Genomic DNA, 71452 nt, shown 5'->3' with positions numbered 1-71452 from the left:
ACTGCTGCTGAAAACAAGACATAAAGATGAAAACAATGAATTCCCCCTAATAAACTGTACGGTGCCCTGAATCATGAAGACAAATGACAAGCACAGACTCCATAATCCTTCCCCACTTCTTGGTACTCACACCCATGTTGTCTGTTCCTAGAAACACGTCTACCTTATTTGCTTTTAGGTTTTTACCTGCTTTAACAGCTTGATTTCCATGATTTGCATGTTGGTGAAGTAGATTCACCTTTGATAACCTTGCTTGTGTTTCTTTAAGCCCAGAGGTGCGTCATTTCCAGATATGTTTTCTTTTGGAGAAGTACAGGTATGGACACATGGGCAAAAATACCACTATATTTAGTTTTCGGAGCAGCACAACTCACAGAAATACATGTAGTTGTTTTATTGTCAATAAAACTCTTTGAAACATGAGCATTATAGAATGCTTTATTGGTCAATATATCATAGAAACGCGTTAAATACAAGCTTAAAGTTTACTTTGGTGCCACTGCGAAAACATTTAATGACATAAAAAACTTGTTGGCTTTATAGAACATCTGCAAGTCCACCTTTTTAAAAATTACAGATAGGCCAGAATTAGAAAAGCTAAGGTGATAATCAATAAACTGCTTTTGCCTTTGATCAAAGTTCAGAAAATGCACTAAACATAATACTGTAATAGTTTAGATAAAAGTGTTTATAGCATTTGCTTATCTACACGAATACAATAATATTGTTAATTAACATTTATTAAATTTTTTTTATTACCATACCATTTCCATAACTCCACACGTCTTCTTTCTTTCTTCTTTCTTTCTTCTTTCTACAGAAAGTTCACTCCCTCCTGATGTCCTCATTTGACAGTAAAATATATTAAAAGATCAAATAAAGACCTTGTTAAAAGTCGGTCCCAGTCAGCAGATGATCAGATGAGCTGCTTTACTGTGAGCTTAACTAAAAGAAAAATTATTAGACTGGTAAGATAAGAAACCTTAATGTTAAAAATGTGTGATATAAATGTTGGTACAATAATAATTATGACTATATCTGTTATTCAGATTCCAAGAATGGATGGAAGGTGTTCACTGCTCATCCTGCTGCTCTCAGGTCAGTAATATTAATATCTTAAACATTTGAAATATAGCTTTTAAACACACAAAGGAACACTGATGTGATTTGGGTAATCAGATTACATGTACAGTTAAAAAAAAAGTCTATTCATTAACACATCAACCACAAGAACAGAGAGAAAGTCTTTGCCTCGCCATACCATGATTCTTATATTCATTTTAAATTATGTTACATATAAAAAATAAATATTGGATTTATTTATTTGGATGTATTTTATTTATTTATTTACTTTTTTTTACAGCTATTGCTATGATAGCTATTGAACCAAATAGTTACTGTGAATTACTCTCATGAACAACAGCCAGTTTATCCCTCGTGCCAGTCCTAAGCCCAGATAAAATAATTACATTTCCATACTGGATTGTTAGCACCCTGAGTTAACACCAGTGCTGTTGATGAGCTTGGTGCTGGCACAGGAGGAGGATAGGTGAATGCAGTGGTGGCCCCGGGCGAACACTCCCCCCCCCCCCCCCCCCCCCACACACACATATAAAACATATTGAGAATTTCACCAGAGAAACACACACACATTGTTAGAGTAAAGAGTTAAATGTTATCATTTTTATGCTTACCATCTCTACATTGTTTTAATTCTGTGATGAAAGGAATTTCCCTTTGTCCCCCTCCCCGGATTCTCGAGGTTCTGGGTGGGGGCTGTAGTGTTTTATTGCAGATACATAGTATATAATATATATATAATATATATATATATATATAATATATATATATATTATATATATATATTATATATATAATATTATATATATATATATATATATATATATATATATATATATATATATATATATATTATAAAATATAATAGATCTGGAAGATCTGTTTCTTGTGATGTTGCTTCCTGCTTTTATGACCTTTTCGGTCAGCAGGAGGTCACACATACACATTCTCACATAACACACACACACACACACACAGACATACATACAATGCCTTGTCTTTGTAACCAAGGGGGGTTATGAGGGGAGGTACTATTGTTTTGTGTGAACTGTGTTTCCAATAAAAGGCAGAATCGGAAGCCGGATTTGGGGTCATTTTGTGGTAGACACCGACGAGGCCTCCCTTGCAAGTCGATGGATCGCTGACTCTCTTGTTTTTTTCATGATGAATAAGTCTCTAAACCAGCGGGGCTTGTGGAAACACAGACCCAACACACACATATGAAGAGAGAGAGAGTGTGCATAGTATGCAAACGGCTACCAAACAGCCATCATAATTCCTCATACAATGAGAACAGGACAAATCAACAATGACTAATTAATATTAAAATCTGTAACATAATGTATTGTTTGGAGTTTAGTCTGTTACTGTTGCTATTTTTACCATTTCTTCTTGGAGCAACTGTAACGCACATAATTTCATTAGGGATTAATAAAGTATTCTGATTCTGATTGTTTCAGGATGACCTGCCATTATCCAATCACACATCTGCTTACCTGCATCTTTTGCTCGTTTCTCTTCCTCTTCTTTTCTATTTTTTCTAAACTGAGCACCTGATGGCTTTGAACTTTTCTTGTCCATCTTGGTTTTAATTTTGCACTCCAGTATGAACACAAATCCCCCAACACGAGGATCACCACAACATAACCTAATAGACCTACACCTTAGTTCACAGATTCACTTTATTTCTGAGATTTCAAACAACCCAGGATTCAAATCATGAATATATGATGGGTTTGGATTTACAACATTATGAATTAAATCTGCTCTATTTGGAAGCAGCCGGCCCCCCTCCCCTTTCGACGGGCTGTGTGTGAGACTTTAAATCATTAAACTGTAAATTATAAATTTTAAATTGTTATTGATCCCTTTACCTCTAGTCCTAAAGTGTATATTTATTTTCTTACTCTTCTTATTCATAGGACTCTGTAGATCTGTTTAACACACACATAGTACATCTGTATATATGCAGCACATGTGTATATTTGTTCATAGAACATCTGTATATGTGCCCATCTGTATAGCAATATAGAACATCTCTATGCTATACAAATATATGTATATCTGTATACAGCAGCACATCTGTACATTACTCTGTAGTTCATCTGTATAATTCGTCTCTCTGTACATAATCTGTTCATAACTATAATATTATTCTAACCGTATCTGTATATATAAGTATATCTATACATTTGCCCTAAGTACATCTGTATATTTCCTTTCTTCTTATCTGTATATGATCTTCTCTTATTGCACTTGCACTTCTGATTAGTTGCAAACTGTATTTCGCTGTGTAATGACAATAAGGTTGAATACTAAACAAAATACTATGTGACTATTTCAATGGTTGTAAGTTTTCAGTCTTTTTCAGTGATTCAGTTTCCACAATAAAAACATTTTATTTTTCTCAGGAGGACTTTCCACTCTTCCTCCCCACTCCAGAGAATACCACTTTGTGAACCAGCTGATGACCTGGACTGAAGCTCAGAGTTACTGCAGAGAACACTTCACTGACTTGGTCACCATCTACAACAGCAACATCAACCAGCTGCTTTTCTCAATGTCACCAAGGATCAATACTTTTGCTTGGTTCGGGCTCTATGATGACCGTTACAGCTGGAAGTGGTCCATGGAGAGAAAACTTTTTTATGTTGGCAGTACACATGAATTTTTGATCTGGGCTAACGGCCAACCAGACTCTGGAAATGCAAAGCAATACTGTGTGGCTCTTCAGGCACAAACACAGATGAATGATAGACCCTGTGGAGATTCTTACCCTTTCCTGTGTTACAATGGTAGGAAAAAGATTTGTTGCCCTAGTTGTCCTACAATTTTATGAGATTCATAATGTGTGTTTGAAAATTCATCCTTTTTATTCGTTCACAGCCAGCAGTACAAGTTACATCTTAGTGATGGAGAGCCGCTCCTGGTCAGCGGCTCAGTCATACTGCAGGACATACCACACAGACCTGACCAGTATAAGAAGCAAAGAGGAGAAATCCAACATCACGCTCACTTTGAATGGATCAGGGGGTCAGTATGTGTGGATTGGTCTCTACAGGGATCCCTGGGCCTTCTGGTCTGACAACACAACCTCCACATTCACTAACTGGATGTCTTCTGAGCCTGGAAACCTCAATTCAATTGAGTACTGTGGAGCATTTAATTTAATCTCAGGGGAATGGGCTGATGACTTCTGTGATATGAGATTCTCTTTTTTCTGTTTCACAGGTGAGGTCCAGAATGCAAACACTGTAAGATCCTGACATCATGTAAAACACTAATGTTTGTGTTTTTATATGTGGTTCATTTTTAGCAGTGACAAAGCAAACAGTGCTGAAAATTAAGCTTCAGACAGAGGCTGACATGCACAGCACAGAGATCCAGCAGCAGGTTTCACAGCAGGTCAGCAGTTCAGTCACCAACACAAACTTGACACCAAGTTCAAACTATGCTTCATGTTTTTCATCATCTGCACATTTTGTCCAGCTGTCAGGCCTCATGCTGTCAAAAGGACTGACAGACTTCAGGATTCGTTGGAGGAAAGTCCAGAGTTACCGTGACGACCAGTCAAAGAAGCAGGATGTGGACGGTGACTGCAAAACTGAAGTCTGACTGGACTGAACCACTTCTTGTGTGAAGTTAATAACATGCTGTGCTGAGCTGTCTCATCCTTTAAATCTTTCAATATTTCAGGGTGTAAAGTTCTTCTAAAACCAATTTAGTTAGTTTAGGTTGTAGTTTGGCAGAAATTATTAGATCTGGCCAATAGTTTTGTGGTTAATCTTGACATTTTCATGAAAAGTTTGGATTCATCATTTTAGACACTGTCCTATGTAAGAAACCACACAGGCGATTTGTGCAGGATGTTTAATGGGAACCATAGATCTGTTTCATTCAGAGAGTGACCTCGGCTGGCTTAAAGTGTGGACAACAAAACATTGCACTGTTTATGTCCTGGTTCTGCTTTAAATGTTTGACAACCATTTCAATTGCAGCTTTAAATGGCACCACAGAAGTGCCAAGCCTTACTTGATTTTAATATGGATGATCCCTTTCAAGGGACTGTAGTTGCAGCGCATGCTGGATGTCCTCATATCTGACACTTAAACTTGATTAATGTTGGAGGAGCAAACAAAGACACAAGAAGCCAACTTATAAATAAGAGAGCAAAGCTTGCACTGATGTTGCCATAGTTACTGTTGTAATCTTAGTTTTGTAATTTTTCTCCCAGCTACACTATCATTTTTGTGTACTTTTGTTTTTGTGTCTTTCACATTTCTTCAAGTTATATAGATTGCACAACCCGCGCTGTATGTCGAACACCAGACTCAATTATAGGTTATTTCTATCAGATCTTTATTCCCTGATGTTCATTCGTGTTATACTCGTTTCAAACATGAATTTTGAAATAAACCAACATGCAAAACTTGTTTAAGGAGGAAAGAGAACATTTTGATCACAGCATGTTGTCTGTTCATAGATTCAAAAGTCTGGTGTCAAACCTGCTTCGGAAAAGATTCAATTATCTCTTTTAAAATATTTATCCAGCTGTATTCTAAACACCAGCTGGCTGTTATAAGTTTTGAAGTCTTTGTGTGATATTTGTGATTATTAGTAGAATAAAAATGAAATCGTATTAACATCTGATGTTTGTGGTTTTCTTTTCAATAATCAGCATGGCTTGTGTATACACGCATAATCTTTGTTAAAGCGATGACGCTTTTTCGAAACGATGAAACAGATTGTACAGACTGGATGTTAAACTAATATTTTTGTTTTGAATATTAATCATGAGGGTAAAAGGGCAGTCCAGCTGTTTGTCCTGTATACCACGGAGTAAGTTCAGCATATCCAGGATATCTTTCCATTACCTCGATTCACTGACCCTAACATGATAGACGTTCACACACAGCAGGTTATCATCCTGCTCTTCTACAGAAAATGATCCTTATTATTGGCAACTATTTCAGAGACTGAAAAATCTACAGTATAAAGAACATAAAAATATAGCAGTCTAATGCAACACTATTGTAAAATCTAAAGACATGAATGCTTCAGTTTGTCACAGTTTAAAGTGGATTGAACATAATTGGCTGAAAAGTGTGATGTTTATTCTGTGTAACCTGCATTTCCATCAGTGACTCAGCAACAGATCAGAATCAAACAGAGCAAGAGTAAGACATTTAATAAATTGAATTAGTACACAGATCTTTTGACCTCAGCTGAATGTCTCTGTCTGGCTTATGCAGAGAGCTAAACACTTCAGTGAACACTCAGGAAACTGTGTCGTATTCTTCAGAGCTGATTTGCGCCATTTGTAAAAGTAGAAGTTGGTTACAGGTTTATTGTAAATAAGGATACGGAAATACAATAACTATTTTGTAAGTTTATTCTTGCGAGAAAGCAAGATAACCAAAAGGGTTTGAGCTATGGACCTGATTGAATGTGTTTTTGTTGTTAAAAGAGAAATGTGTGTGTCTAAATGAAAAGAAAAGAACGCTGTTTAACTCTATTAATAAAAGATGAGGAATAGCCTGCAGACCGAATACAACTGGTGTCTCCTGTCTCTGCTTTTCTGTTAAAACCCCATCGAAGGCCTTTAACACATACCAGTGGTTACATAACCACTGGTAAGTACCCAAATTATGATTTATCAATTACCAAATACCTACTAGGGCTGCAGCAATTCATTTAGTGCTTTAAATAATTTGATTGTAAAAATGTTATTCTGAAATATCTGTGTTTTTCTCTTTGGATTATTTATTATTGCTCATTAATAAGACAAAAGTATTTCTTATCCGATTGCATAATTAATCAATGGAATAATTGAGAGATTACTCGACTGCAAAAGTAATGTGTGCGTGCCCTAATACACACACATTCACACACACACCTAACTGACGGTGCTCTCTAAGATTGATTTAAGGCTTATTTTTTATTGGGCATTATTGTGTCAAAATTCTCCCTAACTCGTGATATTTTTCACCTTTTGGAGTCTCCATAATGCTTATAATCTCCTCACCTAACCCCTAACACTTCTCACCTCAGATCCATTTCACCAAAAATTTTAATTTATGTTTTTGTATCAGGGAATAAAAACAAGTTGATTACAAATACTTACCTCCTCATGATCTGTACAGCACCCTGATTCATAAAGACAAATGAGAAGCACAAACCCTATTATCCTTCCCCACTTGTTGCTACAAATACCAATTTTGTCTGTCCCTAGAACCACGCTTGAGCTTATTTGCCTATTTAATTTTTCACCATGTTGTCTGTTCCTAGAACTATGCACAGCTTTTTTGCATTTGTTTCCTGTTTTAGGAACTTGATTTCCAAATGATTTGCATACTAAAGTAGAATCCCCTTTGTGTGACCTTGCATATGTTTCTTTGAGCACCAACACACGTCATTTACAGAAATTTTGTTTTTTAAAAAGCATTTGTATGGTCACATGACCAAATCTTAAATATTTGATATATAGTTTATAAACACAATGAGACAGACTTAGGGGTTGGTTTTGATAATGGATTTATCGATTAGAATCAATTCTGGCTTGGATAACGTGATATCGATTCATTAAAATCCTGAATTATTTTTTTAATATAAATTTATGCCAGAATCTCAAATTCAAATTCAAATTTTATTTGTCACACACACACAACCATACACAGTATGACATGAGGTGAAATGCTTGTAGCTGTGCAATGCAATGCCCGACCATTAAATGACAGTGGTTTTACAGTATTTACAATTTACAGTAAAAAAATGTGCAAATAGCAGAAAGAGATTATAAATTATAGGAAGTGTGCATGAAGAAAACCAGAGTGCGTGTGGTGATGTGATGTGTGTGAGAGAGTCCAGTCCTGCACCTGGTTCAGGGCCCAAATAGCCTGGGGGAAGAAGCTCATCCTCATTCTCTCTGTTTTGGCCTTAAGGGAGCGGAAGCGCTTTCCAGACCTCAACAGTGAGAAGAGTCCACTGTTGGGATGGGACAGGTCCATCATAATCTTCCTAGCTTTGGACTTGCACCGCTTGGTGTAGATGGACAGCAGGTCAGGGAGCTCTGATTGAATGATGTGTTCGGCCGAGCGCACCACTCTTTGCATCTCGTCTGTCCTGCTTGGTGCTGTTCCCAAACCAGGTGCAGATGTTTCCCGTCAGGATGCTCTCGATGGTGCAGGAGTAAAAGTTCTTGAGCACCTACAGTGGTAGATGGAAGTCTCTAAGTCTTCTGAGGAAGAAGAGATGCTGACGGGCTTTCTTAACCAGGGTGTTGATGTGACAGGACCATGACAGGTCCTGAGTGATGTGGACACCCAGGTATCGGAAACTGTCCACTCTCTCCACTGGCGTGCCACTGATGATGAGGGGTTTGTAATTCCTCGCCTGCTTTGTAGTGAAGTCCACGATCAGCTCCTTAGTCTTGCTGACGTTTAGGAGGAGGTTATTCTCCTGGCACCAGGTCTCCAGGTTCCTAATCTCCTCCAGGTAGGCCGTCTCGATGTTGTCGGAGATCAGGCCCACAACAACAATGTCGTCAGCAAACTTGACAATGGAGGTGGTGTCTGTTGTGGCTACACAGTCATAAGTGTACAGTGAGTACAGCAGGGGGCTTAAAACACAGCCCTGACGCGATCCAGTGCTGAGTGAGATGGAGGGGGAGACTTGTTTTCCCACCCTCACTGATTGGGGTCTGTCTGTGAGGAAGTTGAGGATCCACTGACACAGTGATGAGCTGAGTCCTAGATCCGTCAACTTGGTGAAAAGCTTACAGGGAATTATGAAAACCTTAGAATCTCAGGTTAAACCTCACAAAATTTCGACCATCACCAAACAGCTAAAACAGTAAATGAGACCAGGTACGCGGATTCTGCTCAAAGACATAAACACAAAGCGGGAACCCGCCTACAGATCAGAATCAGTGAGGCTGAAAGCTGATAGCTCACTGTAAAAGAAGATCCAAACTACGCTTCACATAAACATCGTCATGGATTCCCCTGAAAAGACTGTATGTAAGAGGTTAGAGTGATGATGACGTCACTTCATACAGAAAATACATGTTTGTCTGTTTTGATGATGAAGGACTTCTTTAGCTCTGTAAACAGCTACACTTGAGAGGACAGAGGTGATTTCATGGATAAATAACAATGTGTTTATCAGCTTTCATCATCGCAGTGCAGACGTGACGTCAGATCTATCAAAGTGAAGGCCGTCTCTCTGATGACGTCACAGAGCAGAGTCGTTCTGTCCAATAAAGAATCTCAGATCAGCTGCTGCCATCTTGTGGCCACAGTTGGTTACTGTCTCTGAAAGTTGTCTCATGTTTCCTGTTTTCCTGTTAACAAAGGCTGGAGCTCATCATGCTGAGAGGGCAGCAGCATTTTTTGGCTCTTCACACATGTTCATTATATTCTGATGATCCTGGATGGAGACAAACTACAGATAAGTGTGTTCAGCCCAACTAGTTGATCTCATTACAGCAGTTTGATGTTTCCCTTTGAATCCCCCTGAAGATACTGACAGTGAAGCACGTACATAATACTCCAGCCTTTCAACTCTGAGCTTATTTAGTTCTATTAATACACTGAAATCTCATTTGTGTCATGAAGAAAGTCTTTAATCAAACAGAATTCAAAGATCAGAAACATTTCATATATGGAGTTAAACATGAATCATTGTTTCAACAATATATTTATTGTTGTCATAAACAGACAAGAAGACAACAACAAACTGCTCCTCCCATTCAACACATGTCAGTCCATATCCCAGCAAACTAAATCATCTCCATTTACACATCAAAAAAAAAATCAAATCACTTTTATTGTCACATCACGTGTGCAGGTACACTGGTACAGTACATGTGAGTGAAATTCTTGTGTGCGAGCTTCACAAGCAGCAGAGTTGTGCAAAAATACAAGAACATAAAACATGCAAAATATAAGAATAGCTAAATAAAATCAAATAGAAACATGAATCACTTGTAATGATTAGAAACTTGATAGAATTTCAAATCTAGTTTGGGGAGTCATTCAGTGAGAAACAGTGAAATGATTTTCCATGTGAAAAGGTGGACAGCAGAAACAGAAAGAAACAGTGAGAACTAAAAGAGAAACAAAGAGCTTTGGAACAACGAGGCAGCAGGAGGACAGCTGCAGTTTAACAGCTTCAATTCACTGACAGGAAACAACATTAGAAATATCATCATCCTCAACTCATCTGCTGCACTGACACTGACACCTTCAACGGACACACCTTCACTTTACCAACAACAGTCTGAATGTATGGAAACATCCTGTGAGTGAAAGTGTGTGTGAAGGTGTGTATGTGTGTGTTAGTATCAGGATCAGAGAACGACAGCTTTCCTCTGTTCCAGTCCAGATTCACTCTGATCCTCTGGAGCTTCTTCTGAACTGAGAGATCAGTGACACCAGCTGATGATGAACATGCTGAGTATTCACCTTCATCAGACCATCCATACTGTATCAGTTCCTTCGTCTGCAAAGACACTGCTTAAACACCCAGTCTCCACCATGTACTGTCTCCTACATCAACATCCCAGCTGTGAGTCCCTGAGTTAAAGCCCTCAGAGCCCAGGACAGAGCAGGAATATTCAATCCTCTCTGGATTATCAGGAAGCTGCTGCCTCTCTCCTCGTCGTCTCACACTGGTGAGATCTTCAGACAGGATGAGGTTTGAATGAGCAGTGTTTGGGTCCAGAATGAGAGGAGTGTAGGAGACCATGTCCTTCATGTTGTTCCAGATGTTGAAGGTCAGGTTGCCCAGGTGTTTGGCCTGGTCTATCAGAGCTCCTGAGGGCAGCTGTGGATCATCCAGCAGGGGGCAGCGCTGGACTCTTTCCACTGCAGCCTTGTAGTTGTGCAGGAATGAGACGTCTTCAGCTCTCAGCTCCTCCTCTGTGGCTCTGACTGTGTCTGAAAGAGCTGCTATCTCTCTGCTCAGAGCCTCCATCTTTTCCTTCATCATCACACTCTTCTGCTCCTCTTCCTCCCTCAGTGCAGCCAGCCTGGCCTCCTCTTCCTCTGCTAGAAACTGGTGAAGCTTCTTAAACTGCTCCTTAATCTGCCTCTCTGTGTGTCGGGCCTGGACCTTAATGTGTTCTGCTGTTTGATCAAACTTCACTTGAACTTCTTCACAAACCTTTAACTTCTTCTTTAAGGGCTCCAGAGTTTCCTGAAGTTCCTTCTTGTGTTGCTGTGCAGCTTCATTGATGGGTCTGAATCTGTGATTGGTGTGTTTTTCTGAGTCTCTGCAGACGACACACACTGGCTGCTGATGGTCCAGACAGAAGAGTTTGAGTTTCTCAGAGTGCAGACTGCAGAGAGCCTCTGAAGCTCTCTGATCTCTCTCCTTTAAGAACGACTCACACAGGTTCTTTAAAACCAGACTTAAAGGTGGTTCATTCTTTGAAGATCTTCTCTTACAAACTGGACACTCGTGTGTTGTTCTCTATTCTACAATACATATTTGTAAAACAAGAGATAAATGTGTGATTAAAATTAAGAGGTAATTGTGAAATGTAAAATAACAATGTATATATGCATTAAAGATAAAAAATAAAAAAAATAGATTCTAACTGATTAAAGGGAAATATAGCACCATGGCATATCCTTGGCAATTGCCTGATGTAACAGTATCCAGGTTGTCAAAAATGCCGATACAGTACAATTCTTCCAATTTATATATACATATACCATATCTAACAACATGTTTTCAGCCACTCTACTTCAAAAATGATATTTCTTTACCAGAGAACAAAAAGTATTATGTAAAAATGAATAGCCCCCTAATAAACTGCCCTGAATCATAAAGACAAATGACAAGGTCAGACTTCCCCACTTCTTGCTACTCAATTCAATTTCAATTCAATTCAATTCAATTTTATTTATATAGCGCCAAATCACAACAAATGTCGCCTCAAGGTGCTTCATAGATACAGAGAAAAGCCCAACAATCATATGACCCCCTATGAGCAAGCACTTTGGCGACAGTGGGAAGGAAAAACTCCCTTTTAACAGGAAGAAACCTCCGGCAGAACCAGGCTCAGGGAAGGGCGGCCATCTGCTGCGACCGGTTGGGGTGAGAGAAGGAAGACAGGATAAAGACATGCTGTGGAAGAGAGACAGAGATTAATAACAGATACGATTCAATACAGAGAGGTCTGTTAATACATAGTGAGTGAGAAAGGTGACTGGAAAGGAAAAACTCAATGAATCATGGGAATCCCCCGGCAGCCTACATCTATTGCAGCATAACTAAGGGAGGATTCAGGGTCACCTGGTCCAGCCCTAACTATATGCTTTAGCAAAAAGGAAGGTTTTAAGCCAAATCTTAAAAGTAGAGATAGTGTCTGTCTCCTGAATCCAAACTGGAAGCTGGTTCCACAGAAGAGGGGCCTGAAAACTGAAGGCTCTCCCTCCCATTCTACTTTTAAATACTCTAGGAACAACAAGTAGGCCTGCAGAGCGGGAGCGAAGTGCTCTAATAGGGTGATATGGTACTACAAGGTCATTAAGATAAGATGGGGCCTGATTATTTAAGACCTTGTATGTGAGGAGCAGGATTTTGAATTCAATTCTGGATTTAACAGGAAGCCAATGAAGGGAAGCCAAAACAGGAGAAATATGCTCTCTCCTTCTAGTCCCTGTCAGTACTCTTGCTGCAGCATTTTGGATTAACTGAAGGCTTTTCAGTGAGTTTTTTGGACATCCTGATAATAATGAATTGCAGTAGTCTAGCCTGGAAGTAATAAATGCATGAACTAGTTTTTCAGCGTCACTCTGAGACAGGATATTTCTAATTTTAGAGATGTTGCGCAAATGGAAGAACGCAGTCTTACATATTTGTTTAATATGTGCGTTGAAGGACATATCCTGGTCAAAAATGACTCCAAGGTTCCTCACAGTGTTACTGGAGGCCAAGGTAATGCCATCCAGAGTAAGAATCTGGTTAGATACCATATTTCTAAGCTTTTCAGCGCCGAGTACAATGACCTCAGTTTTATCTGAGTTAAGAAGCAGAAAGTTAGTGGCCATCCAAGTCTTTATGTCTTTAAGACATTCCTGCAGTTTAACTAATTGGTGTGTGTTATCTGGCTTCATGGACAGATAGAGCTGGGTGTCATCTGCATAGCAGTGAAAATGTATGCTATGTCTTCTAATGATGCTGCCTAGGGGAAGCATGTATAATGTAAACAGAATTGGTCCTAGCACCGAACCCTGTGGAACTCCATAATTAACCTCAGTGTGTGAAGAGGACTCTCCATTTACATGCACAAATTGGAGTCTATTAGATAGATATGATACAAACCACTGCAGTGCAATACCTGTAATACCTACAGCATGTTCTAATCGCTCTAATAGAATATTATGGTCAACAGTATCGAATGCTGCACTAAGGTCAAGAAGGACAAGCACAGAGATGAGTCCACTGTCAGAGGCCATAAGAAGATCATTTGTAACCTTCAATAAAGCTGTTTCTGTGCTGTGATGAACTCTGAAACCTGACTGAAACTCTTCAAATAAACCATTCCTCTGCAGATGATCTGTTAGCTGTTTGACAACTACTCTTTCAAGGATTTTTGATATGAAAGGAAGGTTGGAGATTGGCCTATAATTAGCTAAGACTGCTGGGTCTAGAGATGGCTTTTTGAGTAAAGGTTTAACTGCAGCCACCTTGAAGGCCTGTGGTACATAGCCGATTATTAGAGATAGGTTGATCATATATAAGATCGAAGAATTAATCAATGGCAGGACTTCTTTGAGCAGTTTTGTAGGAATGGGGTCTAAAAGACACGTTGATGGTTTGGAGGAAGTAATTATTGAAGTTAACTCAGAAAGATCGATTGGAAAAAAAGAGTCTAACTTAACATCAATGGAACTAAGAGTAGCTGTAGATAATATTACATCTGTGGGATGATTATTGGTAATTTTTTCTCTAATGATAAAAATTTTATTTGTGAAGAAGTTCATGAAGTCATCACTAGTTAACGTTAAAGGGATGGTTGGCTCAACAGAGCTCTGACTTTTTGTCAGCCTGGCTACAGTGCTGAAGAGAAACCTGGGGTTGTTCTTATTTTCTTCAATCAGTGATGAGTAGTAAGCTGTTCTGGCTTTGCGGAGGGCTTTCTTATAAAGCAACAAACTATTTCTCCAGGCTAAATGATGATCCTCTAAATTTGTGACACGCCATTTCCTCTCCAGATTACGAGTCATCTGCTTTAGGGTACGTGTTTGAGAATTATACCACGGGGTCAGGTACTTCTGATTAGAGACCTTAGTTTTCACTGGAGCTACAGTATCCAGAGTCGTACGTAGTGAGGAGGTGAAATTATTAACAAGATAATCGACCTCTGTTGGGGTAGCGTTAGGATAGCTGCTCTGCTCTGTGTTGGTACAGGGCATTGACGATGATAACAGTGGCTGGATTATATTCTTAAACTTAGTTACAGCGCTTTCAGAAAGACATCTACTTTGATAAAGTCCACTCTCCACTGCTGCGTAATCAATTATTGTAAATGTAAATGTTATCAAGAAATGATCAGACAGGAGAGGGTTTTCAGGAAACACTGTTAAATGTTCAGTTTCTATGCCATATGTTAAAACAAGATCTAGAGTGTGATTAAAGTGGTGGGTGGGTTCTTTTACATTTTGAGAGAAACCAATTGAGTCTAACAACAGATTAAATGCCATGTTGAGGCTGTCATTTTTAGCATCTACATGGATGTTAAAATCACCCACAATAATTATTTTATCTGAGCTCAGAACTAAATTAGATATAAAGTCTGAGAAATCAGACAGAAACTCTGTGTAAGGCCCAGGTGGACGATAGATGATAACAAGTAAGACTGGTTTCTGAGTTTCACAGCTGGGGTGGACAATGCTAAGCATCAGGCTTTCAAATGAATTAAAAGTCTGTCTTGGTCTTTCATTAATTAATAGACTGGTGTGAAAAATTGCTGCCACACCACCCCCTCGACCTGTGCTTCGAGATTTCTGGTAGTTAGAATGACTCGGGGGTGTTGATTCATTTAAACTAACATAATCATCCTGCTGCGACCAGGTTTCTGTAAGGCAGAGTAAATCAATTTGTTGATCAATTATTAAGTCATGTACTAACAGAGACTTGGAGGAGAGAGACCTAATATTTAATAATCCACATTTCACCGTTTTACTCTTTGGTTCAGATGTGGATACTGTATTGTTCTTTCTTTGTGATTGTTTAAGTTGTTTGTTGCTGGTTTTTAGTTTGTTTTTTGTCTTTTTGGAAGCAGACACAGTCTCTATGGAGATGGGTTTTTGGGGGGGTAGCAGGAGGAGAGAAGCTGCAGAGAGGCGTGTAAGACTGCAACTCTGCTTCCTGGTCCCAACTCTGGATAGTCATGTTTTGAGGGGTTTATATATATATATATACATACTCACACCCATGTTGTCTGTTCCTATAAACACATGTGACCTTATTTGCTTTTAGGTTTTTACCTGCATAGCAGCTTGATTTCCCTACTGATTTGCATGTTCTTGAAGAAAATTCACCTTTGTCTAACCTTGCTTGTGTTTCTTTGGCCCAGAGGTGCGTCATTTCCAGATATATTTTTCTTTTAGGCAAGCACAGGTATGGACACATCACCAAAAATACCACTATATGTACTTTCGGAGCAGCACCACAGCAGCACCACTTCCACTACACTACATGTAGTTGTTTTATTGTCAATAAAACTGAAACATGAGCATTATAAAATTTATTGGTCAATATATCATAGAAACACGTTAAATGAAAGTTTAAAGTTTACTTTGGTGCCACTGTGAAAACATTTGACAGCATAAAAATCCTGTGGGCACCAGTGTTGGGCAACTTACTTTGAAAAAGTAATGAATTACAGTTACTAGTTACTTCTTCAAAAAAGTAACTGAGTTAGTAACTGAGTTACAAGATTCTAAAAGTAATTAATTACTTGAAAAGTAACTATTGCGTTACTTTAAAATAACGTTTAACCCTCTGGGGTCCAGGGTATAATTGGCCATTTTAACTACTTTTGATTTGAAAAGATTCGAGCCTGTGATTGTCCATGTACTCAAAGAGTGACAGCATAAGGCAATGTGAGACAACCTGATAAAAAAATGCAGACGTGTGAACTAATTAATTAATATATATATATATATATATATACCTTACTGGTCAAAAGCTTGGACACACCTTCTCATTTTTTGGTTTTCTGTATTTTCATGACCATTTACACTGAAAATCCTCAATGAAGGCATCAAAACTATCAACAAACATATATGGAATTATGTAGTAAACATAAAAGTGTGAAATAACTCAAATAAAACATGTTTTATATTTTAGATTCTTCAAAATAGCCACCATTTGCTTTGATTACTGCTTTGCACATTCTCTCCATGACCTTCATTATTTAGTCACCTGAAATGGTTTCCCAGCAGTCTGGAAGGAGTTCAAAGAGATGATGAGCACTTGTTGGCCCTTTTGTCTTAACTCGATCCATCTCATCCCAAGCCATCTCAATTGTGTTTACGTCAGGTGACTGTGGAGGCCAGGCCATCTGGCGCAGTACTCCATCATTCTCCTTATTGTTCAAATAGCCCTTACACAACATAGAGGTGTGTTTGGCATCATTGCCCTGTTGAAAAATAAATGATGGTCCCATTCCCCTCCACAAATCGTTACCTTATCATGGTGAAGGTGTTTGTATGTCCCATGGATCCCAGGGACTATGTTGTCCGGGGGCTCCTCCTGCCTGGTAGGGTCTCCCATTGCAAATTGGTCCTGGGTGAGGGACCAGACAAGGAGTGATTCAGAAGACCTCTATGAGAAGAACACCTAGGGAACAGTTCACCCAGCCTGGGATAGGGTTACTGGGGCCCCACTCCGGAGCCAGAGCCAGAGGCCTTAGTCCATTGGGGCCAGCCAGATGCAGCCCGAAAAAGGGACATGGGTCCATCTTCCTGCAGGGCTACCACCCACAGGAGGGCCTGTAGGGGTTGGGTGCATTGTGAGCTGGGTGGTGGCTAGGAGCAGAGGCCCTGGCGGACTGATCCCTGCTTATCAAGACTTGCAATTGGGACATGAATGTCACCTCTCTGGTGGGGAAGGAGCCCAAGTTAGTGCGTGAGGTTGAGAGGTACTGGCTAGATATAGTCGGGCTAACCACATCGTACGCTTGGGCTCTGGAACGAGTCTTCTGGAAAGGGGTTGGACTCAGTCTGGAGTTGCCCCTGGTGAGTGGCGGTTGGCTGGGGTGGGTATTCTGGTATCCCTTCGGCTTGCTGCCTGTACGTTGGAGTTTCTCCCAGTGGACGAGAGGGTTTGTTCCCTGCGCCCTCAGGTTGAGGCACAGGTCCGGACTGTCATCTGCGCTCATGCATCACAATCAGAGATGGGCAGTAATGCGTTACTTGTAACGCATTACTGTAATCTGATTACTTTTTTCATGTAACGAGTAAAGTAAGGGATTACTATTGCAAAAACGGTAATTAGATTACTGTTACTTTCCCGTAGGAACGCTGCGTTACTGCGTTACTAAAACCGTGATTATTTTGCCAGAATGTCTCATGACAGTGACGTAAGCGAGCGCGACGTTCGTGACAACAGCTGTGTGCAGATCAACAATGGATCATATATCGAGTGCAGAGAGAGTATGAGCGTGCAGTGTTTAAAGCGTGGAAGTACTGACCTTACTTTGAGTTTGATTCCATAAAAAGTGACAAAAACATTAGTGTCCGTTGTGCGTGGGAAGAAAACTTCTTTTTACAGCAAAAAACCCCTAAACTTCCAAACAAGCACCGAGTAGCTACGACGTAATGGGAAACTCACAGAGAAACTCGCGGATTCTTCCACTGACCGCTGCACACCTGCACCAGGGTAACCCTCCGCCTACCCCACTCCTGCTTTACAGGTGAAAATAGAGCAACAGGACCGCTAGTCTTTGACTTTATTTATTTTCTGCTGTGTTTTACTTGCATCTATTTGAAAAACTGAGTGTAAACACAAAAAAAACATTTTATTTTATGTGCTGGAATGTGCAGAAAATAGGTTTAAATATTAAACTAATTTCTTCCAGTCAGATAATGTTGCAGATAATTAAATTTTTGCTTGATGCATAAAGTTAAAAGATTAAAACTAATAAAACAAGTTTTAAAAAGAGACTTTTCCATTTGATTACATTTTGTATGATGATTATGCAGAAAAAGTAGCATTGGGCTGAAAGATCTATCACTTTATCACCTATTCAGGTTGTAAATCATGTTTTTAAAAAGTAACTAAGTAACTAAGTAATTAATTACTTTTGAAAATAAGTAATCAGTAAAGTAACGGGATTACTTTTTTGGGGAAGTAATCGGTAATTAGTTACTGATTACTTTTTTCAAGTAACTTGACCAACACTGATCACAATACCCAGCCTCCTTGGAGTCCCTTGGCCGGGTGCTGGAGGGTGCTCTGCCTGGGGACTCTGTTGTCCTACTGGGTGACTTCAATGGTTATGTGAGCAACAACAGTGAGACCTGAAGAATCGTGATGGGTGGAACGGCCTCCTGGATCTGAACCCGAGCCGTGTTTTATTGTTGGACTTCTGTGCAAACCATGGTTTGGCCATAACGAACACCATGTTCGAACATAAGAGTGTCCATAAGTACATGGACACTCTAGGCCTCAGGTCGAGGATTGATTTTGTAAATGTATCACTAGACTTGCAGCCATATGTTCTGGACACTCATTTACAGAGAGGGGCTCAGCTGTCAACTGATCAGAAGTGGGGGGTTTTAGCAGGTGTTTGACCATAAAGGCCTTATTTGTGCAGTCTCCTCCTAATAGTTGATGTAGAGATTCTGAGGTGCTCTTAACTTTTGCGATTTGTGAGGCTGGTGACTCGGATGAATTTATCCTCAGCAACAGAGGTGACTCTTGGTCTTCCTTTCCTGGGGCGTCCTAATGTGATCCAGCTTTTTCATAGCACTTGATAGTTTTTGGTCTTTGGTATAGTGAAAACAGGACTGTTGGAAAACAATTTCAGCTGACTACATCATGAAACTCAGTGAGAGAAGACCAAGGGTTTGCAGTGCTGTGAATAAAGCAAAGGGTGGCTACTTTCAGGAATCAAAAATATAAGATATATTTAGAGTTATTTATCATTTTTTGTCTTTTCTACAAAATTAATCTTGCTTCATATATTTGACCTCTCCAGAATGTGTCTACAAGTAGAAAGTAGTAAAGATAAAGATGATTAAAACCGTTGACTATTAGAGTATATAAGCAACCTGTCCATCACAACTAATCAGAACATGACATCTGTTTTTTCTGTACTAAAAAATATGTTGATCCAGTTTAGCAGTGACGTCAAACAGGAAATAAGTCAGAGTGCAGATTAGCAGTGTGGTCACTGTGTTTCCTGATCTGTATCAACAACAACTTAAGCAGCTTGTATTTACTGAAAACTTCAAAAACACATGTCAGTCATGCTGGTTGCTCATGTGGTGGACATTGAGACATTCATACTCTGATATCATATGTATTTGTGTACATTATATAATCTTAATGGAGTGTTTAGATATTGGATGGTGATGGGCTGGATAACTTTGTCATATTGGTCTTAGAATTGCAACCTGACACTAATCCCTAAATTTTTTACTGAGAGATGCAGAGGAGGAAATGAGGCCAAAGAGGAAACACCTGGCAAAAATGTAACAGAAAAGGCAGGAGGAAGCACATGAGACAGTAGACTATCAAAGTAAAAACATGAGGAACACACTGAGACACAGACTGACAAAACCTAGGAAACAAAGGGAGGAGAGAGCAAGGAATGAGAAAAAAAAAAAGCTCTGGGGCTTGACTGCAGGGCCAGCAGGGCCAGTAGTGCCAGTGATGGAGCAGGTCTAGAGGCCAACTGCAGGGCCAATGGTACAGGTGAGGAAGGTATAGGGGACAGCCACTGGTCCCTGCTCTCCAGAGCCCACAGCTGGCAATGGAGTGAGTGAGGTGAGGAAGGTGACTGGTTGGGCTCACCTGAGCCCCTAGCTGACATAGGAGGATGCTGTATGGGCTTGCCTGAGACACAGACACAGGAATGAGTGCAGGCAGAAGATTTAGGCACAGGGGTGCCTAAAAACCACATCTTATTAACCCTTTCACGCATAGTGGTCACTAGTTGTCCACCTAAATGGACATGTAAAAAAACTCTTTGAAAAGTACATGTTTAAAAAAATAAGGTTCAAAAGTCTTTTTTTCATGCCTAAAGATGAATAAAAATACTTCAGAAAAAATATCCTGCTTGAGATTGTCATAATTCATGCATGAAAGGGTTAATCAGCAGACCGTGATAATAATAATCTTAGTGAGGTTCCCGAACAGCACCACAGTCTCAGGAGCATCCATCGCAGAAATGTGGCATGAAGTTTTCAATAGATTTGATGAGTGAGTATTTTTAACAGTCTCAAAAGGTGAGGAACCATAAACAGCTCTGGAGGTGTTCAGATGAGATTCACGGACAGTCTTCAGGCAGATCAACTTGGATGAGTAAACACTGGTCTCAGAATAGCCAGGCAGGGAAACATTAGTAGACTCTAACTCAGTGGTTGTGGACTTTCTAACAGTCTTAAAACTAGCAGACATAAGCACACAAGAAGCAGATTCAGAGTGCACCGACAGAAACTCAGTATGAGTTGTTCGTGTGGTTCATTTGTGCAGGTTTGAACACAGTGATCGTACTCAGGAGCAGAGAGAAAAATAACGTACCCTTTGGAGAGGTGGTCTTATTCGAAACAAACCCTGGAGACGATCATTCATGGTGTGAATGTAATCCAACCTTAATCTGAACCCATTATAAGTTTTAGCAAAAAAAACAAACATCCCATGATCACGTATGCTTCGTATTGTGGGATGCAAGAAGTTGCTATGTATGTACAAGGTTCTGCACATGCCAGAGTACTTCTGTTCTCCAAAGGTCCAAAACAAAGCACCTCAAGTGTTTACTTTTGTTGCTCCTCCCTTACAGAAATGTGGCCAATGAGCAGACTAAACATTCACACATGGTTTGTAGTGACACATTTTGGTTGACTTGGATGTGCATCATAGCCATCGTTCCCCCAAGACTCTGGAACTCACCCCTCTGAATCTGAGGTCTGTGCTCTCATGGATCTCTTTTTTAAAAGCTGGTGAAAACGAATGTTTTTAAACCTTGTTTTAAGGAAACTTTTTGCTTTTCTATCATTTTTGTTGTGAAGCTCTTCATAAATTAATATAATAACCTGATATTCTGTTGGCTAAAGTGTTTACGTAGATGAGTGGTTTGTGTGGAATGTGCAGGTGTTTGAAATGACCTCAAAGTATTAATTGACTGAAATGCTGTTTACCACAGTGTTGGGTTTGCAACACATGTGCAGGCATTTCAAAAATATTAATAGATTGATATACTGGTAAGAAAAAGTTTTACCCAGATATATTCAATTTATTCTTTAAAAAAATTGCTTCACACACACTATTAATCAGCTTTTCTTGCACTTAAAACTGCAGAAGGATAAATTAAAAAATATAATATAAATAGATAGATCTAGATTTTCAGTATTAGCATGTTGTTGGCCTGAAGAAAAACAGGAAGTACAACAAAGATTGCAGGTAGCTGTGTGGTTACTGTGTGTTTACTGATCTGCTTTAAACTACAGTGACACAGTTAGACAGAAAGTACATAACAACCGAAGCTTCTGCTGCTCATTAAAAACAGCATCAAACACAGGTAAGTCATTTTTATTTCTATACCTGGATCCAATGATGATGAACGACATTCATGGTTTAATTAGGAGCTCAGGGTTTATAGTTAAGCCAAAGATTCCTTACAGTTCTCAACAGTATGCTGCATACATGTTGTAGTTGAAGGCAACAAATGACCAGGAGGTAGAGCAGGTCATCTAACGCTGTCACAGGCACAGCAATAAACTGAATACTGAGATGTACCCTCACTCGCTTTTGGATCAAGTGAATGCTTTTGTGATATTAAAGAATTTCAATACTCGACCCTCAGTTATGACTAGATGAAAGAAGGCAGTCCTAGTTACATAAATAATCTGTGTGTTAACTTTAGACCTGCCAAGTTTCTAGATTCATATACATTTAAATGATGTGATATTACTACTGCTGACACAGGAGGAGCTATTTTGATCATTCCAGGCACTTAAAGGACATTTCCTGATTATAAATAACTAAGTGTTAGCAGGACCCAAAGTAAACCAGGTCTGGTTAGACACCACTTGCTCACCAATTGCTAAGATTTGTAGAGATGAATATGTTCCTGTGCCCTCTGTCAGAACAATGTTGAACATGATTAAAACACTAGGTGAGCTTACTCACATTCAAAGAGATCATTCCCACTTTAGTCAAGGGCTTAAATCAGATTAATGAGATAGTTGATTCATTTAGAAAGACATATTACTACAGACTAAACTACAGACTAAGATTAAAAACCATAAAAGTGGTTTATTTTAAAGATGAAGATAATATTTATACACGGTTTGTTTCAAAGAGGGGGGTTTATTTTAATCTGCAGAAACATGGCTGACCCAACAAACATAACTTCATCTTACAATCAGTCCTGTGATCTGGCTGTCCCGTCAGTGAGCCCTGTCTTTATGGTTGCCTACAGTCTGGTGTTTCTGGTAAGTTTCAAAATTTAAGATTACGCTCTGTTTGAAATGTACTTATTACTGAAGTTCTGTTCTCTCGATCCCTTCTGTGTCCTCTTAAGGTGGGTTTGTTTCTCAATGGCATCATCGTGCGGTTTTACTGTTGTCGAGCTCGGCAGCAGGCATCCAGCAGCTTGATGGTCTACCTGAAGAACCTGACAGCTGCTGACTTCCTGCTCTGCCTCTGTCTGCCACTCCGCATCACCAAGTACGGCACCAGCTCTCTCATCATTCGGAGGCTCTACTGTAGCTTTGGAACTTCTGCCTTCTTCCTCAACATGCAAGCCAGTATCCTATTCATGGGGTACATCGCTGCCAACAGGTAAGGAACTAATAATTTATCATTTATTGTAAAAGTGACGTCTGCACTGAGTGAGTTTGTCTACTGCCTCCTTTCTCTTCTCTCTCCAGGTATCTGAAGGTTGTCCATTCTTCAGGGCCTCACTTCCTCCAGACAGTACGAGCTGCATACATCATCTCCATGATCACCTGGGTTAGTGTCCTGGCTCCAATAATCACCTATACCATACTATTTTTCGTTACTCAACAACCTCTGACCTCTGACCCTGGTTGCTGTGAAGCCCTCATTAGTGCATCAATTAGACCAATCTACAAAATCTTCCAGGCCTCCTCTTTCATACTCTTCCTGTTGGTCCTCATATCCCTGGTCTTCTTCTACTACAGCACCTCCCGCAGGGTGTTGCAGGAACAGAAGAAGCAGCTGGCCTCCCGCCACTCTGAGAAGCTTGTGAAGTCTCGCAGGAACATATTGGTGCTTGTCAGCATTTTCTGTGTTTGCTTCATCCCGTATTACTTGGTTCGGCTTCCCTTGGCATTTAAGTTGGGCGGCAGATCTGTGCGTCAGGTGTTCTACTATTTAATGGATGCAACCACACTACTGTCAGTTTTCAATGTCTGTTTGGACCCTCTTGTTTACTTTTTCCTTTGTAAGAGTGTCCGAGCTCAGGTGAATATGAAGATTCCATCCAAGAAGACCAAGAGCCGACAACCAAACAAGGGGAGTGAGTGGAGTGAGGAGCAGCAGACAGTTGTTACAACAGCAGCAAGTCAAACCAGTGAGCTGTAAGAAAAATGTAAACAGTTAAAAATATACAGATTTGCTTGAAACCAGGCCATGGATCCCAATTAAGTCTGTGAAGGTTCTCAGTCATTCAGGTCATCATAGTCTCCGAGAAGCTTCTTCAGTTCTAGGGTCAAATGATACCAGATAATGGGTTTAAATCTGGGACTCTCCACCATTTGACCTTAGAACTGAAGAAGCTTCTCTGATGAGAGGTGAAAGGTCTTTAAGCAACTTAATAGGAAGTCCAGATGCTTTTCTTTCCAAGCTCATTTGATCCCAGTTGAGATAAATCCTCTCCAATTAAAAATGTAATGTAAAAAATCTAAAATAGTAACACAAAAAAACATAGTGTTTACAAGAGTTTGCAAGTTACAGTGTCTGATTTAAATAAACTGAACAAGTGGTCACATTCATTCCAACAATTCATGTTGTTAATATGCCTGAAATATGATTTCAACGTTTTCACAAATTAAAATGATTCTTTCTGCCTCTCAGCAGTAATTTTTATATTTCAGTGTACAAATGAAAAACTGTTTTCACAGCTTCTGCTTATTAAGGAAAGCTCTAACATTTTTCTGCTTTATAATGTTTCTCTCGCTGCAGATGTCTGACAGTTTTATGCTGCACTTTATTCTGTCTTCATTAAAGACAAAGTTTTCATGTTGGTGTGTTCAAACCTTTGACTGTTACCTTCTCAGTTTGTGAGACACTTTCCTGCTGATGTCACACAAAAAGAAACTATAACTTTTCTCATTCAAACCACCAATAAATTATTGAACAAACCAGTAAGTTGAGAATCTGCCGTCATGTGTTCCGTAAATGAAATTTGATTGAAGACAATCAAATTCAAATGTACTTTATTTCAGTTTTATTTATACAGCACTAATCACAACAGTCACCTCAGGGGCTTTACATTGTAAGGCAGACCCACAATAATGCATACAGAGAAAAGAGGAAGGCATCTAACCCGATTGGTTGAGATTGGGGCAGATGGTCGTCCCTAAACTGAAGACAGGAGAAAAGACGTGCTGTGGAAGAAAGCCAGAAATTAGTAGTTGCTAATGATGAACATCTAAATGCTCATATAGCTCAAATGTATGACTTAAGTCATGTTTACTCTGTAAAAATTTATGATGATTGACTTTGAGTAGAACGTGATAGAGGTGCTGATGTAAAAACAAAATTCTGTGTCAGACTGAAGGTGATGAAAACATGTCAATTAAGTGTCTTAAGTGTCTTAAGTGTCTCCAGCTGTGTAACTAAAGCCTTTTATTGATTCTCTGAATAAACTTATTTATAATGTCTGCAGCTCTGCGCTGTGTGGAGATAAACGCCCTGAGCCAACTGTTGTTGGGATTTGGTGCAAATAACACTGAAATGAAATTGAAACACACATAAAATGCTAAAGTGCGCTTAAAGATGAGTGCTGTCTTCTGTCTGTCTTTTGTAAAGCACAATGTGTTCTTCATATACTCATTTTTTAACAACAGAAGGATCAGCTGTTGTTTGCTCAATAAAATAGAAGACATCCATGTGCATTACAGCAGGAACTACAACAGGAAGTGATGCAATGGACCTCACCACACATGCCTGAGCAGCAAGGCCAAATTAGCACCAAGTGACTATGTAAGAGATTTAAAATATATTTTAAATAATTATTCTGTTGTGAGCGTTACCACTGCCTGACAATGAGTGCTAAGGGAGGCTATATGTATTCTATATGTGCAAGTATGTATAAGTCAATTAATTAACTAAGTTTCAAAGACAAAAGTATTATTCTGCAGATTCCTTCCTACAGTCAAATACCACAAAAACAGTTTGAAGCTTAATTTTTTTGGTGTATGTTTTAAATATTTTTATTTATTTATTTTTATACAATTTCATTTCTATACTTTTATTTTGATCATCTTTCTTTTAGTTAGAAACCCACGTCTTCCAATCAGTGAGTGAATCACACATGTCTGCTCCTCTTGTGATTCTCCTGATTATTCTCCTCTTCCTCTTGGTTTTTTTTTCACATTTTGATTTCTGGATTCTTGTTTTGTGATCTTTTTAAACCTGAAAACCTTTAAAAAAAAAAAACCCTCTCGCTCCTATTTTGCACTGGTTGTATTTGCACTGTGTCTGCAAGAACACAGGCTGAAATATTGTGTTCATTTATATTTGCAGGCAGTTTATCACCAAGAATGTTCAGCCAATGAACTTGGTGGCTTGGACTGTAGCAGTAGGTTCACCTCTGGTGTTTTTAGGCTTTGTATCCATATTTGATTATTATTCTGTATTCAGCATGTAAGATATTTGATGTGTAGCAGCAGGTGGAAATTAGCCAGAAGCTAAATCTGTTACAAGGCATGCTTTCTCTCATGACATCAGCTGTACACAAGGAGATGGCTGTTTTTTCTTAACATTGTAGGTATGTTTTAATATAAAGCACCTTGAGATCAAGTACCTTAAAGCTTTTGTGCTCAGTATCTATAGTACACTGCAAATGCATTTTATTAATTTGTAATACAGCAGAAGTGTGGTGTCCAATGTTAGGAACTGCTGAAGGCTCCCCTTTTTTGAGAGTACAGCATGAAATCAGCAGAAGTAAAAATAAAAGAAGTTAAGATTAGAAACCAGCAGGACTCACCTGTCTTCGATGTATGCCTCTGAAGCGATCCCCTGCCGCATCGCTGTAGATCAGACGACACAGTGACGACACTGCTAACCTGCAGGCTTTCCTCTGCTTCCTGTTTGTCTTCACTGCAAACAGCGGTGACAAAATGTTTGCACAGACATATCATTGGTCAGAATGAGGCTCGAGCAGTGTGTTCATCCAAAACAGAGGAAAACGTGATCATCCGAGTATCTTCCCCCGCGTCTGTGAAGTGAAATGACGTGTTAAAACTCATCAGTGTGGTTTCAACACTGAATCTTATTAACAGTTTGCATCAGCAGCTTTTCTTTGTAAACGCTGAGGGGGAAGTACTGAAGCACACATCACACACTCAGGGAGACGTGAAAGGGGAGGGGTTTATTTTCTGAATAACCTTTTCTTTTAGCTCACAAACAGATGACACCAAATATTCCTTTCACTGAAGCAGAGCAGAAGAGACTGAGCGTGAACAGCTTGAGTCTAATATTTGCTGTAACGCTGGATCATTAATAAAAGAGAAAACGTTTTATTCTGTTTGAAAAAATCCATAACCATGCAGTGCAAGTGACCTCGTTTGGGCTTTGTGGCTGTTTCATTTCAATTCAGTGTCATTTTAATCGCACAGTGGTCAGTGTATTCACTAGAACCATCCACACTCAGCCGCCTTCTAAAGCAGGTACAGTTGCAGCTTTGTGTTGTTTGAGGCGTCATCATCCCTGGACGATCAGCGCAGACAGAAAAGGGCTTCAAAGTTTATCTCATGGGTATCAGTCAGAAATATAAAAACAACTTTATTCTACTTTAGCCTGCTGTAAACTCAACATGTTCTTCTAATATTATAGTTTTATCTTCCTTTGTGAGATCCGTGGCTCTGCTGCTGTTAGCCTATCCATGTTTGTTATTGATCAGATAGGTGAATGCACTCTTTTAGTAAACCCTGGGTTGGTGTTTTAAGTTCATAACCAACTTAAAGTGTCCTTTTAGCGTCAAGAATGATGTCTGGATATGTTATTAATATTATTGTTGTTATTTTGAATCCGTTATTAAATTCAGGACACAAATAATGATGATGTCAAAAGAGAGCAAGCTGTTTATTGGTTGGTTGAGAAACTCTTCAAGATAAGACTCCAACATTACATTGAGAATCACAGGAAACGAAGCGAGAGGCAGGACTATTTATACACTGAGGAAAGAGAGAAAATGCAAATATTAAATACAGACACAAGAAGATTCAACGACGGCGTGACAGTGACGGTGGAACAGGAAGTAACAGTGATACGAGGCAGAGGGAAGAGTAGAAGGCAAAATACTGAGAGCTAAAATTTCCACTCACACAAATTAAAACCGTAGATTACAGAACTGACGGTCGTCATTACAACAATCAAAATGTAAAACCAGAGCTCGCAGATACAAACTACGACTCAGAATTAGGAGCATCCAAAACTGTCACACACCTCTGACCCACAGCACCCTCCTCCTCCTCACTAAGATCACGAAAGCTTCAGAGTGTTTTCTAGAAGCTTATTCAGTTTGTGTGGGATCCTTCAGTATGATGCACGGTAAGCAGACGCGTCAGATTCAGTTACAAACTGTGGCACACATGGCAGTATCTGAGGCAATCTACCCCCACACGCACACTACGTGGGTTTATTTGTGATGTGTGTGTGTGTGTGTGAGAGAGGCAAACCACACTCTGTGGGAGTACAGACTTCACTGTAGCTCAGCTATGTGCAATTTTATGTTAGAGGAAGTTAACTCGTGTGGGTTTTTGTGCAATTCTATGGAGTGATATGGGACGAGAAAGAGGAAACTGAATACACCAAGTAAGAAAACAATGAACAAATGAATAAAAATATTTTGGAAGGAAGGACGGAAGGAAGGAAGACAGGAAGGAAGGGAGGAAGGAAGGAAGGAAGGAAAGAAGAAGATGGATTGCACATAAGGAGCTGTTTAACATTTGCAAACTCACTTGTATCGAGCAAAGGATGATAGTTTTATCCTGTCCAGGTTTGCTCAGTTTATTTTCTTCTTCTTCCTCTTTTTTGTTTCCTTGTTTGTTTGTTTTCTTTTTTTTAGTGGTGGTGGGGGTGAATTTACTAATGTAGATTTTTGTTGGAAAGAGGGATCATTAACTAACTTTGTTAAAATAAATACATCGATCGCTGGTGAACGTCAGCTGACACAAGAACTTTTCATTCTCACTTCAGACGTATTTTCTCAGTTTTTAAAGACATCTTTTCTCCTTATATGTCTTGTCACTTGGTTCTCACTCATGTACACGGTGTACATCACTTCCTGTTCTGTTTCCTGTTGTAACACACAGTATTGTCTTCTTTTACCGCACCACTGAACAGCTGCCGTTTACACTGTCAAAGTGAAAATATAAACCGCACATTTGGGTCGCGAACAGAACGTTAGACAGACGAGAGAGCAGCCTCCTGTAAGTCTGCTGCCGTGTCTGCTGTGTTTTTCAGCACCTCCCCTCCCCCCAGCGTTTGTACAGAAAGATGAGCTGCTAATAAGAGAAGAAACCACAAAACACTCACTGGTGTTTAGATGCTCTGTCGCTTTAGAGGCACAGCTGGAGAGCAGTCTACCGTTTTAAATGAACAACCCCCCCCCCCCGAGCCTCATTCTGCCCCAGGTTTTCTAACCATTTTATCCCTGCACGTTCACCACATGTTGTCCAAAGAGAATCACCTCGAAGTCTTTAAATCACAAGATTTCATTCATGTCATGACAAATTAGTGCTGAATGGTAGAAAACTTCCACTTGGTACTTATTCATTTATTGATCAAACATGAGTGTTCACACATCCAACACAGACTACAGACTGGTTCAGTTTATTTATTTATGGAAAGTCATCCACTGTGCTAATACTTCATAGTAACAGTGAATATGCTTGGCTGATTAACCTCAAACCAACTGTGAAACAAAGAGGAAGACATTTTCTGGCTTGTTGTTCCCACAGCTGATGATAGAGTGAAGACATTTTTTTTTGCATATCATTATATTCAGCACTGTAAATTCAGTACATAGAACTTTTTTTTCTGTTTTTGATCTAAAAATCAAAGTTAAATGTATTTGGTGCATACTCACAGCAACATAGCTGTCGAGGGGCATTACATTATAAGATGAAAAACTCTAAATTATCACAGAGAAATCCACACCGATTCTCTCTGAGCAGCATTAGCTGACAGTGGGAAGGAAGAAACCTACATCAGAACTATAATCAGGGAGGAGACAGCCATCTGCCGTGACTGGTTGGGGGGGTAAAGGAAACAGGAGTGCAGAATGAGCGGACAATATAATAAACAATAAAAATGAAGGCAAAGTATTTTTACTGGGCCGATAACCATAAAGGGATTTGTACATGAGAATGTGTAAAACTGGCTCCAACATGAGGCAGTAGAATATGAGGATCTAGCTTTTTAGACCGTGTTAGACATTTTAGTTTTTAAATTTTAGATCTATACTTTGTCAGTGTGAGAGAAAACATGCCTTGCACCAGATTTAGCTGCTACCTTATTCCATCTGATCCTTGGGTGGGTACACAATAATTTCCTCATCATTTCAGAGTTCTGTCTGGGCGCCTCCTCTCATTTGTAAAGGCCTGAACCACCTCACTTAGAAGGCATTTACAAGACATCCTAATTATTAATTGCCTTTGCTTTTCCTGCTTTGTGTCCTCTTAATGTTTACCCCTGAACAGCTTCATTATGAAACTTTACTTTTGTCGAGCTCAGCAGCATCCAGCAACTAAAAGGTCTATCTGAAGAACCTGACAGCTGCACTTCTCTGCATCACCCACTATGTCAGCAAGTCATTTATTTTTCCAAAGCTCTGCTGCAGCTTTGGTGCTTCTTCCTGTCCCTCATTATGCATGCATGCTTCTCCTAATGGAGTACATCACTTCCAACAGGTATAAAACCTTTAATGTTTTCATGTGGCAGCTCAAGGTAATATTAAAACAGCTTTACTTTGCTGCTGATCAAACCAGGAACTTCTCTATTTACCACAAATCACTCTACACCAGTTACACCATCATCTCCCTGTTGTTCTTCATATCGTCGGTCTTCTTCTACTACAGGAACTCCCACGGAGTGTTACTGTCACAGCAGAGATTGCTGGCCTCCTATGGCTCTGAGAAGATTTTGAAGTCTGACCACCATGGTGGTAGTTTCCAATGTCTATCTGGCCTTTTTGTTTAGCTTTTCCTTTGTAATGCTTTTTGGACCCAATGGAGGCTGGGAATTTTCTCTATGAGAACAAGGGGCAGCTCAAACTAGTTAACGGTATATAAAAATTGCCCACATTTCCAGTTTCTGCAGAGCTCACTGATTAATAAGGGGCTGAAATGAACACTTTCACACTCCCACACAAACAACACGAGGGTTTCTGTTGCTAGCTTTCAGTTTTTAGCACAACATCTTATTTAACATGAATAAACTGAACTAGCCTGTGGTCAAATTCATACAAAAGCATGATATCTGAATTTTGATGTCTGAAAAAATATTAACATTTACACGTATTAAGATGAACTTTTCACCTGTTACATGACATAATACAAATGAAAACATAGATAATGTCTTAATTCTTTTGATTATAGGAAAAATCTCATTTCTTCAATCTATTTTTCTATTTTAATTTTTTCTCTACTGGCATAACTACAGATGTTTGATTTCATAAATAAAGATGTAGAGGAAAGTTGATAAGACAGCAATTCTTCCAGAATTACTGCAAAACTTGGTAAGGCAACAGCACCGCCTACAACCGCAAAACTCTCCAGAGAGCGGTGCTCTGAAAGGATCATTGGAGGAGAGCTTCCTTCCAGGAAATCTACAGGAAGCGGTGCCTGAGGATAGCAGGGAGGATCATCAAGAACTCCAGTCACAAACTGTTCAGACTACTTCTGCAGTATTCGGTCCTGAACCAGCAGACTGAGAGACAGCTTTTTCCATCAGGCCATCAGACTGCTGAACACTTCACAGACACATCACTGTCACTTATCGAAACTTCAACACTTTATGCACTCCATATTGTATATAAATGCCATTTTTGCACAATATTCATCTGCTGACTTCCGTATATGTTATAACACAAATGTATATATGTATAAATACATGGTATCTATATTTAGTAATGTGCATACATTCTTATATTTGTACATATCTTTATTGTTATATTTTGTTTTGTTTCTTATGTTTCTATTTTGCACACCACGTTTGGCTTGTGAAGCTTGCACACAAGAATTTCACTCACATGTGATGTGACAATAACAGTGATTTGATTTGAAAGAAGGAATGTCCAAACTTCAAATGGCAAAGGAGTGAATAATAAGCATGAGAGACCAACCCAAAAGTGTCCGGAGTGACACTGTAACCTGTGGCAGAGACTGGCGTAGTTTAACATATACTTGTATTCTTAATGAACACTCAGGATCCGTGACACTGGTTTTTCTGGTCTTATTTGTGAAGAGAACATGCAACCTACATTGGCTGAAGGTACTGTCTCCTGCTAGATGTAGTGATAAGGACACTAAAACCAAAGAACAATAAGTCAGTGGTAACAAACAGGAAACAAGTGTAGTGTAGCAAGAAGTGTAGCAGTTGTGTGTTTCCTGATTTACACTGACACCATTCCATCTTATAAGAACCAAAGCAACTATTCGTCCACACAGAAAGCTGCAGAAACAGAGGTGAGTCCCGTTAGTTTCTCACCCTCACATTTATTTTTTACTTCTACTGATAAAAGCATGAATGAATAAGACCATTTTTAAATGACTCCAAACTTAGGAAACAAAAATACTCAGCTAACTTCCGTCAAATTTCAAAAAGCTTATCTGATTATACGTTTATAAATCTGTTACTGACTAAGCCAAGTACAATGATGAAAAATCTTTACCACACCATTATATTCAGTTAAATAAGAGCTCTTTTCTTACAAATACTGCATGTGCATTTATCCGAGTAGTTAACCAACCTTTTCACCACAGACACTGTAAGAGAGTGTGCTTGTGTCTATGAAGAAAACACAACCTGTATCAGCTGCAGGTACTGCCTCATGAAAGCTGTAGTGATACGGACACTAGCAAAAAGTAAAAACAGTGAAATTTCAGTCAGCAAGGATAAAGAGATAAAAGCGGCCTGTGGCAACTTTGTGATTGAACTTGTTTTTTAGCAGCGTAATTGCAAACTATTTATAGCAGCTTTAATCACATGATGGGTCTGCATTTTATGTGTACCCATTTCAGTCGCAGCAAACAGGAAATAAGTCAGAGTTCAAAGAAGAAGTGCAATAACCACGTGTTTTCTTATCTGTAGTGACATCATTACATCCGAGAACAACCAACCTAACTTTTCCTGCTTACAGACCACCTCTAACCCGAGGAGAGTCCTGTTTGTTTCTCATTCTCAAATCTGCTGTATTTCTACTAATAGAAAACTAAATAAATAAGAAGATTTGGAATCAGTCATTACATAGGGAACAAAAATACTTAGCTGTCTTTTCTACTGTTCAAAAGGCTAATGTGTCTTCACCCTGGGTGTCTTTGTGCCAGCTGCAATGATGAAAAACGTTATGCCTAAACACGTGGTTAATAATGGACAAACTGTGATTGGCACATCATTATAGCCAGTGCTAGATATTCAATACCATAATAATCCCACTTCATTTTTCTGCTGTGACTAAAAAATGTATGTGAGGTTATCTGAGTAGTACAGCTTTAAGCTTTGCTTTTAACAGTGCAGATGCAGTACTATCAACAACTTCAGGGTTGTTCATTAAAGATAGAAAATTGAATATTTGGTATTTCCCATGGAGATCACAAAATCAAGGAGCGACTGCTGTGGTTTATTTTTAGAACTTTTTTGCTTTCTGAATTACTTGGATCTGGGATAACACAGAAATACTCTACATCCACTATTCTCTTTATTTATTTTTTGACCATCAACATAAATATTTTGATGTAACTTGTGTTTACACTTCCTTGTAAAATCTCCAAGGTTTTCTCACTTTTCAATGTAAAGAATGGAGATTTAACCCAGTGTGAAAGTTTGCTTGTAAGTAGCAAGTGCATGAACTCTCATTGGATGAAAAAAGGCAGTCCTATATGTTTGTTCAAATGAAAAGACTTTTGCTGGTCGTAAGTGACTCTAAGGTTTCTCACAGTAGTACTGGAGACTAAAGAAGAAGAATTAGAAGACTGAAATTGTGATTAATAGACAGAGTGGGTTTACAGCCAGTACACCCTGTGACTTAATAGCTGACAGAACCACTTCTAGCAGCAATAATTTCAAGCAAGCATTTCTGTATGATTATTTGAGTCTTGCATTACTATAGAGAAATGGTTGTACTTGGTAATGGGTACGAGATGTTAGTGCTGACATTTGTGTTTGTTTTTTACTAACTGTGCTGCTGTAGATTATGGGCACACCTGTTCAAAGGATGCTGGCCGACACCATTTATACACAAATCTTGTGTATAAATGATAAAAATCATGTGTGTAAATCAACCTTTTCTCTCCATCATAACAGCCAGCTCTCTCCAGTAATACCCCCATATTTAATGTCTGTACTTTCACCTCCTCACTCCTGCCTTTCCTTCTCTCCTGCTGCCTCCTAACATATGTCCTCCCTGCTTTTCCTTTGTCTTTGCCCCACAGTTTCCACCAAGCACCCAGCGCTGGAGGCAGTGGTTGACCAAATCGTATTAAAAAACTGCTGCCACTATTGAGATGTTTAATTACATTTGATTGATGTTGTTTCCTTTCCACAAATAGAGTTTGCATAACAGATGATGTCACTAGCAATTTCCTTTACAGTATTTGCATTTGCGTTAATTTTGCCTTTAAGGCTTGTTCATCATGTAAAAAACAATATAACTGCTGTGCATTGAATTGAATTTAGGTAAACTGTCAGTAAACTCCACCAGAAGGGAAAGTGCTGTTTTAAAAGACAAATATGGTGGATTTTAGCATTTATCAGAATTCAATAACATTGGTTTAACTCTGATTTAAAAAAAAAAAAACTAAGAAATTATGAAGTACTTTAATGAAGGTGGTGTATTTAAGACTCCTATTTAATCTTAATCTTTTTATCTTCCTATTGTTTTACTGTACACCGAGGGCCATGGGAGCATTGCATTTTCAAATTCCTGTGTATGACTGTAAATATGGTCTTTGATAATAAAGCTAACTTTGAATTTGTATTTTTTTTTACCTTCAGAAACATGGCCGACACAAACAACATCACTTCAAACCAGACCTGTGTTATGATCAATACATCAGTCAGCATTTTCTTTATACTGGTCTACAGCATGGTCTTTCTGGTGAGTTTCAAATCTTCAGATTATGCTCTGTTAGAATTTGGTTTAAGGATCACAGTGCATGTACCAAGGTAATGTTTCTTCCATTGTCTATGTCCTGCTTAGGTGGGTTTACTTCTCAATTGCTTCATCATGAAGTTTTACTTTCAACAGCAAGAATCTAGTAGCTTAATGGTCTACCTGAAGAACCTGACAGCTGCTGACTTCCTGCTCTGCCTCTTTCTACCGCTCCGTATCGTCCACTATGCCAGGAACTCTGTTCCCATTCAGAGACTCTACTGCACCTTTGGAGCTTCTGCCATCTTCCTCAACATGTACGCCAGCATCATATTCATGGGGTACATCGCTGTTAACAGGTAAGGATTTCCGAATGCAGTTGATGTCAATTTCAAAACTATATTAATGGGTCGACTACAAATCCTGCACTCCTGAATAAAGAATGGTGGTGTCTTTTAGTCTCAATGACTTTTGTAGATTTTGCAGTACTATTACTGCTTAGTGAAGTACTGCTTCCTTTCTCTTCTTTCCTCAGGTATCTGAAGATTGTCCATCCTTATAGGACTCACTTCCTCCAAACAATACAAGCAGCCCGCAAGATTTCCCTAATCACATGGTTGATTCTGCTGGCTCCCACAGTTATCTACAACATCCTGCTTTTGATCACTCAGCCACATGTATCTGCAGGTCCTGGTTGCTGCAGTGCCTTCTTTAGTGAATTCGGCAGTGTGCTCCACAAAGCACTCCATGCTGGCTGCATTATCATCTTCCTGTTGGTCTTCATATCCCTGGTCTTCTTCTACTACAGCATCTCCCGCAGGGTGTTGCTGGTACAGCAGAGGCAGCTGGCCTCCTCTGGCTGCGAGAAGCTCCTGAAGTCTCGCAGGAACATGTTGGTGCTGGTCAGCATCTTTTGTATTTGTTTTGTTCCCCATCACCTGGTTCGCCTTCCTTTTACTTTTCTACGCAGCAAGGGCTTTGTTGGTCAGGTGTTATACTACTTGAAGGAGGTGGCTACCTTAGTGTCAGTTTTCAACATCTGCGTGGATCCTGTTGTTTACTTTTTCCTCTGTAAGGCTTTTCGGGCCCAGTTGAGCCAGAAGACAGCATCGCTGAGAGCACAGGTCAATATTCAACAACCAAAGAAGGAGAATGAAAACACTGAGCAACAGCTTAGCATCCTCCAATCAACAGCAACGAGTCAAACCAGTGAGCTGTGAGGAAAAGTTCAACATTTTTCAAAATTGAAACAGACACCTACACAGATAGCATTGATGTTTATGTTTCTATCTTATGGCTATTAGTACAATGGCTGTTTTAGCTAGAATAGATTATGGCAAAGTCCACACATACGTGGGTGTTTTCATTTAAAAAAAAATCCTGTCCACATGTGCAGTATTGAAAAAATATCTCTGTCCACAAGTAAACGCAAAAAACAAAGTCAAACGCTGTGAAGAACATGCCAAATCCATTTTTTTTCTTTTTTTTCCTTTTTTTTTCTTTTTTGTATGTCCCGTTTGGATCTTTAGCTATCAGAATTGTTGTCTTAAGGCCAAGCGGATTTATTTTACCAAGTGGATAATCATGGCCTTGCCATATTGGTCCATTTGATTGACCTTTATTATAATTATGTATTTATTTTACAAACGGGACAGACATGACTGGGAGATAGGACAGGGAGAAAGAATGAAAGAAAGAGAGGGAGAGAAAGAAAACCAGAGGGGAGAAGAGACGGTGAGAAAGGGGGGAGGAAAGAAAGAAAAACAAACAAAACACCTGGATCACCTGTATGGAGAAAAAAAAAACAGAAGAGAAAGCAAACAAAAAAAGAGCAACATAATAAAAACAGCACCATCACAATAAACTAGCTAGCAGTAGATAACAGTAGATACTAAATATTAAGCACGCAAGATAGACAGCGCACAATGTGCTTTGAGGAAGCAGCCAAGAAAGGTGTAGTCCGCGTCTGTGAACACCCGTGTGAACACCTGTGTGTACACCTGTGTGGATCAGCATGCTTGTATTCCAAAGGTTTCTCCATGTAACGATCTGCTAGGGAGTGTGGGCAGCCATAGCCCCGTCCCCCAGGGCATGAAGCAGGTATGGAGGAGATCCAGGCCCCAGATATCCAGAGGCCACAGAGTACGAGGACCCGAGGAGGACCACCAAAAGGGGGGGAACCGTGCCACCCTCCTGGGAAGAGCTGAGTAGAGCCCCAAACGAGAGGTCACCCAGCAGCTACGGAGCAGAGGCCAGAGGAGGTTGCAGTGGCGTGCCCGCGGGCTCTGCCGGCAGCCAGCTGTGCCAGAGAGGACCGAGCTTCAGGCCCAGAGGCCTGAGGGCACCCCACCCCCTGGAAGGGGCCCAGCCGGGCCACAGGCGCCAGGCCCCGCCAATCGGCCACCAGGAGTGAGCCGGTACATACATGAGCGCCCAGCCCCAGTCGACAAGGACCACCAACACACCAACATCTGAGGGCATCAGCCACCGGCAGGGAGTGTGGTTAGGGGAGATAGGCCTCCGTACTTTGGAGGGCCTGAGATGTACCCAGAGAGGTTGAGTCTAAGACCCAACCTGACATGTAGACACAGACGAACAGGCGCATGCGGACACAAACGTGCATTCCCACCCCCATATACAAAACCAAATACTCGGCACTCACCCAACGTGTAGACAGACACAAATAGACACTGCACAGACAGTCACACTCCCCAAAAATACTCTATATCCCAGGTCCAGGTACCCCCGCGCCCAGAGGGGCAAGCCACACCTAGACCCAGGAGATGTAACCCTTCTCTCCGGGGTGGAGGCAAGCGGACCACCTCCTTATCTGCAGTAGCAGGGGAACCCGCATCCCAGACCCCAATCTGACAGCCAGCACCTCCTCCCAGCCCCTCAGCCCTGACAGCTAACAGAACCGGGGTGAGTGAAGACCCCAAACCTCCCTACGCCCGCTCATATGTAGTATTGCTGTGTGCTGTTCTAAAGTGCATTTAAAACACAGGAGAGCATGGTTCCTGCTTCCTCTCAGAGAGCAGCATGGCTCCTCCCGAAAACCCATAGTGTCTATATGCATTTAAAATTGAGGGTAGGGTACCAGCGCCAGAGGTGGGTTAGAATACACCGACCATCCTCTGGATGCTGTAAAACGTGCCCACCCCCATGGCCCTATATGTATATGTTATGTGAGAGTGTGAGTAATGTGGGTGTCTAGGTCTACCAGGCCAGTAACCAACATCCGCCAGCACAGACCCTCCCCCATCTCCGCTGTACGCAGCCACAAGGAAAACACCATCTAAGAGCCCCCAGAGCCCCTAACCAGGTCATGGCCACATCCCTCAGGTTAGGCCCTCCAGGGAAAGCGTCTCTAGGGACTCCCCAGATGCCCTAAGTCCCTACCCCCATATCAACCACAATAGCGAAGGCAGGACCAAACCATGACCCCCCACTAGGTGATGAAGCCGATCAAAGGAGCCCAAAGGGATTGATCAAATGTGATGGCAGAGGCTGTATCAAGACTAATGTGATCTATTAGATGGTTTTTATATTGGTTAGAATTAAGATTATTTTTATTTTTCCAGTTAATGAGGACCATTTTCTTGGCAATGGATAGGGCTGTAAAAACAACGTGGGCTGTGTTTATTTCTGCAGTGACCTCATCCAAGTTGCCCAGCTAGCATACTAAAGGGGAGGCTGGAATGTTACATTTCAGACACTTTGATAAGTCTTCACATATCTCACGCCAAAATTTCTGAACTGGTGGACAGAACCAAAGAGCGTGGATGTAATTGTCCGGTGTATTTGCTGTGCAGTGTGAGCAGTTGTTGGAAGGTGTATAGCCCACCTTGAACATCCTATGACCAGTATAGTGCACTCTGTGTAATATTTTGTATTGTATTAATTGCAAACTGGGATTTCTGATCCATTGAAAGGTTTTTAAGCATATCTGAGACCAAAGGTTTTGGTCTAAGTTGATCGATAAATCTGCTTCCCATTTTGCAATAGGAAGGGATATTGATTCATTTATTTTAGAGAGAGTTCTGTATATTTTAGACAATAATTTGAGGGGTTTTAGACTAAAAAATTGTGCCACACTTGGTGGTGTTTGTAATTCAGCTTCACTGGGATTAAATTTCTTTTTTACTATGGATTTAATTTGTTGATATTCCAAAAATCGTTTCTTGTTGATCCCATATTGTGTAACTAGTCTGTCAAACAAAATAAAGTCTGTTCCTTCCAATATATGTTCCAAGTATTTAATTCCTTTGCAACTCCAATCTGGAAAGTTTATCATATTATTGTTTTGTAATATGTCCGGGTTGTTCCAGATAGGTGTATGTTTGCATGGGATTAATGAAGACTCTGTCATTTTTAGAAACTCCCACCATGCTGTCAGAGAAGAGCTGATGTTGATGCTTTAAAGCATTCATGTTGTTTGATGTTTGAGCTGATAAATGGTAGGTCTGAAATTTCTAGGTTATTACATAGTGCCTGTTCTACATCTATTCAAGGTTCATCTAAGAGGGTGTGTTTAAACCATCTAGAGATGAACTGAAGCCTGTTGGCTAAAAAAATAGTGATTAAAGTTAGGCAGATCTAATCCTCCTTTATCCTTGGTCTTTTGTAGTGTTTTTAAGCTGATATGTGGGGGTTTATCTTTCCAAAGGAATTTAGAAATATACGAGTCTAGAGATCTGAACCAATCTTGTGATTGCTTATTTGGGATCATTGAAAATAAATAGTTTAATTTTGGCAAGACCATCATTTTTACAGCGGCGACCCTTCCCATGAGTGATTATGGGTAAAGGTTTCCATCTAGCCAGATCGCCTTCTACTGTCTTTAAAAGTGGGATGTGGTTTAATTTAATTAATTCTGAAAGTTTAGGAGAGACATTAATACCTAAATATTTTATATTTCCAGATTGCAGTGGGGAAGGAGAAGAATTATGGAAGGAGCAATTAATCGGAAGAACTGTTGATTTTGACCAGTTAATTGAATAATCTGAGACACTTGAGAAAGAATTTATCAATGCAATTACCCGAGTAATCTGAAACTCTTGAAAACCAGTTTATTAGAGTAATTACCTCAGAGAGATTGGTTTGTGAATTTTGGAGAAAAAGTAACACATCATCTGCATGAAGGCTGATTTTATGTTCTACATTCTTACATTTTATGCCCTTAATTGTTGTAGCCTGTCTAATTGCTGCTGCTAGTGGCTCAATAAAAATTGCAAACAGTGAAGGGGAGAGTGGGCATCCCTGTCTGGTGCCCCTCAGGAGACAGAATCTGCAGGATGTTTGGTCATTTGTTCTGACACAAGCTGTTGGGGAGTTATATAATATTTTTAACCAGTTTATGAAAGAGGATCCAAAACCAAATTTGTGTAAAGTTGCAGATAAAAATTTCCAGTTAACTTTGTCAAATGCTTTTTTCGCATCTAAAGAAAATATTATGGTTTCAATGTTTTTACCGCATGAGTAGTCTATTAAATTAAGTAATCTACGTGTATTTGTTGGTGAGTGCCTACTTTTTATGAAACCAGTTTGGTCAGGATGAATTAAAAGGGGGGTTATTTTCTCGAATCTTTTTGAGAGAGCTTTGCAGATTATTTTAAGGTCTACATTAATAAGGGATATTGGACGATAGCTTGAAGGAAATACAGGGTCTTTGCCTGGTTTTAGTAAGAGACTGATATTTGCAGAGTTCATATTTGGTGGTAGTCTACCATTTTCTTTGATTTCCAACAACATCCTGTGAAAAACTGGTGCCAGAATCGTCCAGAATTCTTTGTAAAAATCTGTTGGAAAACCGTCTGGACCTGGAGCCTTATTATTGGGCATACTTATCAGAGCTTCCTGGAGTTCACCTGGCGTCAGTGGCGAATCCAGTACCATTGCTTGGGTGTCTAATAATTTTGGAAGAGTTATGTTGTCGAGAAATTGATCAATTTCGTTTTTAGATGCGTTTATTTGTGGTGTATATAGAAATCCCTAAAAAGTTTGTTTATTTTTTTAAGATCATATATTGTATTCCCAGATAAATCTTTATCAGCACATATAGTTGTTTTTTCTTTATTGATTTTTAGTCTTTTTATTCATAATTTCATTTAATTCTAGTTTTGTCTTGCGTATTTTGTTTAATATTTCTTGATCTTGGTGTGACACATAGGCTTTTTCTAAGAATTTGATGTTTTTTTCTAGTTCCTGAATATTTTTGTTTTCTTCTTTCTTCTTATGTGATGAGAAAGAAATTTGTTTACCTCTCATCACGGCTTTCCCTGCTTCCCAGAGGACAGATGCTGATGTTCCAGGAAAGAACATCCCAAATCCTAACTGTGTAGAAATGTTGGCCAGACGATGACGTCATTTAGCTTCTTCTAGCGACGTTTAGGACATCCAATAGCGATTGTCCTTACTGAGGAGTTGGCAACACTGCGCACAGCGTGATGTCAAAAACGGCGCAAACCTTTGACGTTGCGTGAGTAAAGCTCCGTTTTCCTCGTTCATACCTACGCAGAAACTGAGTTTTCGAAAATCTCCACCCTGGCACCAGTTTTTAAAAATATCAGTTTTCAGTGACTCAAAACGCCATTTACATGTGGACAAAAGGCCCAAATGCATAGAAAAAGCTGTGTTTTCAAAAATACCCATGTACATGTGGATGCAGCCTAAAGAGTTTTTCCTCAAATTCATGGAAAATAGAATAGAATAGAATAGAATAGAATAGAATAGAATTCAACTTTATTGTCATTGCACATGCACAGGTACAGGGCAACGAAATGCAGTTTGCATCCATCCAGAAGTGCTTTAGCCATGATATAGATATATTACAATATATATTAGCAATAATATAGATATGTAAGTATATTACAGAAATGGGTCTATTATGGTATGTTATAATGTACACGGTATGAAGTATGTTATGAATATTCTATAACTATAAGTATGTACAGGCTGTAGTGAGTACAAGCTATGTACAGGATATGAACAGGATATAAATATGAAAAACTATACAGAAATCTGAGTTATACAGAAATGTGAACTATGCAAGTTATAAACAGTTGTAGGATTAAAAATTATCGTATGTACAGAATGATTATTTACACAGAGCTATACAGTAGTGCAGTTAAGGTAAGTGAGATATGTGGATAATTTCTACAGAGGCTATATAAAGTGCTAGTGGTTGTGAGTGGTGGTTCAGTCCATGTTATTATTGTGTGTTTCAGGGTACGGTTGTCCATTGTGTGTGTGTGTGTAGGTGGTTGTGGGTGTGTGTATGTTCAGTCCATGAGTTAAACGTGGGTCAGATGTCAGGAGGCAGAGTTCAGGAGTCTGACAGCTGTGGGGAAGAAGCTGTCTGGTGGTCTCCTGTAGCGCCTCCCAGGGCAGGAGGGTGAAGAGTCCATGTGATGGGTGACTGGGGTCTTTGATGATTTTCCCAGCCCTTTTCAGACACCGCTTCCTGTAAATGTCCTTTATGGCAGGAAGTGGTGCTCCGGCGATGCGCTGGGCAGTTTTCACGACCCTCTGCAATGCCTTCCGGTCCGAAGCAGAGCAGTTCCCGTACCAGACTGTTATACAGTTGGTCAGGATGCTCTCGATGGTGCAGCGATAGAAGTTCACCAGGATGTCTGAGGACAAGTGGTTCTTCCTCAGAGTCCTCAAGAAGAAGAGGCGCTGGTGAGCCTTCTTGACCAGCTTGGAGCAGTTGGTTGTCTAGATGAGATCCTTGGAGATGTGGACTCCCAGGAACTTGAAGCTGCTCACACGCTTCACAGCCGTTCTCTTAATGTAGATGGGTGGATGTGGGTCAGCATTCCTCCTGTAGTCCACGATGAGCTCCTTGGTCTTCTCAGTGTTAAGCAGCAGGTTGTTTCTGTCGCACCACTCAGCCAGATGATCCACCTCCTCCCTGTAGGCGGCCTCATCGTTGTCACTGATGAGGCCAATCACCGTGGTGTCATCTGCAAACTTCATGATGGTGTTGGAACCATCAGCAGGTCTGCAGTCGTGGGTGAAGAGGGAGTAGAGGAAAGGGCTCATCACACAGCCTTGTGGTACACCGGTGTTCATTGTGATTGTAGATGAGCAGCGGTTATCCAGCCGGACATGTTGGGGGCGGTTGGTCAGGAAGTCCAGTATGCACAGTCCAATATGCACTGTTGTAAATTTTGACAAGCAGTTAGTGGGGATAGGTTAACTGATTAATCTAAATTACCCATAGGTGTGAATCTGTGTGTGAATGTGAGTGCGAATGGTTGTCTATGTCTCTATGTGTTAGCCCTTCGACAGGCTGGCGACCTGTCCAGGGTGTACCCCGCCTCTCGCCCTACGACATCTGGGATAGGCTCCAGCGCCCCCCGCGACCCTGAAAAGGAGAACAAGAAGCGAATGGATGGATGGATGTTTTAAATTACTTTTAATTTATTTTAATTCAGTTCAGTATTATTTCTATAGTGCCAAATCATAAGCTTGAAGGGGCTTTGTATTCCAGGGCAAAGGCCCAACAAAAATAGAGAAAAAACCCCAAGGCTAATTTATACCATTGAGGCCTGCTCTCATAAAGTGTCATAGGTTTTACTCTGTCTGTAAAGCTGGTTTTCAGAAATATAAGATTTTAGAGTACCATCTTTTGCCAGTATAGTGTGACGTCACCAGGTTGGTTGGTTGGGGCATATAGACTTCGCTAACATAAAGTAATGTAACTAATGACAGAACCAATAACTCACTGGAAAACAAGGACGCTGAAACTAAAAATGAGTCTGAGAGGTTCGTTTTTGTTCTGTCCCCGAGTGCAACAATGAGCTTTATGTTAATCAAGAAATCAAGAATAAGGTGTCTACTTTAACTGTCTGTTTCAGTGGTTCTTATTGTTTGTCTATTGCATATCAGTCTTTCCTTTGCACATGATATAATTAGTTGCTTAACATAAACTAGTGTAAGTCTGTTAGCCACAACCAACCAGCCTGGTGACATCACATTCTGTACTGGCACTAGATGGTACTAAATATGTTTTTAAAAATTAAAGTTTTAACATGTATTTTTAAAATCCAACTTTACACACAGAGTTAAACAGATGATAGTTTTTGGAGTTAGCCTTTAAATGTGTAGTGTTCAGTGATTTTATCTTTGTTTTTTGTGAACAGTATTTCCGGGTTGGTTTGCTGATTTGTCTGCTGACTCACGCCTTACATTCAGAGTGTGCGATGTTGTCACATTCTTAGAATATTATGGTCATGACCTTTGAACTGTTCCCTGTTTGGGCAGAACATGGTGGAAGTGGTGGGATAAAACAATTAAAAAAAACTAAGTCTAATTGAGGCTCATTGAGAAAAGGAGCGGGGTTCTCTAATTATTTAACAAAGTTAAAACAGCATATTACCCCCAGTGAGTGTTTTGTGGTTTTTTACTTCATGGTTTCTAGCAGCAGCTCATCTTCCTGCATAAATACTGTAGGGGTAGGACTGAATTAAATGTCACACAGTGAAGGTGCATGCTGTTTCTCCTTTCAGCCTTTGGTGTTACACTCAAATGTTTAGTTTATATAATAATTTTGACAATAGAAATAACAGCTGTTGGTTCAATAGAAGCAGAAGACAGCACTGTGAGTTGCAACAGAAAAGCAACAGGAAGTGAAACACGCCTTAATGCATACGTTACATCACCCAGTGAGTGAAGTGGAGAGACACGAGACTCTGCAGAAACAAATGATATAAACCTTACTTCTGTAGTGATCAGTGCCATTATCATCACCATCACCATTATCTGACAGTGGGGATGGAGGTTGTATTTATTTTAACTGTGTGATAGCTAGCCAATATTACTTGGTTTTCAATTTTCCAACTGATAAGGGGAATGAGGAAGGCCTGCAGTGTTATTATAGGTGTCAGTAAAATAATACATTTTGGCACACCTGAGAAATCTGAAAAGTGGCCACTCTGTGTGTGAACTGCTCAAGCTGTTGCTGTCTATGTTTCAAGAGTTCATTTATCTTGTCCAATACTGGCTGCTGTTGTAGTAAGAGTGAAAGGGAGATGGCTACCGTACAAGCCCTGCTATAGGCCATGCACTGATGGAAAAGAGTAATGACATTCCCCAACAAGACCCAGTCTCCTGCTTTGGCTTTAAGGAATCAAAGAAGGCGTGGTGAGCAGCAGAGAGATGGCATGCATATGCAATCATTCATCCTCTATACACTCTGTTATTTTAAGCATGTCTTGTCACAGGAAATTCACAGTGTGTAGGCCATCACCAGCCATTTTGTGCCAACAGCATGGATACAGGTCGATGGAGGATGAATAGGCAAAGGAAGGAAGGTGAAGTTCCCCCACCAGAACCTGCCAGAAGAGGATCCCTTACATCACAGGTGTCTAACTCCAGGCCTCGAGGGCCGATGTCCTGCAGGTTTTAGATGTGTCCTTGGTAATTTGGTCATTTAAATGGCTAAATTACCTCCTCAAAATGTCTTGAAATTCTCCAGAGGCCTGGCAATGAACTAATCATTCGATTCAGGTGTGTTGACCCAGGGTGAGATCTAAAACCTGCAGGGACACCGACCCTCGAGGCCTGGAGTTTGACACCCCTGCCTTACAAGAAGTTCTCTAAACCCCCTACAATTTTTCTTAACCAAAAAGGTCCAAGACTGGCCACTGGAACAGACCAGTGTAGAAGCAAAAGAGAAAGTGATTAATTAAATTACTTTCAGCAGCATTCATCAATAAACTAAATTACACTATATACAATAACAGACCATACAATATTGCAAACCTCACCAGATGAACCAACTGCAAGTTGCAGGAGTGTCATCTTTATGGATTAAAAGGGGCGAACCAAAGAATAATTAAAGAAATTAAGAGTATGTTTCAGATGAAATAACTGTATCCACCACCTCTGCGTTTTCTTTAGACAAATCAGTCAGACATAACTCAAATGAGTTATTAAACAAACATCAAGTCAAACCAAGTCAGTGATTCAGCAGGTAAGAGAATATGAAGCAGCATAAGGTGGTCCCATGCTTAAAACCATGCCGTGTGATATTATGCCAGCAAAGGCAACAGGAAAAACAAGCATAATGAACTACACAACTAGATCCAAAAGCAATCATGTGCTAGAAGGGGAGATGACAATGCTGGTCACAATGTCAGAGCCAAAGCCATGTCAAAGAGGCAGAAAACTAGAAAAACAGGTACAATCAGTCTACCAAGACACAGGCTGCCTGCTTCTAATGTTCATGTGTCAGAGCTAGAAGAAGCAAGAGCACAGACAACAATGTAGCACTGCTGACACCCTCTACAGGCAGGATGAAATAAAAGGATGCCAAGATTTAAAGTCTATACTACTACCAGTGCAACAGGGAGAAGTAGAGAAAGTGTAAAGGAAAGTGAAACTGACCTGATCAGCAGAGATGCTGATGCTGTGTGTGGCAGTGTGTTTGTATTGAGTTGAGCCTCGTATTGACCTTTGAGCTCAGCAGAAGTTTGGAAGTCCTGGTGTAATGGCCCTGGCAGTATTTTGGTCATAAATCCTATATATATATGAATTATGACCACTAAATCCATATGTCTGGACTGTAGTTTGCATGGGTGTTCTGTACCTTTAAGAGTCCTTTTTCTGATTGAGTGGGCTGTTTGGAGTTGGCTTGGACATGGCATCTGCTGATTGGCCCCCACTGCCAACTTAGCCACCTCAGAAATCACTCTGCAGCAGTCATCACTCTGGCAGCATCAAGCAGCAGCAGGCCCGTCTTCCACCGCCAAATTCATAGTGTTTTCTTGTGCGTGTGTTCTGACACATGTTTATATATAGAATTGGAAAATAGCTCTGCTCATTGTTCAGGTAGCACTTTTTTGGGATAGATTTTTTGTTTGTTATTTTGAACTTGGTTCACCCTGGGGGTTTTGGTATGTTTGCAGTAGCAATAAACTGCACCTTTATCTGTGAATTGGCTACTAGGTGTGTGGCTTTGGGAACCAGGGCGGGGAAACACTTTTTTAAATGGGAACCATGACACTGGTTTCACTGATTTCATCTGCGGCGAGAACACAAAACCTCAATAGCCTAAAGGTACTGTCTTAATCTACCAGTTAAGGCCACCAGCAAAAAGCTTAACTAGAGAAAAATCTGTGGTTATAGTCTCTCTATCACCTGCTAAACTATTTATTTTGAAGATTGGCCTGTTGTCTCGTCTCTAGTTTAGTTGTTGTCACTTTCATCTTCACCAAAGCAGGTGAAATGAATTCACAACTTACTTGGAGAGACTGATACCCTTGATGTGACTTTGTGTTGCACTGTGATACACATACTGATGATAAGTGTATAAACAGTACTTTGTTTTAAATCATCATTTAAAAACTGCGTTTCATATCTATTCGAGTTATCTGTGTCAAATATTACAATTGTGTTGATGATCCGAGACACTTAAGTGTGAAAATATATAAAAGAAAAATTAAAAAGACATTACAAAGGAGGCACATAATGATTCCCAGCATTGTATACGGCCTGTTTATCACAACTAACGATAAATGAAGTGTCAGCTTTCTGTGCAGCAATTTCAGTGGTTTCAAACAGGAAACACGTCAGAGATCAGGGTACAGCTGCAGTTACTGTGTGTTTTCTGATTTACAATGATACCATTAAACCACAAAGACATATTGACTGAAGTAGCATTTCGTGCTGACAGCAAACTGCAGAGGGATACATCGAATAGAGGTGAGTCCAGCTAGTTTCTCAGACTCACGTTTTTTTGTACTTCTGCTGATTTAAAACTGAAAATGATTACCTTAAACATGTGGAGCAAAAACAGTCAATGATCAGCATTTTGTTTGTCTTTATGGAAGTCAATGCACGTACACAGGAAACTCACAAATTAGTCGTGCGCATTGTAACTGATACCACATGATGTGACTCAGCAATTAAATAACTTATTCAGAGCATGGGTGAAAACACAACTCTGCAAGGAGATGAGATGTAGAAATTCAGGTCAAAGTTCAAGTAGTAAGTCAGGGAATTCATGAGAAATAAGGGTTAAAGATGAGATTGTTTCACTGTTAAATAGAGTGAAGAAGGATGCCATGCAGTAATTAACACTGTCATCTCACTGCAAGATGGTCCTGGGTTTGAATCAAATCTGGGGCCTTTTTTGTCCAGTTTCCTGGTGTTTGTTCTCTCTGGTTACTCTGGCTTCCTACCACAGTCTAAAGACTGAGGTTAGATTAACCACTGATTCTACATTGACCGTGAGAGTAGAGAGAGTTTACCACCTTGGCCTTCCTTGTTGTAGTAGACCTCAGTCTCTATCGATCTTGTGCTTAAGGCTCATTCCTGAGCTGGCACTTGCTTTCTTTCAGTCCAGCTTTCTCCAGCCATTAGTAAGATTTCTCAGTGTGAGTCCTGTCTGTTGTCTGCTGGCAGTACATGCCATGCAAAGGCCTGTCTTTCCATGACAATTTTTCTTCTTGCTCCTCTTCTTTCTTGAGTTTCTGCTGCCTGAGACATTCACTAGGCACATGGTCAGTAGTGGCCATCTTCCCAATATACCACGCATCTGTTGTTTCATCCAATTTTAGTCATATATATAGCAACAAATCACAAAAACAGTTTCCTTAGCTTTGTATCTTCAGGTACAATTATACAGAGAAACCACCAATAATCGTGTGCCCCCTTTGAGTGAGCACTTTGGCGACAGTTGAAAGGAAAAACTCCCTTTTAACTCAGCAGAACCAGGCTGTATGATTCAGTAGCTTTTAGAATCACTTTTAGCAGTAATGTGAAGTAGTGGTTTTCTGCATGACTTTGTCAGACTCTCACATCGTTGTGGAGCACTATTAGCCTTCTTTACATGCTTCATTGAGGTTTGCCGTCTCTCAATCATTCTGTTGTTGATTTGCTGCTGTGCTTGGGATCTTTGTCCTATTGACGGTCCCACATTTGACTCCACTGTATAATACTTTGGTATGCAGAGGAGTTTATGGTAAATGGTAAATGGCCTGTATTTATATAGCGCTTTACTAGTCCCTAAGGACCCCAAAGCGCTTTACATATCCAGTCATCCACCCATTCACGCACACATTCACACACTGGTGATGGCAAGCTACATTGTAGCCACAGCCACCCTGGGGCACACTGACAGAGGCGAGGCTGCCGGACACTGGCGCCACCAGGCCCTCTGACCACCACCAGTAGGCAACGGGTGAAGTGTCTTGCCCAAGGACACAATGACCGAGACTGTTCAAGCCGGGGCTCGAACCAGCAACCTTCCGATTACAAGGCAAACTCCCAACTCTTGAGCCACGATCGCCCCCTTTATGGTCGACTCTTTGACTTTAAGGTGCCCAGGTCCCGTGGCTGCAAATCAAACCCTAATTATCACCCCTCCTCTAATAGTAAATGGTAAATGGATTTATATAGCGATTTTCTGCTCATCTGAGCACTCAAGGCGCTTTACACAACTTATGCATTCACCCATTCACATCTTTCTAAGTGCTTCATAGATAACATTCACACTCGGATGGATGCATCGGAGAGCAATTTGGGGTTAGTATCTTGCCCAAGCATATTTGGCATGTAGACTAGGGGAAGCCAGGAATCAAACCACCAATCTTCCGATCAGTGGATGACCTGCTCTACCACCTGAGCTACAACCACCCACTATAATTATCACCCCTCCACCACTGTTCTAATAGTTAATGATACCTTTTGCTGAAATGCTGGGAATGCCAAACATGGTGCTGTACATTATGGCCAAATATCTGCACTTCTGGCTGCTCTGTACAGAAGTCTTGTGGTTTGTTTAGAAGTAACTTTCCATGTTGCCATATTCTTTGTGAGGAGAAGAGGGTTTCTCCTGGCAGCACTTTCAAACAAACCATAGTTGTTCGGTCTTCTGCTGATCAAACCTACTCATGTACCTTGATAAGCACTGCCTAATTGCTGCATACCAACTGATTTCCAGTGAAATCATTGAGGGTGTACTTTTTTCCCTCACAAATGCGTCCGGTAAAATCTGTATTTCACATGATAGTGTTTCCACTTTTTACGCACAGGATTGTTACACCTAATAAAAAAATTATTAAGGAGAGAGTTGATTCAGCTTGAGTGATGTATATTTCTTTTCATCACCAGTAATTTCTGTACTTCCATTTAAAGGTCTCAATTTTGCTTTCAAGTTTGTAAGACTGTGGAATTGAAAGAAAATTCCACATTTGGAGAAGCCTGAAAAGCTGTTTTTGTGAAATGAATTGAATTTACTCTCAGTAACCTCCACCAGAAAAGGACATATGCAAAAATATGTTTCATAAAGAAATATGTAGTAGATCTCAACGCAATATTTAAAATTGGTTTCACTTTGAGTTACCACATCAAATGAAGACACCATGAAGATAATTTCAAAGATTAAAATAGCAATTATACATAATTTGTTGCAAAATGATGTATATGTGAGGTGGATTTTTGTTTCCGCTCCAGAAACATCACTGACCAAAATACCATGACTTCACCTTCCAATGAGACCTGTGAGGTTAAGGATATTTCAGCCAAACCTTTCTTTATACTGGTCCACAGTTTGGTCTTTCTGGTAAGTTTCAAATCATCAAATTGTGCTCTGTCAGAAATTGGTTTGAGGTTCCCAGTGCATGTACCAAAGTCCTGTCCTCTCCATCCTTTCTGTGTTTCTTTAGGTAGGTTTACCTCTCAATGGCTTCATCATGAAGTTCTACTGTTGTCGAGGTCGAAAGCAGGCGTCCAGCAGCTTGAAAGTCTTCCTGAAGAACCTGACAGCTGCTGACTTCCTATTCTGCCTCTGTCTGCCACTCCGCATCACTTACTATGCCAGAAGCTCTGGAATAATCCCGAGTCTCTACTGCAGCTTTGGAGCTTCTGCCTTTTTCCTCAACATGTATGCCAGCATCATATTTATGGGGTACATCGCTGCCAACAGGTAAAAAAAAACTTTACTATGCTGCCCTCACGACACGTGACCATGTGAAGCTAGACAGCTAGCGAACAAAATAGACGAGATCTTCCACACAAGGCTTGCTTTTCTTGCTTTTAATGAAGATCCTTTAAAGCCTTATCCTCTCTCAAGGCTTCTCCTTGCTATTTCTTATTTGTAACTGAAACATACAGAAAGTGAAAATAAACTGCTAGCTAATACACATCTTAATGACAAACTTAAAGATTAGCCTAGCTTAACACGTGCGTTACATTAGCATCACAGTTCACTCCAGGTAAACACATATAAAAGTTGTTTCTGAACATATTAATACTCACAAAGACGAACGTTTCCCAAGGTACAAGCGTGTAGGGCACTTTTAGCGTGTACATGAACTTATTCACTGTTTTAATACTGCCGAAGCACTTTTACAGCATTAACGGAGAAAATACGTCAAAGATAGGTTAATGATCAGAGCGCTACCTCTGATCATTCCATTTCCGCACATACAACACAAAGATCGCTTGTGATAACGATGTCTCACTCTGAGCAAATTTCGAACCCATACATTTTAACAGTTTTTAGCATGAATTACTTATAATATTTCTTAACTTTGAACTTATTTATCACTTTGCTTATGTAACTTAATAAGACTATGCACTAACTACTCACTTTTGACCAAAAGCCATAACATTTACAGTGTTGTTAAGTACAACACTGGGTGTTACATCAGTAAATCCTGCACTCCTAATTAAAGCATGAATGCATTTTTTAACTTAATGATTTTGGCAGCACTGTGGCTGATTAGTGAATTTGTCTACTGCTTGCTTTTGCTTCTCTCTTCAGGTATCTGAAGATCGTCCATCCTTCAGGAACTCGCGTCCTGCAGACAGTACGAGCTGCCCACATCATCTCTGCGGTCACCTGGGTTTTTCTTCTGGCTACAGCAATTTCTTACAGCAATCTGTATTTGATGACTCAGGAATCTCTGACCTCTAACTCCAGCCGCTGTGATCCCCTCTTTAGTGAATCAGTCAAGTTGTTTTTTACAATCATCCAGGTTCTGTCTGCCATCATCTTCCTCTTAGTCTTCATATCCCTGGTCTTCTTCTACTACAACACCTCCCGCAGGGTGTTGCAGGCACAGCAGAGGCAGCTGGCCTCCTCTGAGAAGCTCTTGAAGTCTCGTAGAAACATGTTGCTGCTTGTCAGCATCTTCTGTGTTTGCTTTGTCCCCTATCACCTGGTTCGACTTCCTTTTACTTTTCTGTCGGGAAACTGCACAGTAGGTCCAGTGTTGTACTACCTGAAGGAGGTGTCCACTATGGTCTCAGTTTTCAACATCTGCCTGGACCCTGTTGTTTACTTTTACCTCTGTAAGGCTTTTCGGGCCAAGGTGAGAAAGTTGTCCAGGAGAGCCAACATTCAACAAGCAAGTGAGGAGAGTGAGAGCAGCAGGGAGCAGTTTGGCATCGTTACATCAACAGCAACGTCTCAAACCAATGAACTGTAAGGAAAACTTCCATATTTTATGTACAGCCTTGTTTTGTGTGTGTGTGTGTTTTTTCTCTTTTTTTTGTCACGTGAGTTCTGTGAAATCATGCTTATCCACCCCAAATCTTTACAAATAATATAGTTTCTGTTAAGCTTATTTAAACATATCAAGAAGAACTTTTTACCTTTCTACAGTATTTTTTATTATTATTTTATTCATAACAAAAATTAAAGCATAGATAATTGATGTTGCTTAAAAAAAAAGAAATCTCAGATTATTTTTTCTACTTGGCTGTTTTCCAGAAATGTTTCATTTCATTTTGTATTGTAGGAAATACACTGAATAAAGCGACAATGTTTTGAGGTTGTGCACATCATCATGATTTATATTCGTGAGCACATTCAGTCACATCATGATTCAAATATACTTGATTATAAATAGCATTGTTGTACTGACTTCTTTTTTAACTCATGAATCAGTTGTTCCACACCGTTTTAGTCAAAAGGACCTATGTGCATCTATAGGGTCATATAGCTCTAATTCATAACAGAAGTTATCTCAAGGCATTTTAACTAGTAATGCTTTGGATTTGGCAATCTCACAGTGTGAGAAGGCTAACCTGCCAGTTTCCATATCCTCCCTGGTGAATTTGATGTATTGGTCCACTGAGTTAATGTGATCCGTGAAATGTAGGACGTCCTGAGATTTGATTTTCACCGGTGTCATCCACACATCTGAACCAATGGCTTTGTGGTGTTCCAGGGTAGGATAGCAAAGCCCTCTTTTCCACTTATTCAATCAATCAATCAGTCAATCAATCAAGGCTTTATTTGCCACGTGCAGGTTGCCCTGCAGTGGAATGGGACCCCCCCCCCCCCCCCCCCCCCCGACCTTACACACACAACACAGACATCACATGGGGGTACAGGTCGGAGATCGGTAGCGTTACAGAAAAAAAACACTGAAATGTACACTACAATGGGAAAGTACAAGAGGAAAAAAAGAGACCTCTACTCATGCTGGGCTCCTGGGAGGACAGCATGAGAACAGGAAACAGAAAAACTCCTGTGCACAAAAAAAGCACATAAATGTCCACAATACAACATTATGGAACACGTGACAAGCCACAGGGTCGGGTGGGGGGGAGGAGTAATCCGAAGCAAACACAGCAGCCATCCTGCCCAGCGCTACCATTCCAGCACGGGCTCAGACCCGCCGTGTTCCCAGGAGGAAACAAGCATCGAAGGCGTTTGGAAAGGGAGGGGGGATGAGTGTGTGCATATCAGTGTATATGTATGTGTGTCCATAGTTCAGCTGAGACAGTGTCCTTCGCCCTGCTAGGCTAAGTAAACAGTCTTCCAGCCAACCCAGGTGGCCTTGCATGGAATGGGAAGGAACAGACTAAACACGTTATCAGGGTGTTTTTGTTCGGCTCCAGCCTTGCGACCGCAGCTGGCGCCGAAAGGGTATCCGCATAAAGTGATAGTGCTTTTTACTTTAGTGCGAACAGCTCATGTGAATTTCAAAGCAGTTCTACAGTCCAACACTGGTCTCTCAATCTCCCGTTGGAGAGCCGCGAGCTTCCCCTTACTTGTGCTCTGTGATGTTGTCATTCTTGTGCTCAAAGAACCGATTCTGAGAACTCACGACAGTGTGCCTCCCCGAGATGTCATCCAATTTGCGCTCAGAGATGTTATTCGGAGCGAGCCCTTCCAAGATGGAATCCAGTCTGCACTCAGAGATGTTATTCTGAGTATTCACAGTAGCCGTAGCCTCTCCAAGATCTTATCTGTGCTGCACTCAATGAGCCCATTTTGAGAAACTCACGCCTCTTCCCATCGTTCCAATCCCAGCGGGCAGCCTTGTGGAGGTTTGAACAGCCAGTTCCACTTTCTTAATTCTTCGATAAGTCAGGGCCAAGCCAGCTCCGATCAGCCAGAACCCTGTTACCATGGTTCCAAATAGGTAGATATCTTCCGAGATGGTTCCGAATAGGTAGATATCTTCAGCACTCAGGCTCACCCAAGCCCAAACTTCTCGTTGAGAAAAGGGTTTCAATTGCATTCAGGGACCAGTTGATCAAATCCATAATTCCTCTTTTAGATTTTAGAGAACAGACTGTGAGAGAGTGTTCCAGGGAAAAGTAATACAAAAAACATGAGACTAGACAAGGACAGAGGAGAGGAGAAAAGTGCGACCGCCTTCGTCAAGAGCAAGAGCAGAAAAAAAATTGGCCGTTGTACAAATTGGCCACGATGGCTGAAACTGGGGAACTCATTGCACACCCATGTTTATGCCTGCAGAACTGACCCTTGTATGTGAAGTAGGTGGAATGAAGACACAGTTCCAAAAGCAAAAAGCACTTGATTGTGATCAGTTCCACTAGCGGGATTTGTCTTGGCGTCACAGCAAAACTCAATCTTTTTTTTTCCAATGTAATAGTTTAAGTGATTCACTAACAAGTGTTCCAGCAGGAGGCAGTAATACACTAAACTGCACCTGTTGTGTTGAAAAGAAGGTGAAAGAGACTGTAATCTTGTCAGAAGTATTGTGAGGGAGTTGAAAGAAGAGGGTTATATTTTCAAGTCTCAGGAAAAATATCTGTCTGCTCCGATTTTTCCTCATCCTTGCCAATTTTATCTTTCACCTAAGATTCATAAATCTCCAGAAACATTTAAAATCCCTATTGTTAGTGATTGTGACTCTGAATCATTCAGGATTACAGCATATAGAGTCTTTTCTAAATTCCTTGTCTCATCCCTTTAATGCACCCTAGTTATGTGAAAGATACATATGACTTTATGGACAAATTGAAAGATGTGAATGATCCATGTGATGCCTTACTTTTTACAATGGATGTAGAGTTCCTCTGTACCAACATAGACACAAGGTTGGGCTTATTGGCAGTGGATAATATATTTAACCCCCTGGGGTCGCTGGACGCGCCGGCGCGTCAAAATCACATGACCAATTTAAGACGACACAGCTACAGGATACAGCATGTCAGAGTCTCCATTTCAACTTGGATCGAAAGTGCAGACTTCAAACTATATACCAGTTTTTGAATTGTGTCGATGGGCCACGTAAAACCAGAGTTATGATTAAAAATACACGCGATGTTTTTTTCTGAACAAAACAGTGGTGTTTACAGCGGGAAGAACGGCGTTTTCTACAGACAACGCTAGCAAACACTCTCCGCTTGCGAGTGAAAAAAAAAAAAGAAAAAACACCCCTTCCCTATTGGTGTTAGCGTTTACCATGTCAGCCAATCAAAAAAATGATAAGGCAACATGTGACATTTGGTTGTTTAGGGAGAAGGGGAAGTTTTTAGGAGTGACACCCGCAACGGAAAGCGGGCGAGTGAAAGACAGAGAGAGAGAGCGAGTTTTCATATGTGAGACATTAGTGACGTTTAGCGTGTTTGGAGGCTATAGTTAGTTTGTTGTGTAGTTATTATCTTGTATTGTGTGTCAGTTATGCTGCTGGATTTCATATTTGCTCTAAAAAAGCCGTCAAAGGCAGATTCCAGTGTAAACGCTGTTCCCACATGGAAAACTGGACTGATACACCTCCTGCTGTCGGACCTGCAGGATTTAGGCCTGTGCTGTTCTCCTCTGTCTTGTACTGAACACAAACTACATTTTTTTGGACTGGAACAAATCATTTGTGCGCCTTCTTATTTGATGCAGCACACCTGATTGTTCTGTAAATAGATTTAAATGGTTATATAAAAAACGCCTGAAGACTTGGCTGCATTTTTAGGTAAATAGTACCATATAACTTTGTTGTTTGCAAAACTTGTGCATAATTTTTAGAAATGTTCAATTTCTATTTGCATTTCAAGTTATGAAAATGATTCGTTAAACATGTTTGTGGGTTTTACAGTAAAAAATATAACTTTTTTCTACTCAGATTTTGAAATTTTTGTCTGAATATAGATCAACTGTGCTAATATAGTATACCAAAATGAAAAAATAACTCAAATTTCAGATATTTGAGGTTGTGCTGAAAATAATGATACTAAACAAGGCAAGAAAAACATATTTTAAAGGTGAAATATAGAGGTAAAATCAAAAGTAGTCAAAAACGGCCAATTATACCCTGGACCCCAGAGGGTTAAATAAAATATGAATTTTACACGTTCTGATGATCCATCCATCCATCCATCCATCTTCATCCGCTTTATCCGAGGCCGGGTCGTGGGGGCAGCAGCCTAAGCAAAGAGACCTAGACCTCCCTCTCCCCAGCCACCTCCTCCAGCTTATCCGGGGGAACACCAAGGCGTTCCCAGGCCAGCCGAGAGATATAATCTCTCCAGCGTGTCCTGGTTCTGCCCCCGGGCCTCTTCCCGGTGAGACATGCCTGGAACACCTCACCCAGGAGGCGCCCAGGGGGCATCCTTGTCAGATGCCCGAACCACCTCAGCTGGCTCCTTTCGATGTGCTCTACTCTGAGCCCCTCCCGGATGGCTGAACTTCTCACCCTATCTCTAAGGGAGGGGCCAGCCACCCTTCGGAGGACGCTTATTTCTGCTGCTTGTATCCGCGATCTTGTTCTTTCGGTCACTACCCAAAGCTCGTGGCCATAGGTGAGGGTAGGGACGTAGATCGACCGGTAAATTGAGAGCTTCACTTTTACACTCAGCTCCCTCTTCAACACGACGGACCGGTGCAGCGTCCGCATTACTGCAGCTGCAGCCCCAATCCGTCTGTCAATCTCCGGCTCCCTTCTCCCATCACTCGCGAACAAGACCCCGAGATACTTGAACTCCTCCACTTGGGGCAGGAACTCATACCCGACCCGGAGTGGGCACTCCACCCTTTTCCGGCTGAGAACCATGGCCTCAGATTTGGAGGTGCTGATCCTCATTCCCGCTGCTTCACACTCGGCTGCGAACCGTTCCAGTGCGGGCTGGAGGCCCTCACCCGATGAAGCCAACAGAAACACATCATCCGCAAAAATCAGAGATGAGATTCTGAGGCCACCAAAGCGAAAGCCCTCCGCCACTTGGCTGCACCTAGAAATCCTGTCCATAAAAATTATGAACAGAACCGGTGACAACGGGCAGCCCTGGCGGAGCCCATCACCCACTGGGAACGAGTCCGACTTACTGCCGGCAATGCGAACCAAGCTCTTGCAACGGTTGTATAGGGATTGAATGGCCTGTAGCAATGGGCCAGACACCCCATACTCCCGCTACACCTCCCACAGGACACCCGGAGGGACACGGTCGAATGCCTTCTCCAAGTCCACAAAACACATGTAGACTGGTTGGGCAAACTCCCATGCACCCTCAAGTATCCTCGAGAGGATAAAGAGCTGGTCCAGAGTTCCGCGACCAGGACGAAAACCGCATTGTTCCTCCTGCATCAGAGGTTCGACTAGCGGACGAACTCTCCTTTCCAGCACCCTGGCATAGACTTTCCCAGGGAGGCTGAGGAGTGTGATCCCCCTGTAGTTGGAACACACCCTCCGGTCCCCCTTCTTACAGATGGGGACCACCACCCCGGTCTGCCCGTCCATGGGTACTGCCCCTGATCTCCACACAACATTGCAGAGGCGTGTCAACCAGGACAGCCCTACAACGTCCAGAGCCTTCAGGAACTCGGGGCGGACCTCATCAACACCAGGGGCTCTGCCACCAAGGAAATGTTTAACTGCCTCAGTGACCTCGCCCCCGGAAATTGGCGGGTCTTTCCCCTCATCCCCAGACTCTGCTTCCTCCTCGGAAGACGTGTCAGTGGGATTAAGGAGGTCCTTGAAGTATTCCTTCCACCGCCCGACAATTTTCTCAGTCGACGTCAGCAGCGCTCCGCCAGCACTATACACAGAGCACTGCTTTCCCCTCCCGAGACGACTGACGGTTTGCCAGAATCTCTTCGAGGCAGTCCGAAAGTCTTTTTCCATGGCCTCTCCGAACTCCTCCGACACCTGAGTTTTTGCTTCAGCCACTGCCCGAGCCTCATTCCGCTTGGCCTGTCAATACCTGCCGGCTGCCTCCGGAGTCCCACAGGCTAACCAAGCCCGATAGGACTCCTTCTTCAGCCTTTTCGCTCCCTTCACCTCTGGTGTCCAACATTTGGTTCGGGGATTACCACCACGGCAGGCACCAACCACCTTGCGGCCGCAGCTCAATGCAGCAGCTTCGGCAATGGAGACGCTGAACATGGTCCATTCGGACTCAATGTCCCCAGTCTCCCTCGGAGTGCTGTTGAAGCTCTGCCGGAGGTGTGCGTTGAAGATCTCGCGGACTGGGGCCTCTCCCAGCACACCCTCACTACACGTTTAGGTGCACCGGGTCTGTCCAGCGTCCTCCCCCGCCACCTGATCCAACTCACCACCAGGTGGTGATCAGTTGACAGCTCAGCCCCTCTCTTTACCCGAGTGTCCAGAACATATGGTCGCAGGTCTGGTGATACGATTACAAAATCGATCATCGACCTACGGCCTAGAGTGTCCTGGTGCCACGTGCACTTATGGACACTCTTATGTTCGAACAAGGTGTTCGTTCCTCCCAAACACGCCCCTCCAGGTCTCGCTGTCGTTACCCACGTGAGCATTGAAGTCCAGCACCCAATTTGAGGATTCCTTTTTTCTCCAAATCTCAGGTTGTGCACTAGGCGGATATTTATACGTCCCACTGGGAAATGACAATTTTAGAAAATTGCAATAAATTACCACTAATTTATTTTACGGTATTTGGACAATGTTTTTGGTATTTGGACACATGGATTAAAATATTTCAAAATTTTGCATAAATTGAGCAATCAACACCCCTTAATAAAGTTAAAATTTCAACTAGATCAATTTGTAGTTAATTTTTTAGACAAAGTCGTTTTCTTTAGAAAACAATAATAGTCAAAGTAAACAACTATGTAATAATTATTAATAATAGTAGTTACATTAATAGTAATGTAATTATTACACACACACAAAGAGATGATGTTCATTTGGTATAACTGAGCTGCTCACACACCTTTGATTTTAATAAACACACTGAATAACTAAAGATTGTGGAATCAATAATGATACTCTTCACACATAATATGTCAAATGAAATAAGCCAAAGGTCAAAATAACGATGATGATGATACTTTCCACACAAAAAACCTGAAGTAGGTCAAAGGTCAAAGTGGATGTAGTGATAAAACAGTCAGCAGTGTGTTAGGTTTGCACAGATATCAGTGGAGGACTTTACCCTGAAAAATGCAGAGTGTAATGTAGAGTTTGATGGTTTTCCCAGAAAATGTTAGGAGGTGGTGGGTAGGTGTATTGTTGTTCTTGGGTTTTGTTTCCCTTCTTGGCATAGGTAGGCGGGGCGGGGCTTGATGGCATTCCGGCACACCTGCGGCGCATCGGACGTCATCAGTGAACGCTTTTATGGAGCTGAGTCACGGACGTCTGGTGTCGGAGTATTGTCGCTTTCACAAGTGGTAACGTGTTGGTGCAAGCTGAATCTGTTGATTCCACACTATTGAGCTGCATGTTTTTAGGATCCATCTCCTGCCTGCTTCTCCTTTGTTCTAGCCTGTCCCGCTGCCTGCTCGCCTGCCTAGTTTTCTTTGTGTTGGCTTCTTTGGATCCGTGACGGAGAGTTACTTCGTACCAGTCTGCGACCACCGCTACAGCTGTATTTCTGTGTTGCAAGTAAGCTCTCCAACTCTCCCCATCCACTTTAGTTTAACTCTCGGCTATCGACATTACTCCGTAACTTTGTTTGTCCCTCGTTTTCAGGTAGCTCCGGTGCGTCATCTGTCCATACCTCGGCTCCGTCTCATCCCTTCAGCTCTGCTCTCCGTGCACATTTTACCTGTCACTGTATATGGCCCCTTCCCTTGTAAATATTCCCCCATCATTGTATATAAATCTGCACCACTACTGTCCTGTGCCCGTGTGTGTTTCTGCCACTAAATCCATCCGTGTAAATTTCCCAAACAGAAAAGGAGGAAGAAGAGATGGCTGAGATTCTGTGGAGAGGATTTCATTGTGGATCGAGGTTTCTATCAAATCACTTTGAGCATCTGTGTGATGATCCACAGCTGAAAATTACACAGTGGGGTCTAAATCTTCTGACAGTGGTTGGACAGCATGAAGGAAAATGGTGGAGCAACTTTATTCGTGAAGACTTGCTTTGTTGTTGCTGTGACTTTACTTCCTGTTTGAACTGCTTGTTTTAATGGTGATCGTGGCTCAAGAGTTGGGTGTTCGTCTTGTAATCGGAGGGTTGCCAGTTCGAGTCCCGGTTCGGACAGTCTCGGTCGTTGTGTCCTTGGGCAAGACACTTCACCTACCTCTTACTGGTGATGGCCAGAGGGGCCAATGGCGCGATATGGCAGCCTCGCTTCTGTCAGTCTGCCCCAGAGCAGCTGTAGCTGCCTCCACCAGTGTGTGAATGTGAGAGTGAATGAATAGTGGAACTGTAAAGCGCTTTGGGTGCCTAGAAAAGCGCTATATAAATGCAATCCATTATTATTGTTAAATACTTTGATTTGTTCTTCATTCAATTATTTGGAAGGAATATTTGGAAGTGGCAAAATCGTTTGTTTTTCACAAATATTTATGTCCTCGTTAATGAAATAAAATAAAGTAGTCGATCTTTTTGTGTATTTGTCTGATTGTTGAGTATGAGAAATGTGGTTTCTCTTTAAGGCTCTAAAAACAGCGCTTTCCTCCTTTAAATCTCTTCCCCTCCTTTATTTGTCCTGACAGCGAGCGCTTTGAATCCACACACAAACTTTCAGCTCTTCTTCTGCTGTAAAAGAACAACAAGCTGATTAAACGAGCTCCGTAAAACTTCATGCTGATGTTTCCATATGAAGCACTCGGAGACGTTCCTCTGGCAAAATAATACAAAATAAAGCTCAGATATTTTTCTCTACATGCCTCTAAACTCATTTATCTCATGACTTTGAATCCCCCTGAAAATACTGACATTGAAGCACGTACATAATACTCCAGCCTTTCAACTCTGAGCTTATTTAGTTCTATTAATACACTGAAATCTCATTTGTGTCATGAAGAAAGTCTTTAATCAAACAGAATTCAAAGATCAGAAACATTTCATATATGGAGTTAAACATGAATCATTGTTTCAACAATAGATTTATTGTTGTCATAAACAGACAAGAAGACAACAACAAACTGCTCCTCCCATTCAACACATGTCAGTCCATATCCCAGCAAACTAAATCATCTCCATTTACACATCAAATAGAAACATGAATCACTTGTAATGATGAGAAACTTGATAGAATTTCAAATCTAGTTTGGGGAGTCATTCAGTGAGAAACAGTGAAATGATTTTCCATGTGAAAAGGTGGACAGCAGAAACAGAAAGAAACAGTGAGAACTAAAAGAGAAACAAAGAGCTTTGGAACAACGAGGCAGCAGGAGGACAGCTGCAGTTTAACAGCTTCAATTCACTGACAGGAAACAACATTAGAAATATCATCATCCTCAACTCATCTGCTGCACTGACACTGACACCTTCAACGGACACACCTTCAGTTTAGTATCAATAAAAATGTATGGAAACATCCTGTGAGTGAAAGTGTGTGTGAAGGTGTGTATGTGTGTGTTAGTATCAGGATCAGAGAACGACAGCTTTCCTCTGTTCCAGTCCAGATTCACTCTGATCCTCTGGAGCTTCTCTACTGAGAGAGCAGTTTTTCGAGTTGATGGTGAGCATGATGAGTATTTACCTTTATAGAACCATATTCTCCATAATCTAGACTGCATGTCTGTCTTACTCTGCACAGACTCTGCTAACACACCCAGTCCCCACCATGTACTGTCTCCAACTTCGATATCCCAACTATGAGTCCCTGAGTTAAAGCCCTCAGAGCCCAGGACAGAGTAGGAATAATCAAACCTCTCTGGATTGTCAGGAAGCTGCTGCCTCTCTCCTCCTCGTCTCACACTGGTCAGATCTTCAGACAGGATGAGCTCTGGACTTGCAGTGTTTGGGTCCAGGATGAGAGGAGTGTAGGAGACCATGTCCTTCATGTTGTTCCAGATGTTGAAGGTCAGGTTTCCCAGGTGTTTGGCCTGGTCTATCAGAGCTCCTGAGGGCAGCTGTGGATCATCCAGCAGGGGGCAGCGCTGGACTCTTTCCACTGCAGCCTTGTAGTTGTGCAGGAATGAGACGTCTTCAGCTCTCAGCTCCTCCTCTGTGGCTCTGACTGTGTCTGAAAGAGCTGCTATCTCTCTGCTCAGAGCCTCCATCTTCTCCTTCATCATCCCACTCTTCTGCTCCTCTTCCTCCCTCAGTGCAGCCAGCCTGGCCTCCTCTTCCTCTGCTAGAAACTGGTGAAGCTTCTTAAACTGCTCCTTAATCTGCCTCTCTGTGTGTCGGGCCTGGACCTTAATGTGTTCTGCTGTTTGATCAAACTTCACTTGAACTTCTTCACAAACCTTTAACTTCTTCTTTAAGGGCTCCAGAGTTTCCTGAAGTTCCTTCTTGTGTTGTTGTGCAGCTTCATCGATGGGTCTGAATCTGTGATTGGTGTGTTTTTCTGAGTCTCTGCAGACGACACACACTGGCTGCTGATGGTCCAGACAGAAGAGTTTGAGTTTCTCAGAGTGCAGACTGCAGAGAGCCTCTGAAGCTCTCTGATCTCTCTCCTGTAAGAACGACTCACACAGGTTCTTTAAAGCCAGATTTAAAGGTGAATGATCCTTTGAAGATCTTTTCTTACAAACTGGACACTCGTGTGTTGGTCTCTCTCTCCACCATCTCTTCAGACAGTCTTTACAGAAGCTGTGGCTACATGACAGAATAACAGGATCTCTGAAGACCTCCTGACAGACCGGACAGCAGAGATCCTCCTCTGATCTGGAAGCCATTGAGTCTGTGAGTGAAGCTGAAAACAGCAGACAGGAAGTACAGTCAGTCCTGGCTCCCCTCCCTCCTCTACCACCTTCACTGAAACTTCCTTTGAGTCGTGTTTTTGCTCAAACTCACCTTCAGTGTGTGGAGCGTCAGCAGCTTGAAGCAGCAGTGTTGGAGTTTTCCACTTTTCTCTCCTGTAGCTGGACTCACTCAGAGGAAGCTGCTAGTTTGGTCTGAGCTCAGTCTGATCGTCTGTGCGTCTCTCTTTACTGAGGACGAAGAACTTCCTGTTTCCTGGTTTGTCACATTTGAGTGACGTGAGGGGAGGAGACAAATGTTGCTGTTTGACTTTTAACTAAGGTGTGTTTCAATCCTGCCTGCAGCTCAAATGCTGTCAAACAGGTTTTGTGTCTTTTCACCTCCACAGGTCACAACATGAAACCTGTTGTGAAGTTTATAAAATAAAGTGTCACTCGGTGGTGCAGCTGTTTGTCAGCTTCTATTTCAGACTTTGTTCTGCTTCTTGTTCAGGTTCCCAGCAGTGGGAGTGTAATGCAGTCACACACACACAGGTGGTGTTAAGGTGGATTCACTTAGTTACAGACTGTGGTGTTATTTCCTGTAACTAAGGGTGTGTTTCACTCCAAAGTTCAGACATTAACCTGCCAGAAGTTGTAAAAGTTACTAATAAAGAGCTTTTCTCTCATTTCACATGCAGGTCAGAGCATGAAAGCTGTGATGCAGCAGTTTGAGAGAAATTGCTGCTGATATAAAATATTTTTTGTGGTTTTACAAAATATATAAAAGAGCAGAAAGAAAAGAAATAAGTGTAAAGAGTGCAGCAAAATGCATGTTTTAGTGTGAGTTGGTTCATCTGATCTGGTTGTGTAAAAGTCACTGCATGACACTGAGTGTTACTTTTGTGTTACTGACACTCATCTCTGACATCTCTTTCTCTTACTTTCTTTTTTCTGTTATTTAGTCAAAAACCTTTCAAAGAAATAATGAATTCTCCACACGTGTTTGAAGGTTGCTGATACGTTCATCTAGCACAGACCTATTGCTGGAACGCCAAGACAATTCTACTACAATGGCAAAAACAAGACGCAAGTCACCAGAGCTCTTTGTGTTGCTCGTGCATGAGGGAGAGAACTGTGACGAGCATCGTTCCCTCCAAGTAAGCAAATTAATGTTAATAGTCAAACATAGAAATTAACATTTGCAAAATCATTCCAGCTTTGTGGTGCATCTCCTCCAGGTGTGTAAATCACACATGCAGAGTGGTTTGAGTTCCTCAGTAGTTCCTTGTAGTTGTGCAGGAATGAGACGTCTTCAGCTCTCAGCTCCTCCTCTGTGGCTCTGACTGTGTCTGAAAGAGCTGCTATCTCTCTGCTCAGAGCCTCCATCTTCTCCTTCATCATCCCACTCTTCTGCTCCTCTTCCTCCCTCAGTGCAGCCAGCCTGGCCTCCTCTTCCTCTGCTAGGAACTGCTGAAGCTTCTTAAACTGCTCCTTAATCTGCCTCTCTGTGTGTCGGGCCTGGACCTTAATGTGTTCTGCTGTTTGATCAAACTTCACTTGAACTTCTTCACAAACCTTTAACTTCTTCTTTAAGGGCTCCAGAGTTTCCTGAAGTTCCTTCTTGTGTTGTTGTGCAGCTTCATCGATGGGTCTGAATCTGAGATTGGTGTGTTTTTCTGAGTCTCTGCAGACGACACACACTGGCTGCTGATGGTCCAGACAGAAGAGTTTGAGTTTCTCAGAGTGCAGACTGCAGAGAGTCTCTGAAGCTCTCTGATCTCTCTCCTGTAAGAACGACTCACACAGGTTCTTTAAAGCCAGGTTTGAAGGTGGATAATCCTTTGAAGATCTTCTCTTACAAACTGGACACTCACGTATCTGTTTTTTGATCCACCATCTATTCAGACAGTCTTTACAGAAGCTGTGGCTACATGACAGAATAACAGGATCTCTGAAGACCTCCTGACAGACCGGACAGCAGAGATCCTCCTCTGATCTGGAAGCCATTGAGTCTGTGAGTGAAGCTGAAAACAGCAGACAGGAAGTACAGTTAGTCCTGTAGTGATGGGATTTCCGGCTCTTTTTAGAGAACCGGCTCTTTCGGCTCCGAACCGGCTCTTCAGGTTGTTTTGTTGCTTTAATTCATTTATTATTAACAACAATTTAAAATTATGCAGAAAAGGAATTACTAATCTAAAAAAAAGTGGTCTTATTTATATATGTTTTTATATAAATATATACGGTGGCCCCTAGAGACAAAGCATGTACAAACTCCAAAACACATTTCTTGTCACGTCCGGTGTGACAGACGTGTGGAGTTTGTAGAAAGGACCCAAAATGCAGCAGCTCTGGTGCAGGTGAGTATTTATTGAACAGAGTAGATACAAACAGAAGTGGCGGGTGAACATGAAACTGGAAAACCTAAACTGGGCAAAACTAATAAAACAAACCAGAACGAAGATGGAGGGAGGTACGGCGAGATGCAGGGAGACCGAGGGGAACAACACACACGAACCAGCAACTAACAGAGGCAGACACAAGGTTTAAATACACAGAAGGATAACGAGGTAATGAGACACAAAAGGAGGGCACTGCTGGGAGTAATCTGACCTGATGAGACAGGGAAAAGTAAACTGAACACACTGAGATCAGACACGGATCTTCAAAGTAAAACAGGAAACACATACACGTAATGACATAACACACAACCTTAACACAGACTGGGGGACACAGAACATAGGAACATGAATCATGAAACAGAAGGGTACAAACACCCAAAGGAAGTTTGGGTGTTTGTAACCAAAACCACAGAATAATAATAAACTAAAACATAAACACGGAGTCACAGACTCCGGATCATTACATTTTTATTAACAACAAACAAAAGGAATTACTAATGTAAAAAAAAAAGTGGTTTTATTTATATATGTTTATATATAAATATATGCGGTGGCCCCAAGAGACAAAACACGTACAAACTCCAAAACACATTTCTAGCATGAACTGAACTTCCAAAACAGAGCTACCTAGATCACTTAAATTACACAACTGAAAGCATGTGTGTATTGTTTGTGTATTTATACACAAGCACTCATATATATTCAAATAATTTAAAAAAATGTTCATTTACCTGTTACTACCACACACCAAATCCGGTCGTTGGTACTTGCTGGCTTGTGTAGCCACTAGGTAACAAAAGTTCAACACTGCCCCCTAGCATCCTGGAGGACTTCCGTTGTGTTTTGTACGTGTTTTGGAGTTTGTATGTGCTTTGTCTGTAGGGGCCACCGTAAATATACTTTTATTTATTCACTCCACATAAAATGTAATAAATAAATCATATAATACAAAAACCAACTATTCACATTTCAGCTTTTAACTATTTCAATTTTCAGCTTTTTCCTTTTCAACAAATTTAAAATGAAACAACACAAAACACTGCAAACCACAACACAATAAAATATAAATTAAAATATTTAAACAAAAAGAAGATGCATATTCTCTGTCATATGGACCTGCATGAATAAACTTTCTGAATCCTTTATCATCCGCAACTGAAAATAGTTGTGGATGATTACTATACCTTTCTAATGTGACGTTGTTGTCCCTCGCTCTCTTTCTCTCTGGCTCTGTTCCTGTGCTACTGCGAGTGTAACAACCGCCCCTCCCCCCTCTGCCCAGCGCAAAGCACAAGGCTCGCGTGCAGAGTGAAGCGGAAAAAAAGTGCAAGAGAGGGTAAGAGAAAGAAAAAACAAAACACGGCTCGCGATAAGGAGCCGGCTCACATCGTTCATGTCCATGATTCGGCTCTAAGAGCCATTTCGTTCGCGACCGACACATCACTACAGTCCTGGCTCCCCTCCCTCCTCTACGACCTTCACTGAAACTTCCTTTGAGTCGTGTTTTTGCTCAAACTCACATTCAGTGTGTGGAGCGTCAGCAGCTTGAAGCAGCAGTGTTGGAGTTTTCCACTTTTCTCTCCTGTAGCTGGACTCACTCAGAGGAAGCTGCTAGTTTGGTCTGAACTCAGTCTGATCTGAAAAAGAGTCTGTTTCCTTGTTTGTCTCAGGTAAGTTATGTGAGGGGCGGAACTTCATTCACCTTCACTTTAGAAAGGCTGTTGCTTCACCCATAAACGAGGGTGTGTTTCATTCCAGAGTTAAGTCGTTTAGGTGCCATCAACTGTAAAACAGGTCACAGCATGAAGCTCAGAAAATAAAGTGTGACTCAGCATTGCAGCTGTCTGTCAGCTTTTATTTCAGACTTTGTTCTGGTTATTTGTCAGATTCCCAGCAGTGGGAGTGTAATGCAGTCACACAAACACAGGTGGTGTTAAGGTGGATTCAGTTTGTTACAGACCTATAAAAGTGAAATGAATATTAAATGTGTGTTTTTGTCTCCCTTCACTGAACAACCAGCAGTTACCAGCAACTATTTTTCCTTCAGATCAACACCAACATCAAATTCTGTCTGACACAAACAACAGCTCTAGATGGACAGAAACATGACTGCAAATGGGTGCAGTAGATTGAATAGCTGATATTTCCAGTCCTGGATCAGTAGACTTTGTTTGATATCAGCTCTGATTTATTGAAATATTAAGAAAACATTACAGTTACAGATGCACAGATATTTACAATGAATCTGATTTTGTCCACTCAGATGATGATAATGCCACAAACCCGGGCTCATTTGCACCCCGAGCTAACAGGTAAGTTATGCCCAGAGTTAGGTCAGGTATCCAAAAATTCACACATTATTATTTAACCTCCCAAGACCCGAACTCTTTCATGGCATGCATTTTTAATTTTTCTTTGCTATTTGCGTTGATTGGGACCTAAAGAATGTAAAAACAAAGAATTACCCTTTTTTTTTTTACCTAATTTTTGTTTTTGAGAAAAACTAGATCCACATATGAGGGCATTTGTTTCAAATTTTGATAGAACAATGTCCTCGTAAGTGGATATCAGGCCCTTGTAGAGAAAAATTAAGTATTTTGGTCTAGACGTCCCAAAATGTGATGTCTACATATGTGGACACCAGGTCCTAGGAGGTTAAAAACAAGTTTCATCAACTTACATCTTTATGGAGTGCAAACATTGCAGATTGCTTTCTCTCCTTGCTCTTTATGAATGCACACAACAGGGAGCTCCAATGAGTCTGGTTGGGTCGAAGAAACTGCAACTTGCACTCACGTTCCACTGTTTCATAAGCCATGATTGACCCGCTGGTTTTATTCCACAGAGCTTGACATTTTGCAAAAGCAGACCAAGACAGCCTCTTGTATTGATCATTGGTAGCTTCTGCAGCAGTGGCATCAACTATTGATATAAGCAGAAGCTTCTCAAACGTTGCTTGCGTTACCCGCCTTGAGCCAGTGAAAGAATCTGTATCTGCATGCTTCATAGGTGGCTCAGTAGAAGAGGACGACTTTCGTTTTCTGTGGCTTTCCATTAATTCTGTATACATCTTCATTTTGTTGGTATGTGATGGACTGAGTTGAAAACAGGAGTCGTCACAGGAATTATTTGAAAAATAGGGTTGCCATTTAACCCAAAAATTATATTTACAGAAGTAATAAATATTTAGCTAATGAAAGAGGTCAATGAAACAAAACTAAGCTCAGGCAAAGACTGCAAACTTAACAAACCAAGCAACTGCCCAAACAAACATAACTGACTTAAACATGAAATGACACACAGAGGTATATATAATGATCAGACCACTATGACACAAGAGGGGTAACTAAACAAAACAAAACGGTAAACAACAAACAATGCAGTGCAGTCTGGTTTGATAATAAACACCAAAGAAGAAAATCAAAACTAATAAACCCCAAACTCAATATTTAATTAAATACAAATACTTTGTATGTACAAATATGGGGACCATAACAGTTTGAGTTTTTTTTAACTTTAACTTACCTAAGTTTGCTATCAGTTCCTTTTCCCCTGGTTTTCAGAAAATTCCTTTCAGTTTCACACCAACTATACCTTCATCTGGAAATAGGAAACATTACAATGCAACAAGATCAAGTTGAGCTATAATTCCTTACTGAGTTATGCATTAGAAGCAAAGAATAAAATCATTAAATCAAACAGTCACTTGCAATATAAAAATTCAGTAAACTACAATCCCAAAAGTAACTTGTTATTTGATTTAACACTTTCCCTTTAAGGGCCCCACAAGATAAACCCACTGCCCCATCATGCTGTCCGGCGCGCAGTAAGAAGAACTGCAAGCGTACTCCAAAGGAGCTGCAAATCTGGATCTCCAGCCTCGCCGGTCTGAAAACTTAAGTCCCGTGCAGTCGTCTGCCGTTGGAGCTAACTCTGATAGCATAGTCAGCTAGCTGCTAAGTGGTTCTCTGGGCACCGATACAAAGGCTAGTTGGAGCTGCACTAACCCACCTCTTTCTCGCTCAGTTCCCTTGTTGTGTGATTTCCACCAGTCAGTTTTTTCAGTTATTTCTTACACTGCCTATTCATTCTTTGCTTTTTAAGGAGTAGTGATGGCCAAATGAAGCCTTCTGAAGCTAGTATTGAAAAAGGTTTCATTACTCGAACCCTTTCAACACAGTGCTCTTTGGTGACATCTTGTGGCCCAATGTAGGAAGAGCAGCTTAAACTTGAAATAAACTGCCTTATTGTGATTCCCTACTCTACAGAGCTGAGATATCATTTCTATGTGATATTTGGCTAACACTGTGGTGGTTTGAAGATGAATTTCTTTGGGGGGATGAAAAACAACAATGTTATGTCTGTTTGATTAATAAATAATTTTGATGAATAAAATTAAAAATGCATCATTGTGTGTTCTTCCTTTGTTTGATTTCTTGACATTTGAAAATATAACAGACAAAACATTTTACATAGCACCCCTCATTCGCCAATTCATACACAGATCCAATATTCTATTAACAATGATGACACTGCAGTTTATCAAATACCAGTGAGCGGTCCTTATCTTTAAATATAACGTCTCTTCTTCCTCTCCGCTCCTGTCTGTCTTACATCTTTGTCTATGTCTGAGAGATACAGCAGCTGTACATTTAACTAGCAAAACACTGTGTGACAAAACGCACACAAACATTTACAAAATGTTATTCCCTTGATGCTGTGTGTGTGGAAATACCAACGTTTTCTCATGATGTCAGAATAACATTTTGAGAGACGTTCAGTAAGCGTAAAGATTCAGTGCTGACTTTTCATTGAATAATAAAGAAATAAAGACTGAGTGGAAGATTCAGTTTGGCTTTCATCACCGCACACATATTCAGAACTCCGTCCTATTTATCGTCCAATAATTTTATTAAAAGTGAGGTGAAGAAGAGGTCTTCCCTTATATCTTCTGCGAGATGAGCAATTGAGAAGATTGGATCTAAGAGTTTCACAGTGAAAAGTTCCAGCAGAGACACTACAGGAGGAGGAACAGCAGTCCAGCCTGTGAATTGATTTTGTATTTTTTGGCTTATCATTGGCTAAGTTTTACTGTGTTTAATGGCTAATTCAAAAGGATTTGGATCCACAACATACTTCCACTAGATGCCCAGCTGCTTTCAGAGAGCCAAACTTCCTGCATCAGAGTTTCTGTGGGCCTAAAGATCGACAGCTTAATCTAAATGACATCTGATCAAAGAGTTGTACTGCATTGATTTGTATTCCAGAGCACTAAGCAGTCACATCATGACTCAAACATAGTTTCTGGTACATGTTGCACTGTTGTATTGTTGTATTGTCTGTGTCTGTGTCAATCTACAGTTATGTCATTAAACTGAGAGCGTAAATGTTAGGTTAGCAGGATATAACCTTGCATATATGTTAGGTTATATCCTGCTAACCAAACAAAAATTCAGAAACATGCTTAACTTACGTTCTACACTAGAAACCATCTGAGCAATTCTAAGGTTTATTTTAAGTATTAGACTCTTGAATAAGCCATTATTGTTATCTACATTTATTTAAATGGTATAAAAACTTGTATTTTAAACACTAAATGTTCTACATGCAGTTCCAAAGTTGCAACTAACCAAACTGTTTTATAATCTGTATAAAGCTCTGGTCCCACCAACATACATGCACTGGGAGGTGCAGCTCGCTCGCCTTGAACAACATGGCTGCTGCAGTGGCCAATGTGACCTCTACATGTATGCACTTATCGCCTTTTAAGGGCTTTTTACAACTGATAGATAGTGAGTGTGGTTAGTTTACTCACTAAATCCTTATAAAGTCTTCAGCAACTCATGCATTAAATGAGTCACCACTGGATGGTCAGTGTCTGTACACAAGAAGAAAACAGGACCCCTTAACTGCCTTTAATCACACAGACTTTTGAATCAAACTCAGAG

General features: G+C 40.9%; 5 protein-coding genes across 5 annotated transcripts; 4 read left to right on the top strand and 1 right to left on the bottom strand.

Annotated features, from left to right (window-relative positions):
• Nucleotides 1-777: 777 nt before the first annotated feature.
• Nucleotides 778-6069, top strand: LOC146521232 (putative C-type lectin domain family 20 member A). Its single transcript, XM_085137927.1, has 5 exons — nucleotides 778-1098; nucleotides 3492-3875; nucleotides 3967-4311; nucleotides 4397-4485; nucleotides 4570-6069. The coding sequence occupies exons 1-5, from the start codon at nucleotides 987-989 to the stop codon at nucleotides 4693-4695; spliced, it is 1056 nt and encodes a 351-aa protein (XP_084994053.1). The 5' UTR covers nucleotides 778-986; the 3' UTR covers nucleotides 4696-6069.
• A 16780-nt stretch (nucleotides 6070-22849) lies between these two features.
• Nucleotides 22850-23874, top strand: LOC146521231 (G-protein coupled receptor 87-like). Its single transcript, XM_085152114.1, has 2 exons — nucleotides 22850-23109; nucleotides 23199-23874. Exons 1-2 carry the CDS (start codon nucleotides 22925-22927, stop codon nucleotides 23872-23874), a joined length of 861 nt encoding a protein of 286 aa, XP_085008240.1. The 5' UTR covers nucleotides 22850-22924.
• Nucleotides 23875-34912: 11038 nt separating this feature from the next.
• LOC146521230 (P2Y purinoceptor 14-like) lies at nucleotides 34913-36605 on the top strand. The gene is made up of 2 exons (XM_085152100.1): nucleotides 34913-35190; nucleotides 35367-36605. The coding sequence occupies exons 1-2, from the start codon at nucleotides 34967-34969 to the stop codon at nucleotides 36049-36051; spliced, it is 909 nt and encodes a 302-aa protein (XP_085008226.1). The 5' UTR covers nucleotides 34913-34966; the 3' UTR covers nucleotides 36052-36605.
• A 13694-nt stretch (nucleotides 36606-50299) lies between these two features.
• Nucleotides 50300-53287, top strand: LOC146521229 (P2Y purinoceptor 14-like). Its single transcript, XM_085152088.1, has 3 exons — nucleotides 50300-50402; nucleotides 50506-50765; nucleotides 51606-53287. The coding sequence occupies exons 1-3, from the start codon at nucleotides 50316-50318 to the stop codon at nucleotides 52270-52272; spliced, it is 1014 nt and encodes a 337-aa protein (XP_085008214.1). The 5' UTR covers nucleotides 50300-50315; the 3' UTR covers nucleotides 52273-53287.
• Nucleotides 53288-61260: 7973 nt separating this feature from the next.
• LOC146521228 (nuclear factor 7, ovary-like) lies at nucleotides 61261-63382 on the bottom strand. The gene is made up of 2 exons (XM_085152075.1): nucleotides 63218-63382; nucleotides 61261-63116 (listed from the first exon to the last, which is right to left on the bottom strand). Exon 2 carries the CDS (start codon nucleotides 63097-63099, stop codon nucleotides 61711-61713), a length of 1389 nt encoding a protein of 462 aa, XP_085008201.1. The 5' UTR covers nucleotides 63100-63116; nucleotides 63218-63382; the 3' UTR covers nucleotides 61261-61710.
• Between the last annotated feature and the right edge of the window lie 8070 nt (nucleotides 63383-71452).

The sequence above is a fragment of the Neolamprologus multifasciatus genome, chromosome 3 (assembly GCF_963576455.1).
Source record: "Neolamprologus multifasciatus chromosome 3, fNeoMul1.2, whole genome shotgun sequence".
NCBI lineage: Eukaryota > Metazoa > Chordata > Actinopteri > Cichliformes > Cichlidae > Neolamprologus > Neolamprologus multifasciatus.
This window is presented reverse-complemented; position numbering and strand designations above follow the sequence as displayed.

What these genes read in the sequence shown, in the direction of transcription:
- LOC146521228 (XM_085152075.1), bottom strand. Translation starts at nt 63,099, where the DNA reads ATGGCTTCCAGATCAGAGGAGGATCTCTGCTGTCCGGTCTGTCAGGAG.
- LOC146521232 (XM_085137927.1), top strand. Translation starts at nt 987, where the DNA reads ATGTTAAAAATGTGTGATATAAATGTTGGTACAATAATAATTATGACT. An exon ending in CCCTTTCCTGTGTTACAATG is followed by an intron (nt 3,876 to 3,966) that starts GTAGGAAAAAGA and finishes ATTCGTTCACAG; the next exon opens with CCAGCAGTACAAGTTACATC. An exon ending in AGCAGCAGGTTTCACAGCAG is followed by an intron (nt 4,486 to 4,569) that starts GTCAGCAGTTCA and finishes CATTTTGTCCAG; the next exon opens with CTGTCAGGCCTCATGCTGTC.
- LOC146521229 (XM_085152088.1), top strand. Translation starts at nt 50,316, where the DNA reads ATGACTTCACCTTCCAATGAGACCTGTGAGGTTAAGGATATTTCAGCC. An exon ending in TCCACAGTTTGGTCTTTCTG is followed by an intron (nt 50,403 to 50,505) that starts GTAAGTTTCAAA and finishes GTGTTTCTTTAG; the next exon opens with GTAGGTTTACCTCTCAATGG. An exon ending in GGGTACATCGCTGCCAACAG is followed by an intron (nt 50,766 to 51,605) that starts GTAAAAAAAAAC and finishes TTCTCTCTTCAG; the next exon opens with GTATCTGAAGATCGTCCATC.
- LOC146521230 (XM_085152100.1), top strand. Translation starts at nt 34,967, where the DNA reads ATGAAGTTTTACTTTCAACAGCAAGAATCTAGTAGCTTAATGGTCTAC. An exon ending in GGGTACATCGCTGTTAACAG is followed by an intron (nt 35,191 to 35,366) that starts GTAAGGATTTCC and finishes TTCTTTCCTCAG; the next exon opens with GTATCTGAAGATTGTCCATC.
- LOC146521231 (XM_085152114.1), top strand. Translation starts at nt 22,925, where the DNA reads ATGGTCTACCTGAAGAACCTGACAGCTGCTGACTTCCTGCTCTGCCTC. An exon ending in GGGTACATCGCTGCCAACAG is followed by an intron (nt 23,110 to 23,198) that starts GTAAGGAACTAA and finishes TTCTCTCTCCAG; the next exon opens with GTATCTGAAGGTTGTCCATT.